This window comes from Haemaphysalis longicornis, unplaced genomic scaffold, assembly GCF_048455015.1.
Source record: "Haemaphysalis longicornis isolate Haplotype H1 unplaced genomic scaffold, Haemaphysalis longicornis Haplotype H1 scaffold_8, whole genome shotgun sequence".
NCBI classification, from domain to species: Eukaryota; Metazoa; Arthropoda; class Arachnida; order Ixodida; family Ixodidae; genus Haemaphysalis; species Haemaphysalis longicornis.
Window position 1 is genome coordinate 60,305,656 of NW_027526445.1, and position 72,089 is coordinate 60,377,744.

Genomic DNA, 72,089 nt, shown 5'->3' on the forward strand with positions numbered 1-72,089 from the left:
GAAGAAGGAACCACTCCCCTGAGCCGAACTCTGGCCCGTTCAGAAATCTGAATAGAAGTATTTCTTAGTCCTGCTCCTGCTTCTCCTCGTTTTCCTGCTCCTGCGACATCTCTGTCGCTGTTCTCGTCGGCTCCGTCCGCGACGGCAGATATGGAGAAGTGACATTTTGTAACACCGGATTTGAGCTTTATTTTGTAAAAAAAGTTTCCACTCATGTGCTACACCAATGCAGCTCAAGCAACCACCATTCATGCATCATGCATTAATTTAACCTTACCAAGAATATCTATTTGAAGTAATAGAAGGTGTGGTCGGCGCATTTCACTTCTCTCTGGTTTCACTATTTGTTGAACGACATGAGTGAATTATGTGACGTCGCATTGGTAATCGTTGTGGGTGCCGTTTACAGATTTGCTTTCCAAACACATTCACAGAGTGGATTGGCGCTAATTTTTTTACGTAAGCGCGACTTCGAGCATCTCAAAGAAAGTTCCATTTTGAACTCAAATAACTTGATTATGTCTCGTTAAACACCCATTTTTAGCCATTTAGTTAACAAAATGGCGGTTGATACTACTTTCACAGGCATTGGTAAACGACGAAAGTGAAATTGGCCATGGAAAGAGCATTTGAATCCTTTTTTGCATCGGTATTAGTTATAACATCGCTATTTATATTTCGTAGGTATTTCCCCGGTAGACGCATCAACATAGTGCCCTGGATTGCACACGCCGGAACATTGCATAAATATGAGAGAAAACTCAGGCGCTCGCAAATCGTGCGAACAAAACCGAAAGGGTTGTCAGGGAATCTTTTGGTGAAGTCGCAGTACGCTACAGAAAAAAGAGCATAATTGTAGGTTCGGGCAGCAGTCTTCTGTGTGTGCTTGCCGAGCAACCTCCTGCTGGTGAGTGGCTTTGGCGAATTTGCGGCCACGTTGGTCCTGCTCCGTGGCGTGTACGTTAGACGACTGCGTTGCGAGGAGCTCAGCTTGTAGAACGCGGTCCGGCGTTCCTCTTGCGCGGCGGAGGGGTAAACACAGCGGCCTAAATGTAACCAAGGGATATTTCCACAGCAGTGTGGCCCCTGGGAAATTGTCCAAGCTTCAGGCCTAGTGACACACACTGATCAAGCGCAGTGCGGGGTAGGGCTGGAAACCCTAATGAACACTTTTTTTTCTATACTGTCAATTTTGCGTTAAGTTCATAAGTGTTCCTTTCAGTATTTATACATCAATAATAATATATTATATCAATATCTTAAGGTGGAATTGCGAACCTCTCGTGAAACCACCAATTTGCGTATACTACCTCAACAGAGCCGCAACAACAACAAAAAAAAGTGGTATAACGGTAGGAGAGCGTCATTCCGCTATTTGAGAAAGTAATGCGGCGTACTTTTTAATGTAGAGAAGCCACCGACACGAGGATATGGGCAGGCGTAATGGACTTCCCACAAATTACGTGCAGTGAAGGCAGGGTGGGGTGCCATTAGGAGGGCAGAGCAGGCGAATTAATCAGTGGTCATTCGGTTTATGCAGTCGGAACGCCCCGTACTTCAGGAGTAGTGTATCAATGGGCAAGTAGGCGTGCGCATGCCTGACAGCTTTCCCTGAATAAGCGCAATGAAAATACAGTAGCGTTCTCGTTGGATGGCAGTTCAAGCTGATTCGTTCATTATCAATTTGTTCTTTTGCAAAATAATGCGGTTAACTTTCCGACTATGGGGCGCACTTCGGAACGCATGATTGACATTCCCCTTTTAAATGCGGTGGAAACACAGCGGGATACCAGTAGCAGGATAGTAGAGGCGGTGTCGTCCATTGCTCTTGATTATTTGCAAAAGGAGTACTTTTGCGTACTTTGACAGTAGTGTAGCAACCGGCATGACGTTGTGGCCATGGCCGATAAACGTTCCACGGTAAAGCTCAGTGGACAGAGCATGGGGTGGCGGCAGGTGGGCAGTGTAAGCACGATCATCAGCTTTTTTTCAGTGTCGTAAAAAAAAGAATTCGGCGTGTTTTGTGAACTGTGTAGCAATCGACATGAAGGTGTGGACACGAATATGAAACCTTCCACCATTCCCCCTGCCATTAGGAGAGCATTGTAGGAGGCTTAGTGTTAACATCACCAGGTTCTTTAAAAAATGGGATGTACTTTGTGAGTATCGTACCAACCAGCAGGAGATTATTGAGCGCATGATAGACGTACCGCTCTTAAGCACAATGAAACAGGGTGGGCTGCCAATTTGGAAGGCAGTGCAGGTGTTTTGCTATTATCACTTCGTTCTTTGCAGAAGGATTGTAGCGATTTTTGGGAGAAGTGCAGAAATTGACATGAAGCTCTGGCCATGCATGATAAACTTTCCTTTCCTTACCGAAGCGCAAGGTAAACGGTGAAATTACAATAGGACGTCACTGTAATAGAAAATAACTCTTATCATTATCTTCTTTGCAAAGGGAATGTGGTGTACTTTGAGAGTAGTGAACGAGCCTACATGACAGTGTGGGTATGCATGATAGACGTGCCCTGCTAAAGCGTAGTGGAAACAGGGTAGGGTACAGCCCGTTAGAAAGTTGGTACAGCCCGTTCGTCCGTTGCCATTATATTCTTCGCCAAAGAAAAAAGACGTGTTTTAGTATTGATGTAACAACCTTAATGATGGTGTAACTATGCACAATAAACATTGACTGGTAAAGCTGCGCAAAAACACGTTGACGTGCATTAGAAGGGCAGTGCAGTTGGTGCGGGCCTTACTATACGGACCTTTGCAAATAAAATTAGGCGTATTTTCGGTTTAATTCCCTTGCTGACATGTGGTATGCATGAGATATATTCCCCTTTGAAGCGAGGTGGAAAGAGCTTTGGGTGCCATCTGGACAGAAGGGCATTCGGAGGAGTACGTATGTTTCGCTTCTTTACAAAATAAATGTTAGTGTAGCAACCTACATGGCGGTGGGACATGCGTAAATTGCTGTCCTTTGTTTAGGCGCTGCGGAAACAGGGTGGCGGTGCCATTACGAGGACAAAAGTGTCGTTATGACATGTGTCTTTTCCGCCGCATAGCTACTTCACGGCAAGAATACGGTTTCCCGTCTATTGTTTCGTCAGCTAGCTCAAACACACGCACACATCGCCGTAAGCCGTTCGTGATGAGCAGGACAACCTATACACAAGTTTTGAACACAAGGCCCTGGAGCATGGATTGGAGGCCCTCTGAAAAAAAAAAAAACAATTTCGTACATGGTCGCAAAGCCTATTGCGTTTCCTTCGAGCCCTGTGATGTTTTTTCAAACGGTAGATACCAGTACATCCTAATATCATACCCGTTGCTGAAGGGCCGCTCAATATTGGCATCTCAGCACAACACTTATAAATGACGCCCATCTTCCCGTGAGGGAACACTGATGTGATGCGACGCATCAGGGGAGAGCGTTTGGACTGCCGCTGGTACTGCATTCCGTCAGTACACTCGCTGAAGGGACCGTCGCTTTTATCACGTCTTCATCAGAATACCTTACACGGAGGTATCGTCAAGCAAAGTCAAGTGCGAGAGCGACCGCTGTACTGATCCGGCGCCGTGCACTCCCCCGCCTATGTTCCCGCTTGTGAAAGGAGAGGAGCCGGGGGGGGGGGGGGGGGGATAGCGCGGCACCCAGAGCAGCGAAGCGCACACGCGCAGTGGTTGTTATGATAATGAGACGGAGTGAGAGTGCGCACACACGCGCGCACCCAGAGCAGCGAAGCGCACACGCGCAACTGCCCGAGTACACGTAGTAACATCCGGTGAACCACCAATTGAACGGAGTGGATACCAAGACAGGGTGTAGAACGAAATCACGAACAAATTACTCGATTGCAGGAGAGAATACTGAATCCAGGGCAGAGAATAGACTGGAACAGGGCAGTACGAGAGCGGTTAAAGGTCAATGTTACGGGCCTTCATCCTACAGTGCACCAGAGTAGGATTACGACAATGAATTAGTACTCCTAAATTTGAAGATGCTACGAAACAAAGGAAAAATTCTGGGGACTTAGGATTACAGAATATAAAGAAAAGAAACTTAGAAACATTACAAAAAATGTCTACAACAAAATTTATGGCTAAATATGATACTCTCGGTATATGTTATATTTATTGTATTAAATTTTCCTTTGGAACTTTCAATGTTTGCTATGACTAGTTCCACTCTTCCGAACATTTAGGTAACGTTGTTTTATTTGGATGGGTGTTCCTCAGTTTACAAATCTCTGTTTTCGGATTCAACCGCCCGTTGTCCATTCGTTGCAGCGAGGACCTGCGAAATTGCTGTGAGAAATACATCGCTTTATTGGGGAAAAGTGAAACGCATATGGACATGAACGGTTGTAAGTTCTTCAGAACCAAATACAGTGTATGAAAAGCGGCAATAACTGGGGTTTGTTTTTGCAGAAGCATTGCGTTCAGGCAAAATCTCTTGAATTTTATATGTTGAAGTTCATCCTTTTTATTGTTTTCAATATTCCGGGGAAATTTAACAACCAATCATCTTTTTAACGAAATGGGCTTCCACCTGCACCATAAGTATGTTTGCCGGTGATCTATCATACAAACCTATTTCGTTTTCCCATTGTTTAGCAATTTTCGCATTCGCAACAACATTCGTGACTCTCCCACCTTACAGAGCGTCCTTATCTCGTCCCTCTACAAACGCTGCAAGCTACTGTTCTGTGGAAAACGAAATACTATGACGCTAGCTTCATTGTGGTATCACAATGCTACTGCTGACAGACTGAAACGTATTAGAATATCTACACTGGATATTTCAAAATAAAAAAACTCTGTAGAAACATTTACAATATTAACGTAAGAATACGAGTAAAACAAAAGAACTTTCCTTTCCCAGCTTCTCTGAGTATTCGCCTATATTTGAACCACTTTCATTTGGTGGCAAATTTAAAAATAATCTGAGAGGCAACAACCAGCCAAATCATTCCTTAGATACAAAACAAGAGGGGTAGAGGACTTGCCACCAGTGTTTCGGTATGTATTGGCATTTCAAAGAATTCAAAAACGTTTCCTGAAATTTTTCTCATTTCTATGAGTATTGTAACATATCATGGCAAAGAGAGTAATAAATATTATTATTATAATAAATCGGGGAATAATAATTACATTGTAAACAAAACTCACCGCTGCGTTACTAGGCAGCATTAGGAAAATGTTTGCATAATTTCTAAATCTCCGAAATATAGCGCAAGTTACGAGTAGTCGACCGCTGCCGAATTCGCAGTATATTCAGGCCGAATTAGTTATACCAGCTTTCTCTCTTTATTATTAAAATTATACTTCTAACAATCCATGCGCTAGTACTAAATAAGGAGCCCATAATACGCATGACTAATATGCGGCACCGTTTTCGCGAGCGCAGCTTTTGAAGATATTTGTGAACGAATTATATGTTTAAACCGAGCGGTCGTACAACATTGAGGAAAACATTATGAATGCTTACCAAGAAGTACAAAAAGGCTCACGGCGATTTTTCTCATTGTTAACGGCAGAAAAACAGCACCTAGCGGACAAAAGAATATTTTCTTCAGCCAATATACCTCCGCTTTTATACATTCCAAAAATGCGTCGTGAGTGCATTTAAAGGTTTCGACGAATGTTGCAAACAGTGGGAAATGTCTGCTCACATAACTTCTTTGAAGTCATAATCCCTCATTTCAATAATGACAAATGTTTAAGTAAAAACAAAGGAAGGGTATTGTTTCCGCCAATTTTATAGACGTCAACACAAAAAGCCCCAATGCACAAACATTTTGGGCGTCAGTTTTAACCTTTCGGAATTTCAAAAACGGTGCGGAGATTCCACGCTCACAAAAAGAATAATAAAAAAATCTCGGGGCTTACAAAGTTTAGAATTTTAAACACGCTCACATCTCATAAAATATTAAAAAGATAAAGTACAGAGTACAAAATATGGCAAACGTTCGTAGACTCTTTAAAGTGCTACTATGAATTGTCGGTTTCCAGTCTAAAAAAAACGAAAAAAGTAGTTGAGGTACTAGAAGGGATAGTTATCGCTTTCATACCAAAAGATTCGATGTGGGCTTTATAAATGTTAAGGATTATGTCATCGTTGGTAGAAAAATTATGCATCCCCTTGTGTGACCACGCAATGGTTAAACGCGAAGGTTTCTCGTGACAGACACTTAAGGGGTGGTATTCTTTGGACGGATTCTTTAGCTTACTGCGCCACTAAAAGGGGCAATCGGAGTGACACCGGCTCCATAACACAAGAGACCCAGGTTCGATTGCGGCCACGCGAAGCTTTTTTTTCATCACTTCACCCACGATCATTCATCGTCATTGTCTGAGAAAGTTGGATTTTTGGCTGGGTGTGTTCGCGTTATAGACGCAATCAGTTAGAACACTAAATATTTGTTTAAAATAGGATTATTGCTTAATAACAATTGCCTTCCTAAAAAAACAGTCTCAATTGGTTTAATAAAATAGTCTGCATTCATTCACAGCGAGCGCGTGCACAGAAACGTTGCTGCTACATTTTACGCGAGATGGCCTCATTACCACAAACCACACTTCATGGTGTCCTCTTTACTCATTAATGTTTGGTTACAGTCACAGCAAGCACAGTACAGGACCATGCTTATTTCCGTGAGGTGTTGCAAATTACGAATTCCTGGAAACATACAAAAAATGCTTGTTCTCTTTTAACTACCCCATAACATATCACACACAACAAGTACATATTTTCGAATATAGACATAATATCACTGGTGCCTCTCAGCATTGGTTGTTGGGTAGTTGTGGCCATCGTCAGAATTACCGCTCATTAAAATATATACATATCTCGGTTGAAAATAGTTTAGTAGGCAATGACTGCTGTTATCATTCGGTAAAGCCGGCCGCAATGGTTTGTCGTATAATAGTCGTAATGAAGTTCAGCAGTCGTGTGCGGCCTACCGGATGTTGCCGTATGCACAAAAAACGTATCAGACAGATTACTGTACAGCAAATAATTAAAAGGTACCTGAAGTAAAGTGATTTGTGAAATAGCAATAAACCAATAATATATGCAGTAGTAACCACAGTGAAAAGCAGCAAAAAAAAGAGAAATCCCCCCAAAAAATGGCGGGTTGAAATGCACATTCAAATTAAAAATCTCGCCATCTTCTAACAGTACAGCCTGCATTTTTTTCATTGGGTTCTGAAGGGAAACAGGTTAGAGCACAGAGCGGTTGCGTGAACCACTGAGGGTCACTGATATAGGTTTTCGGAGAGTTGCAGAATTTTATCGTCTTCATTGGGCACGCACGAAACAATTCGGTGACGAGGCGTTTTAATGTTTTGTGCAATTATATTTGGTTTCGGTATTCTAAGACCTTCTGTAGTCTTCCCAAAATGTATTCCGCAAAAAAAAAAAAACACAACCAATCACTCCGAACAAATCGCTGATTAAAAGCTTTGTACACTGCACATTTTCGGTTTATGTATGAAATAAGTAAACTCGCATTGAGCGTTTAAAAAACCCAATTGTTTTTCACTGGCTAAATACGCTGATCACGGAAAGTTTCATGTGCACATTTGTGGTTTCACGGTTATTTCCCTCACAATGCATCCCGAGTTCAACAAATTGAGGTTCGTACTGTCGCGTCTCTCACGTCGCTTTATTCGCCGGTATTTGGAGACTGACAGAGGGGTTTCTTATAGAAGGCATTCATTTTGGGGTATGGCGCATCACATATTGGTGTCGGCCATTATTGCCCCAGCGGCGGCTTACCTTATAAGCAGCGGTGATTACCCTCCATAAAAGCCGATTTAAGTAGTGGCATCAATGAGCTTTAAACAAACTAATAATACAACATTTGGCCCGAAAAAGACCCGTCAATTTAAGAACAAATTGCCTTTAGGGATGGCAGTCAGTAATTAGTAGTCGAGGGTTGAGGGCAGGTCTGCTGACGCGGATGCTTATGCGCTGTTTTCCTATGTCGACCGCACGAAGTTTGGGAAAGTGGGTTCGCAGTCTCTTGGAATGCAATTTGGGCTTAAGAATGCATTTGGATGATGATGGTAAATGTTTCTGCGTGACTGCGCGCATTTATTAAACCAAATATTCCCAGCAACGCTTAAACAAAAATTTTTAACGGCGGTATTTGACGCTCGACCAACGTAGGTTTCGATTCCTGGTTGTAAGCCTGTCCAGCTCCACGCGCAAATATAGCTGGTATATTTCAACACTCACCATCATCATCACCAGCCTATCTACGCCCACTGCAGGGCAAGGGCCTCTATCATTATTCGCCAATTACCTCGGTCTTGTGCTAACTGTGGCAAATTTATCCTCGTAAACTTCTTGATCTCACATGCCCAACTAACTTTCTGCCGCCCCCTGCAACGCTTGCCGTCTCTAGGGATCCACTCTGTCACCCTTATTGACAAGCGGTTATCTTGCCTTCGCATTACACGCCCTGCCAAACGTCCATTTCTTCTTCTTAATTTCTACTAATATGTCTTTAACACCAGTTTGCTCCCTGACCCACTCCGCTCTCTTCTTGTCCCTTAACATTACACCTATTATTTTCCGCTCCATTGCCCGCTGAGTCGTTCTCAATTTAAGTTGAACCCTCTTAGTGAGCCTCCAAGTTTCTGCCCCTAGGTGAGTACTAGTAAGATGCAGCTGTCATGCACTTTCTTCTTCAGCGATAATGGTAGCCTGCTATTCATTATCTGAGAATGTCTGCCATATGCACCCCACCCCATTCTGATCCTTCTAATAATCTCTGCCTCATGGTTGGGATCTGGGATTCACAACTTGGCCTAAGTAGATATATTCGCTTACCACTTCCACTGCCTCGCTGCCTATCTCAAACCGCTGTGCTGTCACGAGGTTATTGATCATTACTTTAGTTTTCTGCATACTATTTATCAGGCCCACGGTTCTACTCTGTTAGCCCAGTGCGGAAACCATGCTTTGCAATTCGTCCCCCGAGTTACTTAGCAAGACAAAGGCATCATCAAATCTTAGGTTACTGAGGTATTCTCGATTAACCCTTACTCCCCCCTGTTCCCAATCCAACGTTCTGAATACTTCTTGTAAACTGCTGTGAATAACATTGGAGAGATTATGTCTCCTTGTCTGACGCCCTTCCTTATAGGTATTTTGCTGCTCTCCCTATGGAGGGGAATGGTAGCTGTAGACCCATTGCAGATGTCCTCTAGTATTCCTAATATAGCTCATCTACCCCCAGTTCCGTTATGACTGAATGACTCCTGGGGTTTCGACCGAGTCAAATGCTCTCTCATATTCTATGAAGGCTAGATATAGGGGTTCAGTATACTCAGCGCACTTCTCTATCACCTGATTGATCGTGTGAATATGGTCCATTGTTGAATAACCTTTACGGAACCCTGCTTGTTCTTTAGGTTGACTGAAATCTAAGGTTGCAGAAATTCGGTTAGCGATTACCTTGGTAAGTACCTTGTAGACGACTGACAGTCAGCTGATCGGCCTGTAATTTTTCAAGTGCTTCATGTCGCCTTTCTTTTAGATTAGGATGATGTTCTCGTTCTTCCAAGATTCCGGTACCATTTCGGTCATTAGGCATTGCGTATACAGGTTTGCCAGTTTTTCAAGTACAATTTCTCCGCCATCCTTTAAGAGGTCTGCTGTTATCTGATCCTCCCCAGGTGCTTTGCCCACTTTCATTTCTTTCAAAGCCTTCCTTACTTCTTCGGTCGTTACTGGTGGGATGTCTATCTCCTCTGAACTACGGTCTCGTTCGGCGTTATCCTGGAGGTCCCGGCTACTGTACAGATCCCTATAGAGCTCCTCGGCCACTGTAACTATTTTATCCCAATTTGTGATGACATTGCCTTGCTTATCCTGAAGTGCATAAATCTGATTTTTCCTCACGCCAAGACGTCAATTCACTGCTTTCAGGCTAGCTCCCTTCTTTACAGCGTATTCCATCCTCTCCATATACTTCCGTATGTCAGCTGTGTTACGCTTATTGATTAACTTCGAGAGCTCCGCTAGTTCTATTCTGTCAGCTGCAGTAGAGATTGTCAAGGTTTGCCGTTTCCTGATAAGATTTTTCGTCTCCTGTGAAAGTTTACCAGTATCCTGTCTAGCCATAGTGCCCCCGACGTCTACTGCACACTCCTTAATAATGCGTGTAAGGTTGTCACTGGCTTCCTGTGTCGTAAGCTCGGCTTCCTCGTTAAGAGCGGAATATCGGTTGTGCAGCGCGATCCTGAATTCTTCTACTTTAAGTATTAGTGCTAGCTCATTTATCGGCATCTTTCGTACTAGCTTGTTGAGGTCCCTCCTAAATTTAGTTTAATTCGAGATCTTACCATACGGTGGTCACTAGACCTTACCCTTCTGAACACTTCCACATCCTGCACTACGCCAGGGTTATCGCATAATATGAAGACTATTTCATTTTTGTGGTCCCCATTCGGGCGCCTCCAGGTCCACTTCCGACTCTCCCGTTTACAGAAGACGGTATTCATTACGCGTAGGTTATTCCGTTCTGCAAACTCAACTAGTAGGTCCAGACCATGACCATGACCCAGACCATGGTTCCCTACTGCCTTGTCCTCAGCCTGATTCTTGCCTACTTTAGCATTGAAGTCCCCCATAAATACGGTACAGTGTGTTTTTACTTTAGCCATTGCCGATTCCACATCTTCATAGAAGCTTTGCACTACTTGGTCGTCGTGGCTGGATGTGGGCGCGTAGCCCTGCACCACCTGGAGCTTCCATCTCTTATTTAGCCTAATTACAATACCTGCTGCCCTTTCGTTAATGCTCTAGTATTCTTCTATGTAGCCAGTTATGCATTAATTGACTAGAAATCCCACTCCCAGTCCTCTTCTGTCCTCTAGACCACGGTAACATAGGACGTGTCCCTTTTTCAGCACCGTAAAGGCTTCGCCTGCCCTCTTAACCTCGCTAAGCCCTACTACATCCCATATAATGCCCTCTAATTCCTCGGACAACACCTCGAGACTTGCTTCGCTAGATAAGGTTCCTGTGTTAAACGTTGCCAGGTTCAGATTCCATTGGCGGCCTGTCCGGATCCGGGGATTCTTAGCACCCTCTGCTGCGTCACAGGTCTGACCGCCGCCGTTGTCAGTTGCTTCGCAGCCGCTGGCGACTGAGGGTCGTGGGTTATTTGGTGTATTCATGGGAGGCTGTGGCCGTTACTACACCAGGGTGGCCAATCCTGCTCTGGTGAGGGAGTGCATTACCGGCAATGGTCGCCGGGGTCAGGCCGCACCCCAAGCTGCTTTGTGCAATTCCATCAATACGCGGATTTTTTTTCTTAATCCGGTTGGAATTGTCCGGCACCGGGATTCGAACCACGGTCCTTCTGCACGCGAGGCGGATGTAGTCCCTCTACGGCATCGATGCATCTACGCCATCGCTGCATCGCTGCATCGCTACGCCATTGCGGCATCGCTGCATCGTGCTGATTTAAACACTACGGGCGAGCAATTGTGATCGCAGAGCAGGTTGCCCTATGGCATGACCTTTACGACTGAGCTTGGTGGAAGACCACGGACTCCGTCACCGGCGACAGCAAAAAGCATCCCTATTTTGGAGCCAGACGTCTGCGCCTCGACAACAGACATCAGACGTGCAAACATGGGGGCTTGGGCGAAGTTCATCAGGAAGGGGACCCACGAAGCAATCTTGTTAACGGTGAAGTCGACCTTGCCTGTTGTAAGGGAGACTTTTCTGCGATTTCGTGCAAGTATAATTTTTCCAGATATTTTAATTCACGCATACACATCTACGCGAGAGAACTTCGGAAATGCAAAATTCCTTGTTATATTTCGGAATTCGCCTATAATTGAGATCTTCAGGTAGTTTACGAAATGTTGTAGCTGAAAGTTTGCGTAGATGGCCTTCAGCTGCTTTTGGTAGCTAACTTCGCAAACGAGCTTGTTTCACTGAGAGCAACTTTTAGAGGTAGGAGGCCGCTCCAGGGCCTTAAAAACATGTAGTTTAATCACGGCCGCATGTCTTCAGCAAACGTTTTTTGGCCGTTGCGTGTTTCTGCTTACGGCTTTTCTTTCTCAACGCACTTGGCACGGTTTCTTCTGTATTCATCCTACTTTGTATGCTTTGCATGCTATTTAAACACAATATTGTCATGGGTGGAGAAGAAGAGCCGAAATATATTATGGTGACGAACCTACAGGGTGAAAGCATTAAGCGTACTTTAATAAAGCGTGATTGTTGTTGCTGTTGCTCAGTAACAAAAATAGCCGGCGGTGTAAAATATATTTGAATCAAAATTCCTTTTGTGATCTGGTGGTACTTGCATTTGTGTCTCCCCTTCAAGCATAATGCTCTACCGAGTGTGAAGATTCGAGTATTTTTTAGTTTACTGCCGAGCATTGACGATGTGCAAGAGATTACAGTTCACTAGCAAAGAATTCCACCACAATAAAGCTAGATTGCCAGCCATAAAAAAACTGGTGTTGTAAATAAATTCTCCTCACAGTGGTCAGCATTTGTGTTTGGGGCTACCAATACTTCCTGCGATTCAATAATTCCAACGAATTATTGAAGGCTTCCGTAAAGGTAATGCCTTGCACAACAGGAATCAGCGTCGGTATATATTGTTGTGGTGGCGAGTATTATATACTGTTGCGTCCCAGTGCCGTGGCTCTTCTGTAAAGCCCTATATCCACGATGTGCACTAGAATTGAGCGTATACAGTAAGAGTTTAATGGAATATTTAATAGTTTGTGCCACTTCCTTCACCAAAACGCGAAAGGACATTATCTGTGGTTTGCTGTGATTTGCAGCTGCAGTAATCTTTCCCCGTAATGCACATACCGAAGAAGCACAAGCATGTACGGCTAAGCATGAGCTGTCCATCTCTTGCCGGGTAATTTCTGCTCGGCCGTTGCTCCATCAGAGTGTAAAGCCCGTACTCAAAAGTGGGCCTTGGCCATGTGCTGAAAGTTCCCTGGTTTAAGCTGAACAGCTGCTCACCTTTAAACAAAGCATCGCCAAGGGTCCTACAACCGCCCTTCGGCCGCCAGACTTTGCCGTCGTCTTGCCGTTCCTTTATTGGGCGGCGGCCGTTCAACCTTTAACAACCCACGGCCGTTCCACTTTTACAGACGACGGCTATTGATCCTTGCTTGGCGGCCAGCTGTTGACCCAGAGCCGCTAAGCCATGGTTGAACTTTAACCATGCAACATACTCGTCCGGCCGTTCCACTGCAGGAGGCATAATAATTGTGGTGCTGCAGCTTTCATGCAGGCCTGCAATGGGTGTAGTTGGGCTGTTTCTACAGGCAAGTGCTGAATTCATAACCTCGTAACAGCAATCATTCATGCTTTTAAGCAAACACGTAAATTTAGCAAATGACAAAGACTGTTGATCACCAAATGTGGTGCAGATTTATTTTCTCAATTGCTGCTCCTGCAGTGATGCTGCTTTCATTTGATGCAACCGCTACTGTTGTCATGGACAGAGGTCCAATGGAAACCATAGCTGCCACGCTCCGAAGCATCTGCAGCACAAAAAAAAGAAAAAATGACAAGTTACAGCATTGCACAGCTCCCACTGTAACCAAACTAAGAAAGGCAGTTCGAGGCACCTACAGATATTTACAGGGGTAATGTGCAATGTATCTTGCTTTTAAGGGACCCTACAACACTCTTGGAGCAGTGGAAGTAAACCTGCACGGCGTTTAGATGACACTGCCAGGAACACCTCAGCCAAATATAACACATGCACGTGAAGTGGTCGGCGCACAAATCACTGTGAAAGACGCGGAAAAACCAACCCAACTTTCTTAAATTTTGCTCATTATGCACCCCTGGCATGGCCTAAACAACGTCAATACGGCCATGCCTGTCCTATTTGCGGTCGCTGGTCAACTTCGCTGCTTATATCTTGTATTTCGTGTTCGTAGGCGCTGTGTACCAACCTCTTCTAAGAGTGAGCCTGTACGTAGAGTTTTGGGGGTTCTCTTATGTTTTGAGTGCGCAAGGAGTTTCAGTGACAGACTAAATATTCCCCGTTCAACGAGATCGCTCTACAACAACCATTCATTACTGTGAAAACGCCCTACGAGACTGAGCACGCGCTAGAGAGTAGGCAGCGATGCCTGCTTTTTTGTGGCAGCAGACGGGGAATAGACCCCTCCACGTTGCGGAGAAAAGAAAAAAAACTCTACGACCGGTGATATAGCGAAGGCCCCCGAGGAGAACCCCGTGAGCCGCACCCAACTCAAAGTGAGAGCGCACAACTTTCGCGCGTTCAGCCGAGGTGCTCCTAAACTACAAATTAGTTAACGAAAAAAAGTAGTTTCCAAAGAAACAGAACCCGAGAAAGCATTAGAAAAGGTTTTCAGTCAGAAATCAGATAAAAATGAAAATGGGAAAACGCTTTTATTGCAAAGCTCAGATTTCCAAACTATTCCCGTGTTTTCTTTTTTTCTCAAGGGACGTTTTATCTCCGAACAGTTCAGCAGTTGCATATTGTATTTTGCCGTGTTTAAAGTGGCCCAGCTATCGAAATCCCACGATAGTGCGGTGAAACTGCCCAGCCGACTGGTTTTTTTTTAAAATAGGCGCTTAGATTTACGCGAAGGCGACCTCTACAGTGAGGTTATGCGCCCAGGGGGACACAACACATAAATAGGAAATAATTATTGATTTTGTAGGCTAAATAACTAAAATTGACTTATTAACTTTTTAGTGGCTACAGTAACAAGACGTATTGGAACTTAGACGCAATCATGTTTATAGGCAGTTTCAATTGGCAGAATTGTGGTGCATGCGTAGTACGAGATATCAAACGGCGAAGTTTAATTGCCGTTCGCATGATTACGAATGCAAGGAAGTCTGCATTGCCGCAAACCTCTTCCCTTTTTTTACATATCTGCTGTGTGCGGTGTTTATTTCGACAAAGGGGTGGAGGTTCAGGAAAAAGTGATAACTGGAACCCATTCATTCTTGGCTGTCGGTATTGCAATCTGCAGTACTCAGAACCGCTATAGAAACACAGAACGAAAGGGAGGAGCTATGCGCCGGTCTGGACTTCTAGCATGAGTAATCATGCGAACGGTAATTAAACTTCGCCGTTTTGTATCTAGGACTACGGATACGCTAGAATTCTGCAATTGAAACTGCGTAGAAACACGATTGCGTATAACATCCCAATACAAACATGCCTGTTTACTGCAGCTACTAAAAAGATAATCAATCAATTTTAGTTAATTAAACCACCTACATCAATAATTACCTCCTAATTATGTGTCCCCCTAGGAGCATAACGTCACTGTAGAGGTGGTATTCGCGTAAATCTAAGCGCCTATTTAGGAAAAAATAGGTCCACATAATTTCGATCACCCTGTATAAACAGAGCTCCAGCGATAAAAACCTGCATACGGTACAAAACACCTCCATTCCTCACGACGCCATCCAGAGCACCAGCAATTATTTTAGACTTCCTAGCTCCCTCCGCTGCTCCTACCACCTGTCCATCAGCAACGCTAGACATATCGACCGTCGTCAGCACCAGTAAATTAAATTTAGCTTCCGCGAACCACACTGTGAGATTGAAGCAGAAGCGGGAAGCGTTTCTGCGCTGAACCTTAGTACCGCTAGAAAATGGCCAGCAAAAATGTACTTACCGAACTTTCTTTGTCCGGGCACTGGAAAACGCCGCCGTTCGTCGATCGTTTGCAGCAGCATTCCAAAGTCGCAAGCAGGACATCCACAAAGCGCGAACACATGACACAAAACAAGACTGAAAATGGGCCTTTCCAAATATACCACAAGCAAGCCAATATTTTGTCTTGACTATCCATTATCTTTATTTATCGTATTCGGTTAACATTTTTGTTTCCTCGTTCATTTGTCCATGAGTGCACAAGTATATACAGCACACTGTTCGGTGGCTGGGTGCGTGTTCACGCATGACCTTCGGAATTCCGGCGATTTGGCACGGGTGGTGCTAGACCTGCGACAGACGTCAGCCATTCACCTTTCGAAGAGCAGGAGCGTGCAGATTCATAAGCGGACCGGATAACGTACGTTTCCAAAACAACTTTTGAACAACGGCTGCCTACGAAACACGAGTACTCTAGAACTGGACAACATCCATTCGTCATGTGTCCCCCTCCAATCGGAAACAAAGCGGTCGCCTGGTGGCCGTGCACAAGCTGATTATCATTTGTAAACCCGCTTTCAAGCAACAAACGAGTACTCGGCGGCGGGAAACCTGCCGCCTCTCTTTTGATTGAACGTTGCTGGAGCAAGTGCCGTTCATCACCAGTGGTTGATCCGCCAGGTAACTTCTGAGTAACTTTCGCCAAGAAAAACCGTATTGACGGTTAACGAGCGAAAGCTGACCAACTTAAGAATATTGGCTGTCGAAAACGTGCGCAGAGGATGGAGGCCATATTCAAACCGTTTATCTTATGTCAACGCTGGCCAGTTTGTTGGCGATGTCCGAGCATTCCGGAGAACAGCCGTAGGTTGGCCGGTCAAGAATCGGACTTGCTGTGCTGCTTGGGTAGTGATAATGTTTCATATCTGTATGCACTAAGGATATCCTAACAGGCGTTATTGCTTAACCAGTTTATATTTTAATGAAACAAAAACATAGGGCTAAAGAGACGTGGATGAAGACAATTTAAGCAAGACACAGTCGCCAGTTTGCAACCGTTTGTTGAGAGAAAGCCATGTTCATTCGTAGACCACTTGCAAAAGAAAACACCACCAAGCAAGTGACAAAACCAAGGTATAGTCAACCAACACGAGTGACAGGGTGTGGCAATCACAGGTATGCACAGGTGCAACATTGCTGATAGCAGAACAACATAATTGGGCACGCCTGAAAGAAACAAACTGAAGTTCCCACGTGTATTCCAAGTGAAAAACGAACTGCAACAGGTAAACAACACTATGCAGATTACAAATTATGCGATTACACGCTGTCTTTAGTAAAATAGATTTTTTTGTTTCCTAATGCTTCGGTCGGCGCACGCACTATCACCGCTATAACCTGCTATTTTTAAACTCCGCCCCGATCATTTCCCTTTGCGTTTCCGTTTTTTGCTATCATTATAAAGGTCGTTTTTTTGCAGTAATGGCTTCCACCCGCAGCCCTTGCAGTGATCTACAAGGTGACCTCCCTGTTGTTGTGGACTTCCAGTCTTTGCTTTCTTGCACGTTCATTGCATCATGTTTGGCCAATATACACCATTTCGCACTTCAATGGGAAATTGTAAAGTGCAGCATTCACTGTAGCGCTTTGTGTTCTTCTGTCAGCATCTTTTTGTTGGCTTCTTAGCCAAAATGGTGCAAACCTTACCTCGCTTGCACGGCGCGAAAAACACACTGCCCGCATTGAACATGGCTGTTATGTTTTTGGCTTGGTGTGAAAGGCTGCAAAAGTAGCGTACTTTTATGGGCTTTTCCTTTCTATGTGCTCCTGCATTTTTTCCCGCCGTTTTACATTCTACAGGACACTTTCACAGACTCTTGTAGTAACTGAGGAAAGAAATCTAGCTGCATCCATTCAGGATAATCTAATTGCTGAACCTTGCAACCAGATTGTGCTGAAAGATTTTGTTAAAGCCGTAATAAGGTGCAGGAGAGATACGCGGGTTGGGTAGAGCAGTTGCGGGTTGTGATATTTACTAATGCCTAGGCCCACAAAGAACTGGCAGCGCCCAAGGCAGGTTACCGCCCAGATACGCAGTCACGGTCAATCGGTCTGATGTAGCAAAGCTAACGCGCCATAGTAGAAACCACTGATGATGATGGTCGCTGGTGGTAATAATGGTTATAGTGGCGATGAATGCAGTTAGTAAGACCACCACTGCATGGATTCCACAAACGCTCATAGCATGTTTTGATGAACGATGCATAAGAAGTGCAGCGATACACTAAAACCAATTTCAGGTATGTGCAGGATTAGGCGAGCTACGTTCGGGTACGAGATTTGACACTAAGCAGTTCTGTTGAGTCCGCGGACGTAGTCCAGGCATAGATTGCCCTCTGGTGGCCTTGCCTTGGTATGGCGCAGGAGTCGCAGGCGGCAATGGGCTCCACATGGGCTTCCCAGATGCTGTCAAAAGTGCCCAGATGCTACAGAGATATACCATAGAGCTTGCGTGCTCAGTCCGAGCCATCTAACCGGCCAAGCAACCGGGAAGGCGTGGCGTACAAGTGTTGGGTGGCTCCATTATGTAGGCCGCTTTGTCGTTGCTTGGAGAAAGACCTCGTGTGCGCCGACATGAAGTAGTCGTAACCTGGTTCGTTTAAGTTTGGAAGACTGATTTGCTAGCGAAAGTCGTTGTGACCTAATAAGTGTCTCATATTCTGACCTGTGATATAACAGGAATAACGCCGACGTGAACTTTGTTTTTCGCGGATGCGGCACTGCGTTTGTTGCTGTTGGCAAGCAAGAAGTTTACTTCGCGGAGCTTGCCAGGCCGTTAATGTCGTAAAAGAGGCTGTTCGATGCGAATTTACCAGTTTGACGCACCGTGCAGGATGTTTCTTTTCGCTCACATATTTCACTTCGAAGCGCAAGAGGAACTGCGTCATCTGCCGAAGGTGCAAGTAAATGTAGAGTTGTATGAGTAGTAGGACGAGTTGCGAATTTGAGTTTCGTACTTACTGAACCCGTCACAGCTACGTGCGTAGCAAGGTTTGGTGAGCCTACCATTGCTCGCTGAGGGTTTACCAGACCGCATGGTTCATAGCTTTCGGGCAAGTCACGCGGAGAGACAGTAGCTGTGTCCACAGTGTTTTGGCGGCTATGAACGTCGTGCCTGGAAGAGTACACCCTATTGCTTTGGCTTCAGCAAGACGGGAGACACAACTTCACAACGGCAGATGGTGGCTGCATTCCTTGGCGTCACATTCGTAAGCACAGCGGTAGAGTACCTCCTGTGTAGTCTGGCATTGAGTGCGCAGCGTTGCAGTGCACAGGTCGTGGGGTGGTGTTGCGACCGGGGTGGCAGTTTTGGTAGTTGGCGGGGACTTCAATTTATAAGGAAGTGAGGTCATCTCCTGGGTACTCCGTGGATTGTATATGCTTGCGCATGAAGCCGTAGTTGCGGGCGAGGCTGACCCTGGTCGGTAGGCGTCGGCAATGTAGCCCACAGCAAGGTCTTTCGGTGAAGATGCAGCTGCCCCACATGAGATAGAGGTCACGGTGTTGGCGTCGGGGGTAGAGGATGCTGCAGGGATGGGTGGCTCAGAGAGTACCGTGGGCGGGGGCGTAGCGTGCTCAAGCCGTGCGGTTAAATCTTGTGTTGCAGGCGGCAACGGGTCGACCACATAACCTTAGTGCGGTAGTACGGCAACGCGGAGGTCATCGTAAGAGGTTGCGCTGGTCAGTGCTATGTCCGTGACTCTGGTGTGCTCGATCGGGGGCGTTTCCGAGAGGGTAGAATGTTTTATCGGCTGTATTGTGGCGCCGTTGAGCCAGAAGAGGGGGTCACGGTGGCGAAGCCAGCATCGGGGTAGCTTGGCTGGAACTTTGCTATCGGTGGGCCTCATGTGACCTTGCCGGTTTGCTGCTGACCATGTAACAAGCCCGGAACATCCGGATCCCTACTTGCAGGAAGGATCCGTGAACTCTTTAGAGCGCATGCGCACTCTTAGGTTTATTTGTTCGAAGGCCCGACCATGAGTAGAAGCGGCAAAAGATGACCGCCCACCTGCGCAGCTGCGTTCGATCTTCTGATGTGGCACAGCTGACGCACCAGTTCAGGCACCACTGATGATGGCGGTGGCAGGCGCTCATGGTGATAATAGTGGCGGTAAATGGCAGATGTTGATTCTTTCACTACAAAGGCTAGTGGTAGCCATTCTCATCTTTATCACTTAAGGATGTCTGCTGTGATAGGGAAGAAGGTTTTTCTTCGCTATTGGGTGTCACAACGAGCAGGTGTGGGTATTTACGAAAGTAAATTTAAGAGCCACAGACCCAGTCGAAAATGTCAACAGGAATACGACAGAAACCCAACAAGAATTCCTGTCGTACGACACAATTTCTGTAGTTACGACAGAATTCCTGTCGTTACGACAAAGTTTTCTGTTGTTACGACACACATTTCTGTCGTAACGACAGAGTCAATCTTCTCAACGACAAACATTCCTGTAGTCCCAACAGAACTACCTGTCGTCATGACAGCCATCATGCTGTCGTGACATAGCCAGCTGTCGTGACGTCTGTCGTTACTACAAGACTACGACAAAAATGCTGTAGTAGCAAAGCTGGCTGTCGTGACGACAGAATCTTGTAGTAACTACAGAGGCATAAATGCTGTCGTGACGTCTGTAGTTGCAACAGGACCACGACAAAAATGGTGTAGTAGCAAAGCCGGCTGTCGTGCCGGCAGATTCTTGTCGTCACTACAGATGCGGCTGCCGTGGCAAAATATGTCGCGATACATGAATCTGTCTACACAACAGCCAACAGTCGAACAAGATAATTCTGTCGTGAGGACAGCTTTGCAACTGCAGTAGCAAAGCTGTTATGTGGTTATTTCTTGCGATGAAATAGAATATTTTTACCACTTTCCTGCTCACAGAATCAACGACGAAATGAAACTTCCAATTTTAAAACCGGGGACGTGGGAGCTGAATTGAGTTTACTATTTTGCTCGCTGTAACACGACGACTAACAAAATAAAACACACAATATCGCCCTAAACCCGACGCCGCAACTCACAGCCAATAAAAAAATAAAAAGGTGCGAGCGCCCAAGAAGTTTCTTTCCATAAAAACCAAATTGTACGTGAGAAAAAACGCTGAAACCAAACTCCACACCTACCCACATCGTGGCAGCAGGCGAACAGGTGAAGCACCAATGACAAAACTAAAAGAGAATCAATAAAGCAGCCACAATAAAGTCCTAACCACATGGCCGCGAAATCACGCGTCGCGCGATCGTCGGCGTCGTTCGGCGTCAACGCGCGGGCCCTCAGGAGAGGGCGAGCAACCGCATGAGACCGGCGAAGTCGCGCGCCAGTGGCTGCGTCAGCGGGCGTTGCTGGACGTTAATTGCCATCCTGTTGAAGTCGTTTATGAGCAGTTATTATCGATTATTGAACTGCAATTATCAAGACTTTAGCTTTAGCAAAAAAGAAAATCACTTGGCATATTTATTCATTGCTATATAAGTATGTTGGCAATGTATCTCGAGTCATCATGGTCAAATCTGAACAAAATAAGATAGGATGATAAACGAAGACGCACCTCGCAAAACTGCTTTAGTTGCTTCTTGATTTAACCTGCATGTTATGTACCTAATGAAGGTGCATGAATTCAAAGTGTAAGCAAAACAAATTTCAGCGCTGCCTTGGTACTGAGGTTACCGTCGAACGTCATTTGTAGGTTAAAAGGCAAGGTACTCTGGCACCCTGACTGTACCCTGTAAAAAAAAAAAAACTGATCAAACCCTCGCCGAAAAAAAAGGGCTTTTTGAGGATTCGAACCACGGACTTCAAAACGAAAGTCCGACACCCAACTCCTCGACCACACAAGGAAACAGGGAGGCATAGAGAATTCGGTGTACCAAACGAGGCTGCCCACAAATAGTGTCGGATGTGTTTTGTTTTGGTCGTGTTTGAGAGACTTGAGCAGTGGTAACGCTTGTTTCTTGCGCACCGATATTGGAGCCGAGGACGATAATGCTAGTGCTACGAGCGATGTAACCACAGGTCCCTCATTTGAGTCAAGAAAAGCTATCGCACATCCCCGGTCAGCGCAAGCCACGGGAGCTACGAATGGAAGGGAATGCGCCGCTAGTATTCTGGCGTTGATAACGCTTGCTCGTCACGCACCGATCTTGCAGACAAGCCACATTATGCTTATACTGGATGCGATGTAGCCAGAGCTCCCTTATTTAAATCGCAGATCCCCGATCTCCCCGTTGAAAGCCGAACAAGCCACAAATTTGTCTCAAGGCAACCGATTACCGCAAGTTAAAAATAAATCGATTGTTTTCTGCTGAAAGGAATGCCCCCAAACCACGCGAAGACGGACGCTGTCGCCCGCTTTCCGATGCTCTCTCGCGCTGCGTCGACGCCGATATCTGGCGAGCGTAGACATCGGCGTCGCTCGGGCGTCAGCTCGCGTAGCCGTGCATTTCTGGCGACGACGTCGACGCGAGAAAACGCCGAAAGTGCTCTGCATGTGGTTGGGCCTTAAAGCAGCCCCGACCACTGCAAAAAGAAAAGAGAATCAGCGCACATACTATGTAGCCGAGCACAGTGCAGAAACACGGTGCATGAAAGAACCGTGCTGAAGTTGGAAGCTGCTATCACTGGTTAATACAGTGCTAATTTTTATCAAGAGGTTTGTAACCCGCTAATAAATTATGTTCATTATTACAACCAAAATGATTGAGTTTTCATGTATCGCTTCATCGGCTTCATCTTCTGGCATCAACCAACGCCGCCTATATAGGCCGACTGAAGCCGTAGCCAGCCGTAGCCGCAGCCCTCACTGTTGCAACACACATGGCAACGCACATTACGCCGCGTTTCTTTTCTTGCGCTGGTCGATCGTTGTCGTATGCACGTAGTGTGACCGTGTAACAAAGCGTAACCGTGTAACGTTTTCGTTCAGTATGTTTTGGAAGGTAGAAGAGCAGTCGTTGGGCTTACGGACGAGCGTAGTTTTTTTGTGGTGGACGTCGACGACTACGAGCGTGGCGTGGGAAGTGTTTTGGCTCGGCGACAGCGAGACGCGGGAAGATTATTCGACGGCACCATCGTTCACATGACCGGTAAGTGTTCTTACCCTTAAATTGTGCATAACAGTGTCTGAGCGCTTTTTAGCAGTTTTACATCTGCCACTACCGCAGAAAGTAAGGAATGAATATCGGCATGCCGGCTGTGCCGTCGGAAGGCGCGGAGATCCGCTTCACAGTATATGGCGTCGACGCCGAAGAAAATGGCTCGTATTACCACCTTGCACATTTTCCACGTAACACGCTCTATTCAGGACTGTGCTGGCTACCAGTTAGTCGGGTTAGGAATTCATCTGCATTGTTCGTGTCGGCGTCGAGTAGTCGCCAAGCCACATTCTCACGTACAGTCGGCAAAAGGCTTTAACGCGCGAGCGGCGTGCTCCGGAGTGCGCGGGAGACACGTACTGATAACGCCTGGTTTAAGATAGGTAGAACGTGTGCATGCGAGGCCCGTATCAGCGCGATGGCTGTGTCCCTCCTCGCTGCACCCGTCGCCTTGGCTTCCACGCCTTCTTTTACCGTAATAAGCGCTGTGTGCCTGCGCTGCCGGGCCGGAAAACAAAACTGGAGATTACCCGCCTTAAAGCTCGTTGTGCGAGTTTTTCGTCTGCGTTAGCCTTGGCGCACAGCTGTTCATTGCGTTATCGTTTCGCCAATAGCTGCATGAGTCCCTTGAGCGCCACTGTCCGGTTTCAGGGCTCGGCTTTGCATGTCACTGCTGACGGGCTCACGCCACAATACTCAGTGCACTGTGCAAGCGATCACGGCCCGATATCTAGTTACTAGTTATCGTGTGTAGTAGGTGTTTTTTACTAAGTTGTATTGCGCATATTTGCATTCCTTCCCACCTGCAATGTTCCCATGTATGTGTCACTTCAAGTGACTTTTTTTGCACATTCTCTTCTTTTTCTCTTTATTTTTGCTCTTCCGTTCTTTCAAAGTTTGATGTTCCCTTACAGTTCTGTCGCGACACTCACCCTTTGTTACCCCCCTTACACAATGCCCTGCAACAAGGGCCTGTAATGTATTTTTAAATAATAATAATAATAATAATACTATAAAACACCGGCAGCGATGCGTTTTCTGCTATTGTCGTTCGTTGTCTCGCATACAGGAAAACACTCCTGTCTAAATTGTGTAGGGCGCCGCAAAAAAAGCGTTGCGCGTAGTTAAACGCAGCCAACGCTCTACTACCAATCGCTCATTTCCGCTATTGTTTCCCGGCCCGGCAGTGCAGGCAGCGCTTCTCACGACGAAAGAAGGTACGGAATTGAAGAAGGCGACGGGCACAGCCACAAGGGAAAGAACCGTCGCGCTGATGCGGGTCGCGCATGCTCGCATTCTACCGGTGTCAAACCAGGCGTTCTCACTAAGTGTCTCGCGCGCAGTCTAGAGCACGCCGCTCGCGCGTTATAGACAAGCCTTTTGCCGACTGTACGAGCTTCGAAATCGTGGTTTTTCTGTGAAGGCCGTCTTGCCAGCAGCCACTGCAGTAATGTTATTTGTAAATGCTCTTATCGAACATGACGCACATAAATGCCAAGGCGCTAGAATAGCCACCGCTTTCAGGTATGTTTATTAGGGGAAGTCAATATTTGCATGGAAGTTGACCTCATAACTATCATTAAACACGTGTAAAATGACACTGAAGTGTGCTTGTTGCTCTAAATAGGTGTCATTATGGTGGACGAGGCTCGGAACAAGTATGGCATGTTATCTCTTGACCTCTCATTGCAGGCAGACAAAAAAACTGCGAAGGCAGAGAAAAGATCAGCGAAGGTCGACATCATTCTTCGAGCTGCCGCAAGGGACCAAGACCCTGTAGCAGTTTTAAGGAAGAGGGTCGTGCAATTGGAGGCCGAGATGCGGGGGCTGCGATCACTCAACATGGAGTGGCCGGCAAGTTCTTTTCACCAGTGCGTAAACAATGCTCCATCTGTGTGCATGGCTTCTTATCACTATTATGAGCTAAGCAACGTACCAGATACTGCAGTTGCTATCATGCTTAGTTGGCTGTAATGTCAACTGTTGCAGGAAGGTTTCACTTCCTCAAACATGTGGCATTACCATCTAAGGAGCCTACAGCCTGATTGAACAGGTTCCTTTCTTTGGGTGGGTGAAAACAAAACTGCCCTGCAGCACGACCTTGTCACGTGGCTTCTATACGAAGATTTTGAGCTATTGGTTTATCTAGTTGCTAGCCATGGCCTTTTTGCAGGCACTGCATAAATTACTGCCCGTTGAAAGTGCTTTAATCGCTGTAAAGGATTTTGACAATAAGATTGTTTGGAAGAGAAGGCCTAGTAAAAAAAATTCATAAAACTGCAATTCCAGTGAAAGTGCAGGAACACGGCAATGCTGTTTTATGTTTTGTAGCAGACTTGCTAACAATGTGACTATGAGTGGGCAACACAACTTATTGCTCTATATTTTTCATACAGCCCCAACCCTAAAAGGGACGTGTTAGTCTCATAAAAGGACAATCTGCACCTATGTAGAATGACTTGTTTGCGATTTTGTGCGTGCTGAGAATGGTATTGACCAAACTTTAAATTCCTTTAAAAGCGGAGCAATTTATTAAAGGCTGTGGCTAGCGTTCCGTCCAGACGGAACAATATACAAGTGCTAAAGTTCCGTCGAGACGGAACGGGGCGCTGCGGGTTATGCTTCCGTCCAGACGGAATACGTCTGAGCGCTTAGCGTTCGCCGGCGTGAAATTTGTACAGTTCCGTCTAGGTGAAAGGAAAACCGGCTGATTAGACGACGTGCTCCGTCTTCAGATTTGGTGTAGGCGTTGTGCTTCAGATAATGGCAGCATTGTACCGGGTTCGATTCCCCCCGGACATGCTTTTTTTTTTCCTTTGCATGGTTGAGCCAGCGTTTTGCAACAGTTAACTTCTTGCCCACTTTGCAATTGACGCGGGAAGAGCAGTCGGTCTTGATTTCGCACTCAACCGGCTGCTCCGCTACCGCTCAATAGAGCCAAGGCCGACGCGTCCATCGCCAGAGTTCCGATCACCTCTAGTTCGTAATGGTGATTCGTAACGGTGACTCTAGCTAGTCAATGAGCAGAAGTGGTTTGACCGGTAGGGTAAAAATCTACAAAACTCAAGAAAGGCGATCGGACGGAGCATTTTCTGCCCGCGAAAATGCGCCACGCACGCCACAGGCGCGCTGACGCTGCAGCGGAACCACTGGTACGCTGCGACCGGCGCGGCCAGTGGCAGAAACATGGCGGCGTCTTTGGCCGCGAAGTGGTGTAGGGAAACTATGGTGTCGGGAGCACGAGCGACCGCTCAAAATGCCGCTCAAGACATGCACGAAGTTGCTTGAGCGGTAAAGGAGCTTATAATTTTGGGCGAGAACGGTACTACAAAACATCATCCGCACAGCTAGTGAAAGCGCCCATGCAGTATCTGCCGGGGTGGTGGCCTAAAATCTCTGGCGGTCTATGCTGGCGGAGCCAGCCGGCTGAGTCGAGCGCATCAAAACTGCTGCCATGAGGCGCATGCCTCCCCAATGGCGCAAGTCGCAGGCTCCTCCCACTGCCGCGCGCGACGCGCGTCATTTTCTGAGTGAGGCAGCTAGAAGACGCGGGCGTCAAAAAAAAAAAAAACCCCGCTTCACAACAAGCAGCGAGGGCAGTCGTTCTTGATATTTACCCAGCTGAATGAACCGCTTCCGCTCATTGACTAGCCAGAAGAACCGTTAATTAGTAATCACCATTACGAACTAGAGGCGATCGGAACTCTGGCGATGGACACGTCGGCCTTGGCTCTATTGAGCGGTAGCGGAGCAGCCGGTTGAGTGCGAAATCAAGACCGACTGCTCTCCCCGCGTCAATTGTAAAGTGGGCAAGAAGTTAGCTGTTGCATAACGCTGGCGCAACCACGCAAAAAAAAAAGAAAAACCAAGCATGTCCGGGGGGAATCGAACCCGGTACAATACTGCCATTATCCGAGGAGCAACCCCTACACCACATCTGAAGGTGGAGCAGGGCGTCTAATCAGCCGGTTTTGCTTTCGTCCGGACGGAACTGTACAAATTTCACGCCGGCTCCGTCGGGACGGAACGCTAAGCTCTCAGTTGTATTCCGTCTGGAGGGAAGGATAACCCGCAGCGCCCTGTTCCGTCTGGATGGAACTTTAGCGCTTGTATATCGTTCCGTCTGGACGGAACGCTAGCCACAGCCTTTATTAAAACTGATTGCCTGTACTGCGTATTGTTTTAAGAGTGCAACACTTTTTCATGTGACTCGGGCACCTCTCCAGGGAGTGAAAAGAGTGGACATGGCCTGCAGCTCCCTGCCAGCATGAGCCCTGCAGAACCACCAGCACCCGACACCAGCTGCGCCAGCACGAGCCTGGCGGCACTACCAGCACGAGCCCTCTATGGCGCTGGCTGTGAAGAAAGTAGGTGTTTAACGCTTTCTTTCTGTTAGTCCCAGAACTTGGCTTGTTTTTGCTACTGTAGAAAGTAATCGTTTTGTAAAACATGGGGTATGTTCGCCAAACAGGGTCACGTAAGACAACTCCAAAGCGGCGGACTGCTGTGCAGCTACAACAAGCATAGTGTGCCCAGTACCAACAGCAGTGCTCATCAAATTTCTATGATTATGTGTATTTTGTACTTTTATTGTTTCTCGCACCATTCGTACTGCTGTAAAATAAATATGCATTGCATTTATACGCAAATAGCTCATTTGGAAAGCTTGCAAGCCGTACCTAATTTGTGTTTGCTTTTGCCGGCCTCAGCCAATCGCACAGCTGGGCACATAGGATATCTAGGTTCTGTTGCGGGAAATGAGCTAGTGGGTTGCATGGCCATTCCCTTTTTCCTTACTTATATAGCTTATTTGGGGATGAAAGTGGTGCCACTATGATTTTAACGTGGCAATCTTTCGAATGAACCAAACTTGTGATGTGTCTGCATGGCCCCTTTAGCTGAAAGTTTTACAAGCTGGCATATACTTTTGGAGAGAAGTTTTATGAGTGTAATGTTATGCTCTGCAGTAATATAAATGAGAAAAGCACCACTTTTTTAGCACGGGGAGCATTCGTTTTACTGCAAAACAGTCTGTGTTTCAACCCCCCCCCCTTCGGGTTTTATTCCAGTGAAGCCATTTTCTGCTCTTGTCGTTTTTGCTAAGCACACACATATAAGCGGTTGCTGGTTTACGCGTGCACATGTGGGGACGAGAGGAAGGAGGGTAGGTCGTGCATGCAAAACTATAGGTTTCACACCCTCTTACATGTGGAGCCTTACACATGGATGTCGAACAGCCAAATGCGACCTGTCTGGTGTCTTCACTGGTCGAGCAAATTGGGTTGTGTGCTACGCACACAGTAAGGGAAACAGACAGCCCCATGTTTGTTTTCTAGAATAAAGCTCGAGTCTGTCCAAGTTTAATTCAGTAAAACGACTGGTAAGTATGCTGCCTTGCAAATTATGAACAAACGTGGTTTGTTTCGTGCACTTCGTCGACTGCGCCCGGCTTCGCAGCTCATCTATGTGGAGCCATTGTGTTTCGTTCTATGAAATGGCAGAGGTTAAAAACACAGTTTTGGCAGTCTAATTTGCAGTGTTTTTACGTTGTTTGCCATTGTCTTGCATTACATGTATTGTTTTGTTCTATTGATGCAGATCCCTTCTGGCACTACTTGCAGATGAAGGGCTGCGAACCAGGGGACATGAGCAAGTGACACATGCTGCTAGTGAGATATCTAGCACGAGGGTCCGTGGATCTGCACCAATAAGAAGGTACATGTTTACTAATTTGGTTGCTGGAAACCTAGGCCAGTGTCTCTACTGTTTTAAAGGGACCCTGCAGCACTTGCCATCGACTACTCGGAATGTAGTTTGGGGTAAAGTCTATTGTCCTAGAAATCGCCCTTCCAAGAATTATGAAAAGCCCTTTACTGTCACCGAAACTATGCACGATTAGAAATCGCGCATAGTTGTTCTCTCTCAACTCGACTGCGGACAACGCAACGAAAGCTGTGTGCTCTCTCCTGGAGAGGGGGGCGGCTTACAGCGTTCTCTTCGGCGTCCTTGGACATATCATAGACTGGGGAGTATTCTCTACAACGTGGGGGAGGGGGGAGTCAATTCTGGTTTGGTGCCACAAAAAAGCAGGCATGGCTGCCTGCTTGCAAGCGCGCGCTCAGGCTGGTAGAGCGTTTTTGAAGCAATAAGCAATTGTTGCCTAGTGGTCTCGTTGAAAGGAGAGTATTGAGTTTTTCACTCAAACTCCGTGCGCACTCAGCAAAAGAAATACCAAACTGCGCGTGCATGTTTAGGCATAGAAGAGATTGGTACACAGCGCCGATGACGGCGAATCCTCACAAGAAATGTGAGAAATGAGTCGCAAAGTTGACCAGCGACAGCCAATTGAACAGCCATGGCCGCAATGACGTCATTTAGGCCATGCCAAGAGCGAAGAGTGCGCGGTTGGTTTTTCCCCGTCTTTCGCGATTTGTGTGCTCACCGCTTCACATGGACTGGTAATATTTGGCTCAGGTATTCCTGGCAGTGTAATCTAAACATTGTGCAGGTTTACTGGCACTGTTTAAAGAGTGTTCCAGGGTCCTTTTAATCCAAAATGGTCAGTTACTGAAACAGAGGCATTTTTGATTGTCTGCATTGATAGTTTGTTTGTCTAAATTGACACGGCAACTACGCACCTCGACTGAGAAGACTGCAGTTCACGCTGCGCGCAAATTTTGCATTAGGGAGTATCGGCACTTTTTCTTTTTAATGTGTTTAATTTGCTGAACTTTTATCGTTGCTTAACTTTACTTAGAGATTTATGAGCTGGCTTATATATCACTCTTTGGGGAAAGTTTTATGAGTATGATGTCACACTGTAGTAATTTAACTCTCGTTAGCACTGGAAAATTGACCGATTTTTAGGGGTCCAAGAAAAAAAATTTTTGTGCAAAATCATTGGTAAGAACTAATTAAGATAAAAAAATTACCACGCGTGGTGCCCGTGCAATGCGGTGAAGTCCAACCTGCGTTTCAACATGGGCAATTTTGGGTGGTTCCCTGGAAGAAATCTGGCGATTTGACATTATCAGAGGCACCAATGTGTCCCCGTGTGACGTAAAAACATTTTGTCAGTGACTGACTGCATTTACAGCCAGCACAGTATTCGGGACAAGCACGCGATGCGGAAAAACATGCATGGAGTTGAAAACGTAACTCCGTGGTTGATGCTTGTTGACGTTCACTGTCAGTTATCGCTAAAAACAAACTTGTGGTTTATCATCACCTTCTGACTCGCTATTGTAGCCTTGCTTACAGAAATGCGGTGCAATGCGCTAAAATCGTGCCCCGCAAACTTTGCCCAAGTAGCTGTTGTGCGATAATAAAGATCAGCACTATGAGCCTCATGCATTGCAGCGCACCTAACATTTTTGAAATGAAACAGTACAAAAGGTATTGGAGACTCCATCCGAATAGACATTTCAATTAAGGAGCAGCACTAGACCTCTGGAGATACCCTTGTATGGAAGCGAAACTGGCAGGCGGACAGCTGGGGGTGTGTAAAGCCGGTTTGAAGTGCTCTTTTCGTCGGAACTGATATCTGGTGACTGGGCGTTATCTTTTGACTTGCATCGGAAGTTCGTATTGCAGAAAACGTTTTAGGGTGGGGGGGAAATCAGGAGTGGCGTGCTTTTTTTTTGTGAGGATGTTTAGCGGATGCTCAAGGCACCATGGCAGGTAGACTTGAAGTTGAGTAACTGCAGAGTAACACTAAATATGAATTTCGCGATGCAGAAACAAAACCGAAACTGTTGTTAACTGTTTGAATGGTCCTGTGGTAAGTAGAACTACAACACAACTAAGAACAATGTGCGCAAAGGCAATAAGACTGCCTAAAATCGTGAAGTAACTTTGCAAACGGGCACTGCTTGATATTTTCAGCCGATTTCAGTGGTTATTACTGTGTGACTGCAAACCTGACGTTTAAAAATTATCATCTGATTCACCCTTCATGCCCTGATAATAAAAAACCAAACGCTGATGCAGAGTACCTACGGTTGGCATGCATTGTTCTTTAGTAGCAGTGACGCGCAAAGACCACTCCCCTTTCTGCACCCATGTGATGCAAATGCATGTCAAAAATCACGTTTTTGTTGTAAAATGAAAACAAAACTGATTTTGGAAGGACATTTTCTGAGCTAAGTCCTAATGGCTTGACTTGTTCCAGAATTGCCAGGAACGCTGTGGAAAGGGGCTTGCAAGGTATCGTTTAAATTGAACGTTTTTGAATAGGCACAGTAATGTGAAAAGCACTTTATCAGCAATAGAGAGCACTTCTTATTGCTCAGCATGCAGAAGCGTGTTTAGCTTTTATAAAATGGCGCAGTTTAAGGACACAGTATTAGCAGTATGATTTTCAGTCTTTTTGTGCTGCCTGTCATTGTCTTGCATCAATGTTCGTTTTTATTTTTTTTTCTATCAATGCAGGTTCCTTCTGGCATTACCTCCAAGTGAAGGTCTGCGAGCAAGCTGAAATGCACAAGCGCCGCAAGCTTCTGGCTAGATATCTCGCGCAGAATTTCGCTGATCTGCGCCGATAGGAGGTACATGGGCTTGTTTGCCAATTTGGCTGGTGTGAACACCAGAGCCAGTGTCTCTACCGTTTTAATACTAAACAGTCATTGTGAGAAATGGCGGCATTTTTAGTGGTGGATGTAATTTGCAATGTCGTTTTTGTGCTTCATGAGGTGTGCATTGATAGTTTTTTTGTGGCTTTCTGCAGCTGTACAATTCATTAGTGGCAGCCTGTAGCTATTGGTGGCTTTTCCCTGGGAATGTAGTGTATTTACTATAAGGTTTTTGCAGCTTCAGACAACTTTGCAGCGTTAGAATTGCGCGGATCATCCATAATGTGTGTACTTAGGGACGGTGCACTTTCAGCCTTCGGCAAGCCAATTCTAATGGTACTTGTACTTGTTTTTTCGAGCCTGGAGCTGTGTGTGCATGAAGGAAACTAAAATAAAATTTTTGTATTCTCTTCAGTTTGCCTGTGCATGGGCTCGTGGCATATTTGGGCTGTCTTAACTGTTCACTTACAGTGGACAGCCCAAATACAGTGCTAGGCTGGATTCAAAAATACTGATATTTGCTGCAACAGAATTGTTATGAATGCATTGTGCTACAGGTCAGGACTGCAAGACGCCAGGAATACATAACACAGCATCAGGACTTCGACAAGACAGGCATGATTCTCGCAGTAGAGCATCAGAACTGTGACATACTACAGGATTATTACAGGACTACGACATACTACAAGATCACTACAGGATTACTACAGGGCTACGACATACTACAGGATCACTACAGGTTTACTAAAGGACTATGACATACTACAGGATCACTACAGGACTACAACACACGATAAAACAACAAAATTGCTACAGGAATACTACACACGACAAATGTCAGAATGACGACACAACACGACGACTGTACGACAAGACTACGACGGTACGACTGTACGACACGCAAAAATACGACAAACGACGTACTACATAAATTTTTCTGTTGTCATTTTCGACTGGGGATAGAGACCAGTTATCCAGATGAAACTCCCGGGTGACAGCTGGACCATCAGATTCATGCAAGGGTATGCTCAGCAAGATTTGCTGACTGGCTAGTTGGTCTGGTACTCAAAAGGCCATGAGGAATGAGGATTGCGATGAAAGACGTTACACATAGGGAAGACAAGAGGACGAGCTCGTCCTGTTGTCTTCCTTATGTGTGTCGCCTTTACGGTGCTCGACACGTTTTCCACATCTCCGTCATGGCTACTATCTGTTAAATTTAGAGCACTGGGTAGTCGTCCACCTATATCAAGAGCCTACCTTTGCTAACATGGGCGATTTTTGCTGTAAGCCACCCGTTAAAGAACTCAAGATATATGCCTCACAAACTTGGTGCTACGCATGATCCAGTGCAATTATCGCCTTTGAGGGTATAGAGAGAGAGAGAGAGAGAGAATAGTCTTTAATCATTCTGGTGAGGTTAGCCCCACCAGTCCCAGCCAGTCGTCACCATAAATACGCCAGTCCCAGTGCCTCATCCTTAACAAGCCTACACCAGTTGGTACGGCTGCATTTCTCCAAGCTTATCCTTTTGAACACTGAGTTTTGCACGGCAACTTGAAAGCCACGCCGTTTCGCGTAAGCGATTTCCTGGGCATCGTTGCGCATGTTGGCATGGTGTATGACTTTGGAGCGCTGGATTCGTACTAGGCCAATCAAGCCTCGTTTGCGAGGTTTAAAGGTTGTGAGTATACTAATAACCTTTCGAAGACTGAGCCGGAAGTAAATAGACGCTACCTCCTTGACGTGGACACTCAGGACCAGCAAATGAGGCCAATCCCGCACTAGCTGCTGCGCGGTGTAGACGATGAAGACATCCGGGCTGCCCTCCATCCACATGGAAAGCATGGGAAGTCAGCAGGCAATCTTGGCGCATCCAGAGTGGAAGAGGCAAGGACTTTACTCGCGGTGTCTTTACGGCGAAAGTTGAAAAGGCTCCTCATGTTGGGGTACGGGCAGTAGTTCAAGGCTCTTTGGGTGTCGATCCCTTCGATGATGATGATAGTTGGGTTTTATTGGCGCAAGGCCGACTATGGGCAAAGAGCGCCAAAGAAGAAGTTACTGAATTGTGATGAGACCGTACATACTACAACATGTGACTAAAAGTAAACGTGATGCAAAACAAAAGACAATGAAGATGGCTGGTGTATAGGGCCAGGATGATTACACGTGATATGACAAGAGCTGCAGAAAGTTCACCTCAGCTAAAAACTTAAAAACACGCTGACTAGAAAACATTGGTTCGACGGCTAAAAAATATGATGGGTGCAAAGGAATGTGTTGTCTGTATAATTCAGGGAAATGTTTGTGTCGTGTTGTGTCAAGTGCTCTGCATGTGATTAGTATGTGGGCTACGGATAGGCCCTTTCCACACCTGCTACACATGGGTCCCGAAGTTCTAGTGAGCTGGTGGGAGTGTGTCGCATGTGTGTGGCCTACCCGCAGCCTAGCCAGAGCAACTTCAGTGTATCTGTTGTGTGAGTCAGTTATGTAGCGTCTTAGTTGTGGTTTTATTAAGTGTAGTTTGTTGTCTGTTTGTTGACTCCAGTGTAGTTTCTATGTGTTACGAAGCTGTCGTCTGATGTGTGCCTTTAGGTCGGTGTAAGGTACTGTTGTAATGTCAACTGTAGTAATGAGAGCAGCATCACCAGCCATTTAGTCGGTGGCCTCATTGCCAGGGATAACACAATGCCCTGGTACCCAGCATATAGGTATTTCCACATTTCAGGCATATGCAGTCATTAGTACCTTAAAAATAGCATTGATAACATAGTTTTTAGATGACCTTCCTGATGACAATGCCTGCACAACGCTTAGAGAATCTGTGTACACGATGGAGTTTGGAATCTTATGTTCGAGGATGTGATTTCAAACGAGTAAAATGCCATACGCTTCAGCGGTGTATATAGTGCTGTGGAAATTCGTTGTTTTAATAACTCTAAAATTTGGTCCGTGCGCTGCACAAGAGACAGTAGAACCAGTTTTGGACGCGTCGCTATAGAATTCTGCGCACCTGTACTTGTCCTGCAGGAGCAGGAAGTGCTGCAGAATTGCATTCCTGGGTACCCTATTTTTTTCTACAAGAGTGAATGACAGGTCCCATGATACAGGACGAAGATGCCATGGTGCGATGAGATTATGAATGGGTGTCTTGTGCGTCTCTGAAAGGGGGACCATGAGTGCAGAAGCCTCCTCCCTAACTCTAAGAGAGAACGGTAAGGGAATAGATGGCCTGTTTAAAAAGTGTTGTAAATTTTATGTATCGTTCATGATGGGATTAAAAGGATGGTTGGTCAGAGACACGATCTTGGATGCATACAATAAGTCAACATACTCCCGCTGATGCCCTAGGCACCATTTGTCGGACTCGACATAAAGACTTTCAACAGGGCTAGTGCGGTATGCGCCACATGAGAGGCGAAGGCCAAGATGCAGCACGGGGTCAAGCATTTTGAGTGCTGTCTTTGTAGCCGACCCATACACGATACTGCCGTAGTCGAGCCGAGACCCCACCAACGCTGTGTACAGGCGCAGCAGGAGTTGTTTGTCGGCCCCATAAGACTGATGTGACAGGACCTTAAGAATATTCATTGTTTTTAGGCATTTGCATTTGAGCTGTCTGATATGTGGAATGAATGTAAGTTTTTCGTCAAATAAAATACCTAAAAACTTGTGCTCCTTGTTCACAGGAATTGGCACATTCGCAAGAGTGATGTCTGGGTCCGGGTGGACTCCACGCCTCCTGGAGAATAGAACACAAGAGCTCTTCGCGGGATTAAGATTGAAGCCATTCTTGTCAGGCCAGCCGGCAAGTTTCTTGACGCCGAGCTGGACTTGACGTTCGCAGATGGACAGGTTACACGATTTAAAGGATATCTGCACGTCATCTACAAACATAGAATAAGAGATTGTAGGTGGCAGTGCCTTTCGAAGAGAGTTGTTTTTTACTATGAAGAGAGTGCAGCTCAACACTCCACCTTGCGGCACACCATTTTCTTGCACGTGAACATTTGACAGTGCACGACCAACTCTGACGCGAAAGGTTCTCTCCGACATATAACTACAAAGGATGTTCAATATGTTGCCCGCAACACCGATTGACTTTAGGTCACTGAGGATACCGTACCGCCAAGCCGTGTCATATGCTTTCTCTATCTCGAAAAACACCGTCAGACAAAATTGTTTATGCACAAAGGCATCCTTTATATATGTTTCAAGAGCTACGAGTTGATCGTTCGTTGATCGCCCCGCCCTGAAGCCTGCCTGGCAGCTCTAGAGAAGACCGTTGTACTCAAGGAAATGCACGAGCCTGCGATTTATCATCTTCTCGAGAAGCTTGCACAGGCAGCTGGTCAGGGCAATGGGTCGATAGCTAGCAGGAGAGGAAGTGTCCATCCCTTGTTTCAAGAATGCTACAACTATGGCCTCCCTCCAAGACTTTGGAATGTGCCCCGAAAGAAATATCTTGTTATAAAGGTGAAGGAGTGTTACAAGAGTGTCTGCGTGTAAGTGCTGTATCATTGTATATGTAATGTTGTCTGGGCCTGTAGCTGAGGGTTTACACGTGCTTAAAGCAGCCCTCAGCTTATGTAGAAAAAACACAGGAAGTTGTAAGAAGTCTGTGATTTGTTGTTGTCGCGTATGGACTTCTTTTCACAAGAGGTTTTATGTTTCAGGAAAGTGTTTGTGTAGTGTGCAGAGCTTGACACGTGTTGAAAGTGTTGTGCTAGTGTGTTAGCCTGATCTTCTAGTGTGTCCCCAGTCGTGCTGACCAAGGGCAGGCTATGTGTATGTTGTCGTTTAAGTTTACGTATTCGTGTCCATACCTTGCGTGTGTCTGTGTATGAATTTACGGATGTTATGAAGGAGCGCCAACTATCCCGTTTTACCTCACGGCGCACGCGCTTTCTCAAGGCCTTTGCTCTTTTAAAGGAAATTAAGTTAGCCGACGTGGGGAACCTGCGTAGGACACCCCACGCTTTGGTCTGGGCCTCTCGCGCCCGCCTACAGTCCTCGTTCCACCAGGGCCTTCTTGGGTTGCGGGACGCACTGGAGGCCTGGGGAATAGACTTTTCGGTGGCGTCGAGTATGTGTGCCGTGACGAGTTGGGCTGCTTCCTCCACGTGTAGGTGTTTTATGGTTGTGTGGTGTAGTTTAGATGTTTCTGTGAATGTGCTCCAGTTTGCTTTTGATTCATTAAACCTGTTATGGGAAGATGGACTGCAGGGGCCTTTACCTATGTAGGTTAGGGAAGTGGGGAAATGGTCACTACCATATGGGTCTGTGCCCACACCCCACTGAAGACATGGAAAGAGAACTGCGGAACCAATCGCCAAGTCAAGATGCGAGTATGTATAGTGTCCTAAGTTATGGTGTGTAGGCTGTTTTTTTTTGTTGAAAAGGCATGCTCCGGAGGATGTAAGAAACTTCTCTTTAAGGCGAGCTCGGGCATCCGTTCTGGAGGAGCCCCAAAGAGAGTTGTGCGCATTAAGGTCGCCTGTTAGTATGTACGGTTCGGGCAGCTGGTCAACCAGTGCCTCGAAATCAGAGCTCAGAAGTGCAAAATCAGGAGGAATGTAAATGGAGCATATCGTAATCAACCTATTAAATATTATCGTACGGATTGCTACAGCCTCGAGGACAGTGTTCAGAGTGACAGGGTGGCAGGCTAAGGATTTCCGGGCAATTATGGCCACACCGCCAGAAGAGTGTGTGCAGCCATCCCTGTCCTTTCTGAAGACCACGTAACTGTTCAAGAAATTTGTGTGCTTCGAATTCTATCGTGTTTTCTGAACACACATTACACTTGGCTGATTAGCATGCAGTAGTTCCTATACATCGTCAAGATTTTTAAGAAGGCCTCTACAGTTCCATTGAATTATGTTTTCTCTTCCCATTATTTAGTGTGAGAGCTACTGGAGTGTGTGTTTGTTTATGTGTCGTCTTTCGGGGCTGTGACTCTCGCCTTTTTTGGCTTGTCGGGAGGCTTTCGCGTCGGGACGCGTTCCTTGCGCTGCGTTGCAGGCAGGAACGGGCCGACATCCATCTCGTCGTCGGATGTCCGAGGGGTGCCCAACGGACCGGGCCCCCCGGGCTTGCCCCCCCTCGGGAGCCCTTCGTTTGAGCCGCCACCGCCGAGGGCGTCCGGGGTGCCAGAGGTGGCACGGGCTCTGTGGTGGCGGTGGGAACCGGTGCGGTGCCCGTGGTGTCCATCACGTCGGTACCCTCCAACGCACTGGAGGATGGGGAGACAGAGGCGGGAGCGGCACCGGTCCCGACGGAAGAGGTTGCCACCACAACCGCTGCTGCCTCAGCAAGCGGCTTGAGGGCGGGTTGGGCTTCCAGAGGCAACCCAGGGGGGGGCGAAGGCGGGACCAGGTCAGACTCGCTGAACTAGGTCCCTGTGGACACCAGACGCCGCTCCGCCCCCCGGCGAGCCGCGTCGGCGTACCTCCCCAGGGGGAAAGAGGCGAACCTCTTTTGCGCCTCTGGGAAGGTAAGGTTCTCAGTGACTTTCACCTTGATGACCTCCTTCTCCTGTTTGAATTTCTCGCATGTTCTAGACTAGGGCCCGTGGGGTCCCTGGCAGTTAGCACACATGAGGGTTTGCGATGGGCAGTTGTCTGATGGATGATCGTGTTGTGCGCACTTGGCGCATGTTAGTCGACCACGGCAGGCGGTAGTGCCATGCCCAAACCGCTGGCATTTAAAACACAGGCGGGGGTTGGGGATGTATGGCCTGACGGGGCAATGAATAAAACCTGCATTTACTGATTCAGGAACTGTGGAATGGTCGAAAGTCAATATTACATGTTTTGTTGGGATTTCCATGTTATCTCGACGAATCATGATACGCCTCACTGCTGTCACACCTTGGTCTTTAAGGCCTTCCAACAGATCGGTGTCAGTTTCATTCATCAGATCTGACTCAGAGATCACACCCTGGGAGCTATTAAGGCTGCGGTGGGGTGTTACCCTGATGTGGAGATCTGCGATGCGAGTTTGAGTCAAGAGATTTGTAGCTTGTTGCTTGTTATTCACTTCTACAAGAACTTCTCCCGTTCTGAGTTTTTTGGCTTTGTGGGACTGACCAACAATGCCCTCAAGAACTTTGGAGATCAGGAAGACAGACTTTGTGGCAAGGGGGTTCGACGCATCAACAGATTCGATGACCAAAAACCTAGCATAATTGTCCGGCTTTGGGAAACTCGTCGTTGGCAACGGAGGAAAGGATACTTCGGTGCGGCCCCTTTTAGGGGGCCGATCTTTGGATTTGGAAAATTTGGAAACCATACGGCATAGTATAAAAGCAGGGAGACGGGGGTACTTTCTCCTCTGACCTTACCCTGGTAGTCAAAGAGGTCCCGGAGCTCCCTGCCTGGTAGACAGGCAGGGAGCCCATCGGCCGGAGCATGACCAAGGCTCCGACGGCCACCGTTCGTGGTTTCTAACCCTCCACCTATAAACACATCGCCACGGTTGGATCCAGCTTATGTTTGGGGGCTCGGGGTCCGCGGTATCGCCAGTACCGTCACCAAGATTGCTCAAGGTGCCCCGTGCGGGGCGATCCCTTCGAAGCTGCCACACTGACTCCAAGGAACAAAAACCGCACCCAGAAAAGAAACAACGCGTCCTGACCAGTAATGTCAGCACCACCGCAAGAAAACATGGGTAAATGAGTCGAGTGGTGCCCGGTGGCTAGGGCTGCGCAACGCCAAAGGAGCAAAAGGGAGCAACAGGTAATGGCGGTAGAGGGGTGACTCGGCTGGGCTCAACACCTTCATACCAACGCGGCGAATGTAATCGGTAACAGAGAGGACCGGAAAACTGGTATGTGCCACCAGTAATAACTTTGCAGACTCGTCGTTCATCGTTCAAACACCGTATCGCCCATTCCGCTTGACAAAATGGCTGTGGAAACCCCACACCAGGAGTGCGAAGCAGGAGACAATGTGGAAGGGGGCGGGAGTCCCTAACCTCGCCCGAGAAGCGAAGAGCCAGCGTCATGCTCTTCACTAAATGCAGCTTCACTTAACATCAGGAGTGACGTAGGCAAAACAAAAAAAAATCCAGAGGCACTGACTATATTTTAACAGAATGTTGATATGTTAGCATTTCAGACAATCAAACTTCAGTGGTGTGCCGAGAGAGAGAGAGAGAGAGAGAGAGAGAGAGAGAGCATGGATCTACATTTCTAATCAAGGTACAATGCGTGGGTTAGCCACGCCGACATTACTTCAGTGGATTGCTTGCTATTTTGCGAACGTTGCCGGGTTGAGTTGTTCAAAAGGTAAGAACGTGTTTCAAGGGAGGTTTGGTGGCAGCCACGTTCTCTTTTGTTACACAGGTATGGCAGACTTTGTGTGGTTCTGCACAGAATTCACTTTATGAGTGGGATTTCGTTTTTAGCAGTGTAAGGCAGCAGTTTACAAATTATAGACCGATATTATTATTACGAGATTAGGGTGCGTATTAGCCGATTATACAAGAGGAGTTACCTGCTGTTTGATGATGCGAGTACTTCATTGCTGTGTAAACAGATAGGCATTTCGGGCTTGAAGATGTGCCTTACATAATGCAGGGTGCATGAAACGTTTGATACACCAAATTTCAGGGTACACACCTTAACCCACGCCCGTATGTATAGGATATACATGTCGTTGCCACTGGTTCCTAATTTTCTCAACTGCATTGTCCGGCCGGTGTCGTTCTCTGATCGTTCACTTGTACCGTAAACATTTGGTGCAGAACCTACGTAGTATTTATGCATGAAAATTGGGAAAAATGAAAGCGAAGCTATAAAAAGAGGATTTCTGATACGTTTTGAGCGAACAATTAGGCAAAATAAAACCGGGCGGCCAAAAGTTTTCATCAGAAGGAAGGAAAGTGAGTGTACAATTAATAAATAAATTGGAGGGCCCAGCGGCATAAATTACAAGCACAACAGGAAAGAAAGATTCCTCCGAGGTTAACTAGAAACTATCACCGACAGGTAAATCAGGTTGTTGGCACGCACAAATACAACTTTAGAAAAATAAAAAAGCTAGAAATAATTGTCCAACGTATAGCTATCATAAAGCTCTTGTATGGGCCAAGGTGATCAAGACCTGACTTTGTGAAAAGATTTCGAATAGGTACTTTACAGATCGAGACAAGGAGCGCACGTAGGAATCACAGGCAAGAAAAACTGGAACAGTGTCTTTTTAGCAGAAAACGTGCAGTCTCAGGGCGCCTTCGTTGGCCGTTATGAGTCCGTTGTTGTGATACAGAAAGCTCCAAAATAGAATTTCTTGGCCATATCCCGAGACCTCCCCATGGCAAGAACGAGCTGTCACAACAGCCCCTAACTCCAGAAGAAGTTTACGAAACAAGTGGTAATTTAAACTCGAGCAATCCGCCATGCCCGGAGGGTTGATGTACGGCTTTGTATAACTAATATAAAGGTGAAAGAGTCCCGTTATTAGAGGCCTTTCTCACTGAAGCTTTTGATCTGAAATTTCTGGCACAATATTGCGTATCGTCTCACACGGAAGAATTGCGCGATACCTAATATTCAGAAAAACAAAAAAAAAAATACATCTATGCCGCTTTAACTTGCCAATGTCGACTAAAGTGCCAACAAAATTATAGCAAGAAAGCTAGAGGATGTAGTAAAAGGCGCACTTACGGCTTGACAAAAACTTCCCCTTGTAACCCTACTACAAATGCCAAAAATACATTCGCACTTCAAAATTGTGGCTTAATATCTCTTTTTTGCCTAGTAAAAATGCCTAAAGAACTGTAATTATCAGATTACAGGAGCTTCTTGCGTTAACTGATCTATTTCTCCCTCAGACATTTGTGGGCCCTCTAAGAAGTTCTTACTCTTAGTAAATAATTTTTGCCCATGTACATTTCCGAAATTCAATCTATACTTGCCTTCCATCTGCATGCATTTTTTGATGACCGTGCGTGCCAGCATCTCTTAAATTTTCTTGGCTTTACAGACTGTTGACCAAAGATTAACTGCTACAACCCTGTTTGTTCGCAAACACAAAAAGTTATTTGTTCGAGACCCAGTCACGACTCTTTTTCCGCTCAAACGTGGTGATTCAGGAACGGTTATTACCTTACCCATCATTCTCACCAGAAGAATATTTCCCCAATCTTGCATTCTCGCATCGATGTTGCATCCAATATCACACTTGCATATTATTCATGTATTTCTTTATTTAGACCAAATATATGTTTCGTTTGCTCATCAACTATTAATAAAGGACTGTTTTCACTACTACAGGCGCTTCTTGAGTGTACAGGTCTATTTTCCACAAAAAAAATGTACTAAAAAAAGTGGGCATTCTCATCTCCACTTAATCGAAGTAAATGATTTCGACCATCTTGGTCTCCCCAAATATAATCAATAGCTGTATTTCTGCATAAACCGTTTGATAATCGCGCCCACCGGCCTCTTATAGATTGTCTTGTGTTCAAAGACTGCGGACCAAAAATGAGCAGCTAAAACACTGCATTTCTTTGGGACCGCAATACCATGTTTAGAATTCGAGACACGATCACCGATAATTTATCGCTGAATCGGGGTAACCCACAGGGGCCATTTTCTCAACCGCAATTCTTCACGGCTGAATACCTTCACGGCTGAATTTTGGCATCGATTTTAAACATCAAACATGCATTTTACTCAGAAGACCTTACTCTTTTGTGTACCAGTGGGTCTGTTGGATCAGTGTAGGACACTCTGCAGGAAGTTACCGATGCAATCACTAGCTGTATTCACCCTGTAGGGATATCTTGCGCGCACAAAAATTCCGAATTGCTCGTCTTTGCTGAAACTTACCAGTAACGCCAGCACCAAAGCGGCATCAGTCTTACAATGGCGAACGATCCCATTTTTGCTTATTATCCTCCCAAACTCTTGGCCATCACATTTTTGAGTCATGCAGTCTTACCAATGTTACCACAACCGTGATTGTTTACAATCAGTTCCCCGATCTAGTTCGCCTAATTGTCAATAAGAACCCTAAACTACCCGATGGCCAATTGATGCAGCAAGCAGACGCTTTAGCTCTCAGCAAGTTATTTTACGCCAGTCCGTAGCTTGGTATTATTTGACGATTATGAAATGAAATTGAGGTTTTGCTTCATGCGTTTAGATGATCAACTCTACTAATAATACATCTGCTGAACGCCCGTACTGCAAGGGAATGTTCTTGCCCCCTGGCGCGTGTTTCTAGCACAGACAGTGTCAAAGAGGCCGCCTTCGCGTTGACCAAAACATTTGCCCCACGGTTGTTACCCCTACTTCAGAGGCACCAGATAACCTTACAATTGTGTCCACCCTCACAAAAACCTTCCACCCAATAGAAACCCAAGGTATTCGTTCTGCTCGCTTTTCAAGTCATTACCATATATCTGATTGCATTATGTTCCGAAGGGGCACATCACGTTGGAGCATCTTAAATAATTGCAACTGGCCACCATATACATACACACACCCTTTGTCCATTGACTAATTCTCCTCCCGCAGTTACTCTAGCGACGCTCCAAATAACACTAGTATTCAGGACTTATCCCTATACCTCATATCCCTTTTGGGTATAGTATATGCACTTGACAAGTCGGTAAACCACCTACGTTTACGGTTTGTACCAGATGACAAACTTGAAGTACTGCGTGGAGAAGAGCCTTTTTGCTAGTGTGGTTCCATTGGAAAGGGCGATGACATCCTGTTCGTCTTCACACTCAGACCCGTTGCGTGCTATTTACAGCTGTTCTGCAAAGCATCCCGGCTTCAAAGGCGGCGTCTTGGCGCGATCACTCGGACAAAGGACTTTTGTAGCACTGTAATCTGGTAAGAAGGAATATATTCCAATTCCAATTTTCCGAGGCCGACTGAAGGCGCAGGATATCAAGGGTGAGAATCGTCACTATATGAAACTCTGATAACGGCCAGTGTAGCAATACACGAGCTTAGACGAGAGGCCCACGTGAGGCTAGGGCGAACATAAGAGAGCGAGAGCACCTGGGGTACTGATCCGACAGGTAATGATGATCGTAACGGCTTTTATTCTGGATATCAGAGGCAGCAAAGCGCAGTGAAGCCGTCTTCGGTCGTAATAAGTTTGCACAAGAGCATCACACGAGTATAATGTACCGGGTGCAGCTGAAGGAAGCAATACCGCGTACAAGGGTGTGGTTCGTGCCCTTCGAATAAACAGCTAAAAGAGCAAGACAGAGTTAGTGCGCATCCAGCGAGGCCTCTTGCATTAGAACCTTGTAAAGAGTGAAACTGCATCCGTCGCATCTTCCGCGGTCCACGCCCTTATGTTCTGCTGCCCCGTCCAGCACGCCCTAAATACAACCTCTTCGCGATATAAACATGGGTAGCACTTAGGAATTATCTAGGACAGTTCTGCCATGCAACACCGTTTCACTAACAGGTAAGGTTACCAGTGGGCATAAAAATGTAGGACAAGAAAACACGCGCTCTTGTTAAGACGCATACACGTTACGTGGGCGTCGCCACCAGTGTGTTACAAAGCACAATAGCAGGCAAACAGAAATCATTGTTGCAGCGATGGCGACGACAGGAAAATTTTAAGCTGATTTCGAGGTACTCTGTCCTTGTTTGGCGAAGCGCTGTAATTTGCCAAAAAAAAAACATCTACCAAAAAAATGGCCTGATATTTTGAATTATGTTGTTTACGTTTCTGACATGGGTTGCTAAAATTTTACTGGCAAATTGTCCCCATATGTGCCTACTTTGATAAAATATTCTCAGAAGCCACCAGTATTTTTCAGGCCCTCCAGTATCGCCCCATTTTCTCTTCTCTGCCCACTTCCAAATCTCTTCTCCTATATCGAGCTTCCCACGTTAAACACCGCAGAGGTTTGTTGAAGTGACTTCTATTTGGCGCATTTCATACCTTGCGCTCCATACAGGGTGTCCCAGCTATCGAGCGCCAAGATTGTAAACAGGATCAAAAGCGTTACTCGCAGGATACCATCTGCCTAATGTTTCCACTGCAGTAGAGTATCGGCAAATTTTTTTTCGTAATGATATTGAGCTAATGCATTAGAATTAATTATTTATCTATCTCAAGGCGTAATGTCGCAATCACTAAAGTTTCAATGAGGCACTTGTAGGTACCTACGAGGGGCATTTAACTATGGTATTTTCAGCGACGAACTTATTGCGCACTCATTTATTCTGGCTGATAAAGATACCCCGCGAAATATGAGAAATGCCATGTGACGGCACAGCCGCCCGCATCATAAAGCAGTTACTTCGAAAAGGCTGCCTCTGGGTTAGCCAGAACGAAATAAGGAAAAGAAAGAAAGAAGAACTTGCGAACGACTTTGAGCCTTATCTGCCTCACCCTCCCCGCAAAACTTGCTGTTGCTGCTCGTTCATGAACGCCTTTATCAAGAGGATGCGCTGTCTCATAGGGCGATTACAGGCAAAGGAGTTGCTTCCCATCACCTCGTTTGAGGGCGCTAGTTTATTAAGCGTGCATGAGCAGGGTCACGAAGTAGTTTCATATAATAGGCGGTTTCTTTATCACTCAGGATAAATGAGTACTCAATTAGCTTGACGCTGAAAATGGCGCAGTTAGATCCCCTCGGGGGTACCTACAAGCTCCTCATTGACACTGTAGCGATTGGGATAGTGCCAGTCGAGTTATTAATTATTGTATTTATTTGTTTGAAAGTAATCAACGAAACATTTACTCGCTCCTACTCCATTGCACTGGAAACATTTTGCGCAAGGTTTTCTTTGAGTAAAGTCATTGCTCTTTTTTTTAATCTTATTGCATGATGGCTCGAACACCTACTACAGTGGTACATTTGAGTTCTGGTGCACTTAAACACCGGCTTCACGTAAAAGGCTGGGAGGGAGGCTTTCGTGTACTTTTGCCTCAACACATGCGTTTTAACACATCATTCTTTTGCTGTTGCATGAATCAATCACACAGCTATTTTCGCTTGAATGAACACTGCTAATAAACTCAAATATTGATACAATGTATCTCACTTTTTTTCTGGCGGAGGTGTTATTTGAAATAAATGTTGAAGAAAACATGGAACCTGAATGGAACCCAGAAACTCCGAACCGACCACTCAACCAAAAACCACATCAAGAATATTGGTCTTATGCTATAGAAACTATGATGACCTGTGATCTTTGCTCCCGTAATCGTTCTTCGGTAGATATGTTACGGTAACTGTTCTCTTGGTTTGGTTGTGGTAACCAAGGCCCCTCCAACAGCTAGGGTTAAAGGACCTTTTATTCAACCACAGCGCGTGTCTCGAGCGTCAACGACGATTCGCGAGCGGACAAGAAGGGTTGAATCCTCTTAAGCTACCTAACACGTGAAGACCGAGAGAAACTAAGCCCTTGTTACTTTGGTATCAAATCAGAATTGGAAATCAGGAGATCTCCTAGCAAACACAGAAATTAAGGCCAGCATTCCACAGCGCGAACGCATGCAAAAGGAAAGGAATTTATGTTTTGTGTGAAGGATGTTTCTTTTTTCAATAAGACAAAGAGAGAAAAACTTGTTAACGGGGTGAAAGTCGAAGACACAACTGTAGCGGTATCGCGAATTTCGATATCGGGAATGTCTTCAACATCCGACTACCCTTCAACGTACAAACCACAAACCCAAATTACCATATTAAACACAACTGTCTCTGACAATCGTAGCCATCATTTCTCAGCTTTCTAAATAAACATTGCTCGCTTATATTCCCTGCATACCAAAGATTGAATATTCCTGTTAGCACTAGCATTCTAAATATCAATTATCACCAAACTTACTAATTTACGTTTCATGGATAATAACAAACCCAATTTGCTTTGGACTCTTGAAATGCTTGAACAATTGACATAGAACTGTGGAAACCTGTTGGTTTGTTATTGTTCACCCGCAAAAAGATAACGGAGTCATACATAGTCTGAGTCGTACATTTCTACATGATTGACCTTTAACTCTATGCGAACAAGGTCCACTGCAAGAAATCTCGGGTGGTGAAAGCGCGTCACACATTGTGCGAAAAGCGGAACGCAGTACCTTTCTGTCGACCACTGGTATAGTACCACAATAAATATATCATCAAAGACTATTGGGTCTTTAGAGAGTCCATAGGACTGCATCTGAACTGGTATTTTACGAAGCCAACTTCCTTACCGTTACAACTCTAGTGAAATATATATACGCTTTGGGCGTCTTCGTTCCTACAAAATCTAGGGGCATTTCACATTATTTAGCCAACAAGCAACACATATCTTCAATGTGTGGGTCCGGCCTTTTAGCCCATAAGTTCAATGTTCCAACAAAATGTGGAATACAGGCTACTGCTCAAAACGAAATTGTCCCAGGGGGCCCTTGTATTCAAGGTATTTGTCGTAGTGCTTCACAGGCACTTTTGTAGGAGGGACGCTTACAATAAGCCAATATGGTATTTTGCATTGCGGGGTAAACCTAAGAAAAGAAGGCTTCTATGCACCGGGCTAGTGCAATTTATTTTGCTCCGGCCACGGAACCGGTTCTTCAACTACGTTGTTAAGCGGTCTCTAATCAATTTGTTACTGACCGTATTTAGAACGGGAAAAACATTTACTATAACGGGGGGTTCCTATGAAAGCACGCCATAGAAGTAAAAACTGCACTTAATCCAGATGAACATAACAGTGAATGTTCTTGAACAGCGTGTTCGTAGCTTTCAACTACCTCACGTGTGGCGGTGCCCGTTGCGTTTGTGATTGTACTTTTGTAAATATTCCTCGCGCACTGAAGTCGCTGGGATGTTTTGGAGTCACACCCCTAGCTATAATCACTTTATTTATACTACGTCGTTTATGTCGCTCTTTCGCCCTTATCCTTTGCGTTAAAGCAGCTTGCTTTAACATGCAGATAGTCAGCATTTCCAAGCTCCAGGTTTCTATATTAGAGAGTTTTACTCCCCGTGCACTCTTTCTGAGCACATTATATCATGTGAACCTTTCACAGGGCATGCACGGGACACATTTTCTGGTACCGTGCCAGTGTGCCTTTATACATTTGCGGTTTGAACACTTGTCTTTGCTTCTGGCCTGTCCTGTGGAGATTAGGCACAAACCTAAAGTAGTTTTTATTTATTTATTTCTGTTTCGCTAGCGTTCGTGTAGACATCTACGAGAACATAGAAGACCAAGAATACGACTGCGGTCACTTTTCCAATTTGCTGGGTCGTTAAGCACGTTACCCTTATAAAAAAAACTTGTTACTTAACGTGTTCCCCAAGTATTGCACATTTGCAGTATCCAGAAATCCATTTTTACTAAATTTAATGTTTTTGTATGCTGTGAGATGCAGTCGTTCCTCAATTTAGTAGGTACACTACCTAACCTTTTAGTTTGTGAACTGCAATTTTTATTTAGTTCTTACAATATATATCACCTCCAGCATGTCGTAAACCATGTCGTAACCTTTTTTTAAATGCCCTAAATTATCGTTCTTTGTTATGAGCCAAGCGCCTTCATTTCAATGATTTGCGAAATTCAATCTTTAACAAATAATCCCCCGCAACCTTTACCACATACAAGTAAACCACCAGTTTCTCCAAGAAACAATGCGCTTCATTCTGGTGGTTCGTGGTGGTTGTATCCCCCCGTTGCTGATGATATTTAAGGAAATAGGATGTATCATCTTGTTATATTATTCATCTACCCTTCAATTTCACGCTAGTGAAATTTTGTGATATGTATGCTTCATCTTTAGTAATTGTTTGTTTTATTGTACTGTCCTACAGATTTGTACCTTTTCAAGACTACGTGTTGCTTTCATGCAGTGTTCGCCGCGCCTTGTAATGGTTCCCTGGCCTATGTCAAGCTGCCGCCGTAGCTTTTATCTGTTGGACCGTACAGTGTTTCTGGAAATAATTTAAATTGAATTGGAGGGAATTGTTAGAGGCAAACATTTGGTAAACCTTTAAATTACGGTTGGCCCACGTATCTAAGACGCCAAATAAATATTTCGCATACCAGAAACCTCAGCAATAACAGCGATACTATATGGCTGGAATGAAACAATTTCAGGTAATGAGCTCATTTCATGCCGGCGTTATGAGTCTGGTTTCTGGGGAATATATCCGAAAATATCAATCGTTTGAAGCAAATAGTAAAATTATTTTGGAGGTATCTGTCTCGGCGTGATTAGTGTTTGTACCCTAGTGGACCCTTTTGTTCTACAAAATATTAGTTCATCCTTTCAGTTCCCAAAGCCCCCATGGTGAGGGAATATATGCGTCTTCCTTTACAATAGAAACCTCAAAGTTGCTTTGAAGCATGTCGTATGAGATGATATTAGGAATAGCAGCCGTGCATCAAGGCTTTCCTGTTTAAATATTATTGAAATGGTGAATCGTTCACGTACAGAATGCCACAGATAGCAAAATATGCTTGAAACGATACCCCGGTGCCATGAGGCCGACATAGCAAGGTGATATGGGTTCTCCGAATATTACAAACAAATGGACATCGCAGATGAGGTTTCAATCATGCGTAATCATATTCACGCTTGGTTTGTGCTATATGCACAGTTCAAAGAAAACAATTTGCGCATCGTGCTTAGAAACTTCTAAAGGCTCGACGGTTGCACTTTATAGGCACTATGTCGAATAGAAATAGGGCGTCTCAATAAAAATTTTCTCCGAAAATGTATATATCACAGCTTCATTTTCTTTTACATTTACAAAATAAAATGCATACACTAGATTGAAGCGACACAATTGGAGTTACAGGTGCTTTTTATAAGGATGTGAATATTTTGTTTGGTATGACCTAATAACGAATACTTAAAGGAATAGTTACCGTTGATAATAACTGAAATATAGAAGAAAACACAAAGGAAGCATGAACAAGCATACTGGTGGTTACAGAGATTTTCGAGTATTTTTTGGTATACAATTTTTAGGCTACTGACGACGCCTTCCGGTTAGTGGGTAAGACTAACATTTATGTGCAAAGTGCAAGATGCGGCTGACCTAATAACTATCAAGCGAAATCGGGTGGCTGAGGCCCCTGTCAGGCAAAGTCCGCCTTTAGTATCAGCCTCCCCCTGGTTTTCCCTAGAAATAAAAATCAAGTACCGAAATACTCAAGTAATGTATAAACACCCCCACCCATAATTTTCTTCACACTACAGATTACCAGAGCGTAGTGAAACCTTAAATACCCCTTTCGGATAATGTTTACCTATGTTTTGAGCTTGCTTGAGAAGCAACGCATATTGATAAAGAAGCCAATATTGACAATTGATAAAGAAGCCAAACCAAACCACCATCTTTTTTAGATTTCAAAGATATCATAGGAAACAGAAAAGGGGCGCAACAGATAATATTGTTGGCTAGAAAAAAAATAACTAGCGGAAATAGGAGTTGTAGGCGACAACAACATTTATTTCTTAAGATGTATGACGCTCTAAGGTACCCCTGCTTCGAGGTTGGGATTAGGAACGGAGTTGATGCATTTTTCGTTTATGCTTTGCAGGTCCTGATACCCAGGCTCGAGACATAGGCATGCCGCATAGGTTTTAAACCACCCGGCGCAAAAACTCAGAGGACCTATGCGCTCTCGCGCAAAAGAAATGGGTTTGAAAAGTATCGGGTGCGTGTTGTTGGTCAGTTCGAGAAGGACTTTTTATAAGAAAGAGAGAGGTGGTTGGGGCGAGAACACTCTTTGTTGATTGAAAATTTGGAAAAAGGGGAATTCCAGGTCCCCATAATCAGCCAACGCTGACATTGAAGTCACTTGCTGGTCGGGGCGGCCTATCATCTGTCGGTATAAGTTCCATACGTAATGTTTTTGTTCTTCACCCCGAGAATATTTTATGATAATAAATGTTTTCGCAGAATAAAGCAGACGTTTACCCGTATTTACCACAGTTTTAAATTAACTTCGGATATTTTCTACAAAACGTCCTCGACCATACAGATTTGTGGATAAATATATTTTGGTTGTTATCCTTGACACAGTTTGTGCTTCGTAAGCGATGAGATTCCCGAGTGGCCGAGGGAAAATGTCCCTAAACGTAGGATGAGGAGACGTTTTCCATATTTTTTCACAAAAAGTAGTGTGTCAGTCACGGTCAGCAGGCAGCACTGTGTGCGAATTCGAGTGGATCTAGGTGGAATGCCTTACCTCCAGTGCCTCCTGTCCTTATCATAATGTTGTGTGAACTTTTACCATTGTGTATTGGAGAATCTTTCTCAGGCGTTTAGGTACTCTACCTGTAGCCAAGAAAATATTGGCCAGCTGAGGCTGTGTAATAACATTTAAACACGTATTTGATAGTTCCACCAAGGGGACCAGAAACACGATTCAGTTCTCACGTTCAAGAGGCTAATACAATTACAATGTCGCCACAGTACGGCCGTACGATAATTGTGTCCTCGTACTTAAGAACGTCCTGGCGTTGGCGTATACTCTTGATTTCGTTGCTCTGGAACATTCTTGCAAGGAATTTTGTCCTTGCTTGTCTCTTCTCCTCCGTAGGTTTCAGTATATGTTTTTGAGTGTGGTTACGGCTGTTACGGAAAGAATCCGGAGAGTTGACATACACGTCATAGCGTCCTACCTTTCTTTTCTCGAGGTGTGCCATTATATCATATTACCGCTGCCTGCTTTGGTATTCCAAGACAGGCAGGTTGCCCCAGAAGAGTGGCCTCTCTGATTTCTTAAAAAGCATTATCCGTCACAGTTTGAAGAAACGTTTCAGAAGGTATAAAAATGGGAAGGTTCAGGATTGCCCTAAAATGTTGCCCTGATGATGGTGTTTATTAGGGCTTCTTCAGTGCGTGCCATTGTTTTCTGGTACTACAGGCTGTATGATAGCCGGCTCATGATCAGCGACGGCACAATGTCATTTTTCGGTCATTCCTGCACTTCCACTGCACAGGCATTTTACAATGTTGGCTATAGGATAAAGGGTTTCCTGTATTTTGGTCCCTTGTTCTCAGGACCGCGCCGACGCCTGTTACGTGATTTTTCAGGAATGAAGTAAACACAAATTTTTAGGTTTTTTTTTAATTTTCACCGTGGTGCTATCCATCATTTTCCGTGCAGAGCTTGGTGCGTGTACCGAACCATGATACTTTTTATGTTATTGTAAAATTCTTTTAGATAAACACCATATATTCGGCTTTGTTTCTTATTGGGGGACGTTTTATTTGTATCTGGTTATGCTGTATGCTTTCGTTGGTTTTTGAGACCCTGGCGTTATTCTGTTGCCCCTTCTTTAGGCTTAAAGACACAGCGCTTGCGCTGGTGTTGCTTTAGGTCGTAAGAGAGGTACTTTAGTGGTTTCAAACGTTGCGAGCACGGCTCATCAGTTCGTGTGCTCAGCGTGCGAACACAAACCACGCGTAAAACCAACTTGAGTGCACAGGCGCGGTGCCTGCTTAAATCTCCAAACTTTTCTCATGCCTCATCCGCAGTATCATTGTGCTCCTCTACACACTCTGGTTGCCGTTGCTCGGGATTTCTGATTGCGGTGAGAACTCATATCTGGCTGCCTCAGTTGTAGCTTCTTGTTAGCCCGGAATATGTACCTTCCCGGGAGCTTGATAATCACTGCTCGGAGCATACGGTTAGCAGCCAAGGCAAAATTGAACAATCAGACTAATAACGCTACCGCGGTAATATCACACAACCCATGCGATTGTGCTGTTTAGGCTGACGGCAGGTTTAAAAAATAACCGGACTTTCATTTTGCTTTAAACCTAAAGTTGTGTCAGATTCCTCCTCTGCATAACTTTTTTAAAGCGGTGCCATAATAGTTTGTGTTATTAAATTTGTATTTCGTTTAAATTGAGATTCATAAAAAATCGGGCTCTTGCTAAATTTCTTTACCAAGGCACCAAAAATACACTGCAGTTTACCGTACCTTAAAGAAATAAGCTATATTTTTGCAATCGCGTGCACTCTACAGACTTGAACAAGAGTGCTATTATAAAGAGAGGTCTTAACATAATGGTGTTTACAGTAAAAAAAGTCACGAAAAAGACTTTTTAAAATTTATGTGCCCAAAACCTAGTTGAAAATTATGGTCAACAGCATGTACCATATGCAGCAATACAGCGTTTTTGCTGAGGAAAAAATACACAGCCACGATAACGAAACACAAGGGCATTAGGAAGCACACTTCTGTTCAATGCGTCGGTAAAAGACATCTAATCAAAACAGGTAGAGCATAGAATTTAGGCATACAGATAAATGGTCAATACCTGAACTACTAGAGTTTTGCAGATAACGTCCTCAAGGCCTCAACAGAACACTCGGAAAACAGTGAGCAAATAGATAAAGCCAGGAAACCCTGCCGTAAGATAAAATATCTCGAGAAGGCCAAATTATTTATACAGAGTAATGAAGAAGTTTTCGTTTTTTAATTACGAGCAAGGAGTGGAACACAGATCACAACTGTGAGAAGCTTGTTATTAAGTTTTACTGTGAGGTAGCGCGTTTCAAGATAACATAAAATTTTACAAAACTCCACCCCACCACCGGGAAAAGGTATAGGCCGGACTGATTCTTCAAAAATGCATATCGTGCAATAGTTTAAGAAAACTGTCAACGAGTGAAAGAAATCTTTCTTGTTGGCATAGGGTTCCTGAAAAAATAACCACATTCAATTATAATTTACAAAGCACAATCCCTAAACAAGGAACGAGATCCAATGAAGAATACCCACGCGCAAATGAATAAGAATAAAGATAAATAGAACATGGAATGCTGAAAACTCCCAATCATGCGACAAACATCACAGGCACCTCCATCAGGTGTCACCTTCTGTGTTTAAGGCGACGGTGAGCAGCTGTACCGCGCACCGAGATCTGCCACAATCCCAGTGCGACCAACCATGGGTATGAATAATAAGGAGAAGGGTAGAAGACTCCAACAACCGCGGTCCGGCCCCTGTTGCAATCAAGCGAATGACCGCTTTGTGTGTTAGGTAAGGAACTCCGAGACCATACTCACCGTAAGAATAGGGTGTGTGAACAAAGTACTTCTGTTCCCAGGTTTTCTCTACACCAATACATTTCTCTGAATTTTCTATGCCCAAGATCTGTTCCAAAAAGTAACCTTTCCTTTATCGCCATCCCTATTGCCAAATAACCCACGGCCCTCAGTCTCCAATGGCTGCGAAGCAACTAACCACGGTGGCGGTCACATGTGTGAGCCTGCAGAGGGTGCTAAGAATACCTAGATCCGGACAGGCTGCCATTGGAATCTGAACCTGGCAACGTTTAACACGATAACCTTATCTAGCAAAGCGAGTCTAGAAGTGTTGTTTGAGGATTTAAATGGCATCAACTGGGATGTCATAGGGCTTAGTGGTGTTAGGAGACAAGGTGAAAGCTTTGCGTTGCTGGGAAATGGACATGTCCGGTGTTACCATGGTCTATAGGGCAGAAGAGAACTGGAAGTGGGATTTGAAGTCAATAAAAGCATAGCTGGAACTCAGAATACTATAGCATTAACGAAAGGGCAGCAGGTCTTGTAATAAGGCTGAATAAAAGGTACAAGCTCAAGGTGGTAAAAAGCTCTGCTCCTACATCCAGCAGTGAAGATCAGGTAGTGAAACGCTTCTATGATGTGGCATCGGCAATGGCTAAAGTAAAAACACAGTATACCGGAGTTATGGGGGACTTCAGTGCTAAAGAAGGCAAGAATCAGGCTGGAGGCAAGGCAGTTGTGAACTATCGTGTGGGCTGTAGAAACAGCAGACAGGGACCTACTAGTTCAGTTTGAAGAACGGAGTGACCTACGAATAATGAATACCTTCTTTTGTAAACGGGAGAGCCGGAAGTGGACGTGGACGAGCCCCAATGGGGACCATAAAAATGAAATACACTTGATATTATGCGATAACCCTGGCGTCGTGAAGGATGTGGAAGTGCTCGGAAGGTTCAGCTGTAGTGACCATTGTACGGCAAGATCTCGAATTAAGCTTGATTGGAGGAGGGACCGTAACAAGCTAGTACGAAAGAAGCCGAATAATGAGCTAACACTAAGGCTTAAACTAGATGAATTGAGGATCCCGCTGCAGAACGGATATTCAGCTCTGACCGAGGAAGCCAAGCTTACGACACAGGAAGCCAGCGACAAACCTACAAGCATTATCACGGAATCAGCAGTACAATTCGGGGACCCGATTGCTAGACAAAATACTGGTGAACTTTCCCAGCAGACGAAAGATCGAAATAGGAAACGCCAAACCATGACAATCTCCTCCCAAGCTGACAGAATAGAAATGGCGGAGCTTGCGAAGTTAATCAATAAGTGTAAGACAGCTGACAAATAGAGTATAATATGGAGAGGATCGACTACGCTGTAAAGAACGGAAGTACCCTTCAAGCAGTGAAGCGGCGTCTTGGCGTCGCGAAAAAATCAGATGTATGCACCTAAAGATAACCAAGGCAGTGTCATCACAAATAAGGATAAAATAGTCACAGTGGCCGAGGAGTTCTATAGGGATCTGTACAGTAGCCGAAACATCACGGATAATGCCGAACGAAAAAGTAGTTAGGAGGAGATAGACATCCAACCAGTGACAACACACGATGTAAGGAAGGCATTGAAAGAAATGAGAAGGGCAAAGCACCTGGGGAGGATCAGAAAACAGCAGACCTCTTGAAAGATTGCGAAGAAATTGTGCTTAAAAAATGGCAAACCTGTACACGCAATGCCTAATTACCGCAAGTGTACCGGAATCTTGCAAGAATGCGAACATCCTCCTAATCCATAGGAAAGGAGACATTAGGGACTTGAAAAATTATAGGCTGATCAGCTTACTGTTATTCGTCTACAAGGTACGTACTAAGGTAATCGCTAACCGAATTGCTGCAACCTTAGATTTCACTCAACCTAAAGAACAAGCAGGGTTCCGTAAAGGTTATTCAAAAATGGAACCTATTGACAACATCAATGAGGTGATAGAGAAGTGCGCTGAGTATACTGAACCTCTTTATATAGCCTTCATAGATTATGAGAAAGCATTTGACTCGGTCGAAACCCCAGCAGTCATTCAGGCATTACGGAACCACGGGGTAGATGAGCATTATGTGAAAATTCTAGAGAATATCTACAATGGGTCCACAGCTACCATAATTCTCCATAAGGAGAGCAGTAAAATACTTTTCAGGAATGGCGTCAGACAAGGAGACACAATCTCTCCAATCTTCTTCACAGTATGTTTACAAGAAGTATTCAGAACATTGGATGTGGAACAGGTGGGAGTAAGAGTTAATGGAGAATACTTCAGTAACCTCAGATTTGCTGATGACGTTGCCGTGCTAAGTAACTCGGGGGACAAATTGCAAAGCATGCTTTCCGTATTAGACAAACAGAGTAGAACCGTGGGTAATGAATGAGCTAAAGTAATGATCAATAACCTCGGGACAGCACAGCAGTTTAGGATAGGGGGTGAGGTAGTGGAAGTGGTAAAAGAGTATATCTACTTTGGCCAAGTTATGACACTGCATCCCACCCATGAGGCAGAGCTAATTAGAAGAATCAGAATGGGGTGGAGTGCATACGGCAGACATTGTCAGATAATGAATAGCAGCCTACCATTGTCCCTGAAGAAGAAAGTTTCCGACAGATCCATCTTAAAGGTGCTCACCTACGGTGCAGAAACTTGGAGGCTCACTAAGAGGGTTCAGTTTAAATTGAGAACGACTAAGAGGGCAAAGGGGCGGGAAATATTAGATGTAACATTAAGGGACAAGAAGAGAGCGGAGTGGGTAAATGAACAAATGCGTGTTAAGACATACCAGTAGAAATTAAGATGAAATGGACTGGGCAGAGCATGTACTGCGAAGGCAAGATAACCGTTGGTCATTAAGGGTTACAGAGTGGATCACTAGATAATAGCAGGGTGTGGCACGAAGTTAGATCTGCAGATGAGATCAAGAAGTTTGCAGTGATAAATTTGTCACAGTTGGCGCAGGACCGGGGTACTTGGAGAATAATGGGAGAGGCCATTGCCCTGCAGTGGGCGTAGATAGGCTGGTGATGATGATGATGATTGTTCCGAAAACGAGATAACTTTTCCAGATGTCTATATATCATTAGCTATAAATACCATTATATCCAACTAAAAGATAAGATAGTTACAATTAAATGCATTTTTATAGCTAAGATGTTTGAAAACTACAGGGAAAAACTTAAATAAAAAAACTTACTTATAGAGCAATTCTTTTTCGTGAAATGTCCAGGCACAATATAAAATGTTCAGCCCCCAAACCGAAATTGGTGTCCAGCAATTGAAAGTAACGGCCTTTCCAAGAGTAATTGCATCACAGGGTTATATATTTAGTGTAACCGAAATGGAAATGTCTCGGACACCAATAAATGTAATGCCACCAAAATGTGTAAGGGACACTAACCTTGAAAGCCTGGGTGACCAGGCTTTCAAGGTCTTGAAAGCACGGGTGACTAGGATGTAATTCCGTTAAGACTCCTACCAAAACAAAATTTCGAAGTCAGAACCAAACGGATAGGACTAATTTTCGGCGGAGCACCCTACCCGAGAAATTTTCAATGCAGGCATCCTACGATGGCCTCTTTGCAATAAGGTTGTAATCAACCTGTCTGCTTCTGGGTGCTAGTGGTTTGGGCGTGGCCATAACAACTGCCTTGAGCAACGAAGAACCGAAAAATGCAGCATGGCCTCTCTCCCGAAAATGAAATATTCAAGGAATAAATCGTAAAAACTTCGTTGGCCCCCACCCATTATTCTAAAGGACGTTTCATAAATTTCAAATTCAAAACAAAATTGCTAGTTTTCAATAAAACAAAACAATTTCCTACCCAGTAGGGCAAAAACCGGGTCGGCGCTTTAGCTCTGCACAGTGTTAGAAGCAGCTCGCCGAGGGGTAGGGTGGTGGTTTATTTGAGGGGGAATCAGTGTCGATGGTCCTACTTTTTCTAGCAGTCACATCTCTGCCCCCAGAGTCTTCAAACGACAGCTTACCCCGTCACTGAAACTCTTTACAAACCTTCAAAGGTGCGGTGGCCACCAACGTCGTCGTGAGCCGTCTTACAGCTACAGTGTGAATACCCTGTCACATAGTCCACCTGAAGGACCTTAAGAAATGAGCAAGAAAGTATAGGCGGCGGCTCCCACTCTCTCCCTACATCCTGTTTCTCCTGTGGCGCTCATGAAGCTATCGGTGGCGGTTCCTGAGACGATTAGATCCCGCAGACGTTGCTAATTTTATGAATCTTGATCTCACGGCACCGCGAACGACGTCCGACGACAGCATGGACGTCACTAAGTTCCAGTTTGCATCGCAGTGCTGGGAACGAGGTACCTTCATGTCTACAGAGAAATCAAAAAATAACAAGCAGTGCAGCCACCAAACACGCCACATGAATCATAATAACAAGTGATCTTGAGTATACGTGATGTAAATACACGATACAACAGACGGGAACTGCACGGGCTTTCACAATACTCTTCAGAATAAACAGACGTTACTGCATACCAACCAAACTAACGTCATGCGCTTATAGAAAGCGCGTTTAAACAACACACACAGAAAATTCCTGGACAGTTGCTTTGTTTTCAGAAAGGTCAGTGACGGGTGCACAATGTTATCTTTTGGTGTGGCCAAGATTGACCAAAAAGAACGTAAGCTTGTCATGCAAATAATTTGAACTGTACACTTCAACCTGTCACAATAAATATCAATATTTTTCATAAATAATCTGCAATTTGGTCGTATACACCCCTCGTGATTTTCGTGCATCTTGGTCTGATTTTGGGAAGGCGATATGTCCGTTGCCTGAATTGTACGCAATTGTAGGCGATCTCAATGCTCACAATTCACTCAGGCGCTCTTTACACATCAATATTACAAAGGTCTCCTCATTAAAACTTTTTAACATCATCAGGAACATGTATTTTAGCTAAAGACTATAGATACCGTAACATTGCACACGCATAACTTAGCATTTTTTTCTGCAGTTCTTTCTATTTCAAGGACGGGAGGTAGGCACAAACAATGAGGTTACGTGCACACTAGCAGTGCCCTGCCGGGCCGCGCGCCGTTTGCAGATGTCCACATTCGCTGAAGACCTGTTTTTGTGTGGGACAGCTCGTTTTCTTTGCCGCTGAGTAAATGGCGCCGAACCACATTTCTCTCATACCACGGAGTGCAAAGGCCATGTGGGAGATGGAATGGTCTCATGACGCGCCTGTTAGGTCCCCGCCGAACTGTTTTGGAGTCCCCACCACCGTCTCAACGAGTGCACGTCGTCTCGCCAAGAATGCATTTCGTCTGAGGGCTTATCACTAAAGCGGGGGGGGGGGAAAGGGATTTCGCTTTGACCATCGTGACGGAGACTGTTGCACTCGTAATTACTCATTTCAAGTTGACATTGATGATAAAAAACTTTCCAAAATGTTCATTGCGACTTTAATGAATTTACCGAGCAAACGTGCCTTGCTATATATTTTGAAAAAAAAATGTACTGGTCACTACAGATGATTTTGAGCCCTACCTTACGTATTACGAGATTAGCTACGTCTGGGTTCCTCCGTAGCAACACTCTTGCCTAACGTCAGGCGTAAGCCACACAAGTGGCGTGTCAAATGTGTTCAAAAGGTTGGCTTCTGTGTGTGTTTCACCAGTCAAACCTTCTTGTTAAATGGTAGTCGTAACATACGCGTCCCACATTTGCGCAGTTTGCAAGGCTCTAACGGCAATGAACAAGGTTACGGTGCATGAGGTAATCTCTTCTGACCCCGCTAGCGCCCCGGGGTTTAACACAGAAGGCCAGAATGACCATCAGATCAAGTGGACGCCCCTCTTCCTATGTTTTTCAGCTCTCGCAAGCTGGCTATGGGTGTGTTTTGTAAGGATTTGCTGAGTCCCACAATGATAAACGTTAAGGTCCTATTTTGCACCTCTAACCCTCTCGCTACCAGTTTTCCTCCATACGTAGAATGGCTACTTGGCTGCATCGCCTGAATTCGCAATTGAGGCTTCCTTTCGCCCTGCAAAAACTGCCTGCCGTTCTCACTTTAGAAAACTACAGGTGAAACCAGCAGCATGAAGTTCTAGCGATTGGTCTGGGGCATCTTCGAAACATCCAATGGATGGTCCGCAGCCCGTTTCAGAGCAACTTTTGTGCTCCGTATAGGGCAAAAACATTGAAATGGCAGATCGGCAAGAACCGAATACCGTTCAAAACGCAGATAAAGAGCGCCGCCCGAGACATGGTCACTCCGTGGACCTAGAAACCTTGTTCTCCCGAAATCGTCGGCGTCGGTAAGAATACGCGGGATTTCTCCCATTTTATTGCGAGGTCGCCTCCATCTGCTTCCGCTGTATTCATATTTCCAAACCGCCTTGACGCCCACACCGGCAAAATTGCGCTACTGCCTCCGACACAAGTGGAAAATATTGCTGAGTGGACTAACACAAGTAAAATTCGGAACAAGTGAACAGGGGCCTAGCTAGCTAAGCACTGGATGTAAATGGCTTATAAATGCGCCTACAGTGTTTAGATTTTTTCCTGGCCTGCGAAATGAGCGACGATGTTTTTGTAGCGGGCGGGGTTAGCCTTGGTCGAGACTATGGTCCCTTCATGGCGTTTTTGGTTATGAAGGAACTGGCTGAGACATGGAAAGCTGACAGCGCTTGCAGGAAAGCAGAGGATTTTGGAAGGGTCGGATAGTAAGGATGCGGGAAATTCATGCCCCCATCGTGCTCTACCATTTGCTGCGTTCTAAAGGCAGTGTTAAAGTGCAACCATTCTAACTTCTCTGCAGTATATACCCAAAGCCCTACCGTGGAATGCTGACTAGACACACACAAGGAGCCCTGCAGAAGGACATACTGAACTCGATATAAGTTTCACAGGCTCTGACCTTACCGAAAAAAATCTCAAAGTGCACCGAACAAATTGAAGTGCGCTGTTTTGCAGCTAGCTGTGGCAATATGCTGCCACTGCTAAACCGCAGCAATAGACCATATTCGCGACGTGATTCAACAGACGGGCACGGGCAGCAGTTAAGAAGAGAGCACTACTTGGCGTCCGAAAAGGCCCTTGGGGTTGGCGCACGCTATTTCAGTGAGACGTCTGGTGACATCAACACTGCCTTCTTTGAATTCTACCCAGTTGAGCAGGTGTTTGGGGTCTACCTGTTCGGGGCTCTCATTGAAAACCTTCAACACCACTGCCTGGTGTTTGGACACTGCATTGTAATTGTATGTGCTGGGAGAGCACAAGAGTGTGTGTTTTAGAGTGAAAAAGCTCACCGAAGAGTATCCTAACAAGCTTAAGTGCCACTGTTTGACCCTCTTTGTTCAGATAGCGTTTTTACTTTTTTCAAAAAAGTTGGGCTACTTGCTGTCGAAATTCCAGGCTCGTTTTCGCAGAGCAGGCTGCGTCGTAAGAGCTACATAAAGTTTTTGAAGCTACTCTAGACACGGAAAGTGAGAATCGAAAAAGGGAGACTCACTTGCCTTTCATAAAGGCGTACACCACGCGGTGGTAACTTCGGGAACATGCTATTTAAGAGGCTCATGGAGAACTGTGAAGAACTGAAGGCCTACTGAAAGTGTGCCATGAACCAAGGTACACAAGGGGTAAGGCACAGAGCTCGTACACTTCACGACGTGGCGCACGACAAAGTGAACTATTTTGTTTTTTTTTTGTCCTATGTTGTTTCTAAATTTGGAAAATCCAGCACATACTTTCAATCTCGCAATGCTGACCCAGAGGAAATGCAGAAGGGACTCCACAAGCACCACAAACCCGAAAAATTGAGAGTAGAGGATGTTATTGGCCAAAGCGTTCTGTCAGCATGAAGGGCTTTGGTACGGGTTTTTCTAGTGAGCTTTATTGCTGCGGTATTAGTGACGAATCGAACATAAATGAAACGTCGGCACAAATTATGAAGCAGTGCTCCCAGGATTTTTTTAAATGCCTTGCGACGAGACGTTGATATCTGCGTGTCTACCTATCAACCAACAGCCTCTTGAAGACATCAATGCTCTCCACCCATCAAAAGCGTTGCCACAAACAGCATCCTTGCTGTTTGATAAGCTTACATTCCAACAGCTTATGGAGGAAGATGAAGACATATTTGAAAAAAGGAAAATGAATGTAATGGTGCACCACATCTGGGCTGAAATATCAGTATTTCATGGCAATGTTTCCTATGTTCAAGTATGAAAACCGGTGTGGAGACAGACCATACAAAGAGTGAGCCTTCTATGCGGTGTCTTGCCTTTTCTTCCCAGTTTCGAACGCGGTAGTTGAATGTGCCGTCAGCCAGGGGACCTGGATCAACACAAACTACCAAAATAAGTTTACTTTTGTCGCTGTACACTACCATCTCGCTTGAATGAAATCAAGGACAGATTGCGGCGGGATAAGTTAATCTTCCATTGTGTTGCTGATTCTAAAGAAAGTTGGGAGCAACTGAAATAAAACTACTTACAGAACTCACGCAAATTATTGATTAATTCCCTATAGGTTCTTTAGAACGCTCTCACCGTCTAGGGGCATAGTCATCAGGAAAATACAGTCCAAAAATAGCGCATTTTAGGGAAAAAACGTGTCTTTTCGTACCCAGATAAAAATTAACAACAGTACTGTGAGCGAAGAGTTTTCTCTCACTAACCGTAATTCCCGCAAAGCGCTTCCAAACTTCCGTAATAGCTTGCCCAGAAAACACTAATTTTAACTACTTTACAACCAACTCTTTGCCAACAAAAAATGTTTGATACACGACGCAACTACCGATTGCGTACAACAAATTGAACAGCTCGATGGACCCGTAAGACTGAGCATAGAGCATCCGCAGCCCATCCTTAGGTAGGAAAGCGCGAACAGAACTAGCAACAAGTCGCAATCAACTTCTTCACCCCGAGTATCTGTTTCTCTTTGCCAACGTACAAACCGTGCACAACAAACATCAACAGTTATCATCTCCCGTCCACTCGTGATCAGCTGATATCGTGGCATCAAGTGAAACAAGGCATCAAGAGCATGTCCTCCGCAACCACAAAACTTTTGAATCCTAGTCTCAGTTTAACAGATACCGTTTCGACAGGATTCCGCGTCACGGCACCGGAGTCCTGCTAAAAATTTAAAAAAATCTCTTCATCACCCATACACATTCGCAGTGACATTCAAATCATCTTGGTTTTACTAATTATTGTTCATAATACAATAATTCATGGCGTGTGCTACCGGCCTCCATCTTCCTCGCATGGTTTCGTTAATAAATTGCATGACGCACTTATTTTGGTTTACACTCGCTTTACGACCTTCAAGGTAATCCTAATGGTGATTTCAATTTTCTAGTATCATGTTGAACACCAAGCTACCATCCTTCTCTCCATTCTCAACGCCAGAAAATCACTTCATTGACCTAGACTCTGTTTTTACTATCCCATTTAGTAGCACATTCTACCAGACGCACATTTAACGCAGCGAATATTCTAGACCTAGTTTTAACAAGCAGACCGAAGTTTATTTTCTCAATTTGACATCTACCTGGTGTAAGTGATCATTCCTTGCTCACGTTTTTCCTAAAGCGAGCATAACCAGGAAAACAATACCCTACTACAGCAAAGCCAACTTTGCTGCCTTCAATAACGAACTATCGATATTCATTGAAACATTTTTCAACACTTTAATAACAGATCAGTGGAAACTTACAGGAATATTTTTGCGGCTAAAATTGACTAGCTACTTGACAGGTTCATTCCAAGCCGCACCATCACCTGCAAAATATACGCGCCATGGTATAACGCTACCATTTAACGCTTAGTTAATAAAAAAACGTATGTATCTTCGTGCGAAACTTTCCCAATTTGAAGCACGCTGGACAGGCTTCACATTGGCCTCAGATACCTACGTATCGGAACTCAAGGATCCAAAAAAAATAAATTCTTTACTGGCGTTCTACCTTCCAGGCTGACAATAAATACACAAAATTTTTGGATCGGTAGTAACCCCCTAGCAACAATTCCACAAGGCTTTTTTATTCATTTAAGAACCGTATTCCTGCCACCGTTTGTGCCTCTATCCCTAATGACACCTGCATTAACCATTTTTCTGGAACTTCTGGCCTTTCTCCCTTTCACGCAATATTATGGTTACGTAAAATGCCTCGCGTTTTATTTGAAGTACCTGGCATCACTAAATTTATATAAAATCTGCCAAATCACTACTCACCTCTTCTTAATGGTATGAATGGAAAATTCTTAAAATATATCAATGCGTGAAGTTATATATTATTGACAAGAATTTCTCAACAATCTATAGACTCGTGTTCACAACCGTCAGTCTGGAATATTGCTAAGATAGTCCAACTCTATATACTCCATGAATAACAAAACTATTTTCCTTACAAGTGTGTACTGTAAATTACAAGAACACACTATTTTTCCAACCTAGCATATTTTCTTGATACTAACTGTTTCGTCAAACCAGCGCAACATGGTTTTTGAAAATGATTATCCTGCGAGACCTAGCTCGGATGTCTCATCACATCATGCATGCCTTCATCTATTTCCTGTAGTGTTAACAGTAAGCTCCCTCGACGCATCTAAAATATGGTGAATGGTGCGAAGTACAGTAATCCCCTGTTATAACGAAATCGCTTTACTCGAAATATCGCTTTATTCGATATTTATTCGGGTCCCAACCAACACGCATGCATTTTAGTAAGGATTACTCGAACTACACGAAGAGCTTGACCCGCTTCGAGCGATGTGGCGAGCGGAGGTATGGCCGAGCAGCGGAGACCCAGCGGGGAGTCATGCTTCCAACATGGCGGGTCAACGCAAGCTGGTATTTCTCCGGCGATTTTCTCGAGCCGGTCATGCTCAATTCGCGCCATCCCAATTCACACAAACGGAACAAGAACAATTTTGTTCCTAGACATTGGTCAATGACGTCGACGCGACGCTGCGCAAACACCCACACTCGTACCGTAGAATTGGCACTGTTGCGGACAACGGGGCGCCCAAAACCTCTTGTTTTGCAAACTTCCCTTTTGCACACCTCGGAAAAAACTTATCATAGATCATGCAAAGCTACTAGTGGAAAACCGGTCAGTTTTCATAATTGTTCCGGGCACTCATAATAAGCAGTTCATCGTTTTCTGAGCGCAACAAACGGCACCTCAGGCTCGAGTGACGGCATTTGCACCGCTTTCCATGCGAAACTCACTTGGTGTTCCGTGACGTCCTCACGTTCCCTGTAAGTTGGCCACATCTACTGCCACTTTTATGGTCGCGACCACAGCCTCATGCAATAATTGGTCAAATTGGAGCAGGAGATGCTCGCGGCCTGCAAGAACTTGAAATAGCCAAAGCTAGCTAGCTGCCTTTTTTGCCCCTGAATAAAGTTTTGCTTCACTGAATACATTGTGTTTTTGATTCCTTGCAGTTGCGCAATTTTTTTCGAGTGGTCGCCTATATCTAAATACCACTTATAACGAAACTTTTCGCCGTCCCGCTGACTTCGTTATAACGAGGGATTACTGTTTATACAGTAATCCCTCGTTAAAACGACATTCCTTTACTCGAAGTATCGCTTTATACGAAATTTCTTCTGGTGCCAACCCAAACGCATGCATTTTAGGCCGCATTACTCGAAGCACATGAAGAGCTTGACCCGATTAGAGCGAAGTGGTGAGCGGAGATGTCGCCAAGCCGCGGCGACCCAGCGGCGAGTCAGGCTGCCGAAATGGCGCATCAACGCAAGCTGGTCTTTCCGCGGCGATTTTGTCGAGCCAGTCATGCTCGATTCGCGCCATCTGACTGCAGATAAACGGTGCGAATTCGTGGTAGGGTCATTGAATTTTGTTCCCAGACATTGGGCAATGCCGTGGACGCGATGGGGAGTGAACACTAACACTCGAACTAAAAAAATTGCATTTTCGACGACAACGCAGCGCCGAAAAACCCTTGTTTTGCAACCTTTCCTTAGGCTCACCTAGGAAAACACTTCCCAAAGATCATGCGATGTTCCTGGTGGAAAACTGTACAGTTGTCATGATTGCGCTGCGCGCCCAAAATGACCGAATAATCGTCTTTTTAGCGCAACAAAAACAACCTCAGGCTCGAGAATTTACGGTATTTACGGCGCTTTCTAGTGCGGAACTCGCGTAACGTTCCGTGCCGCTGGCACGCCCACCTGTATGTTGGCTAGAGCCACTGCCACGTTTGTCAGCGGAGACCACAGTGCTTCGTCAAATTGGAACAGGGGTTGCTCACGCCGTTCAAGAACTTCAAACACCCAAAGCTCACTGCATGCCTTTTGTGCACCTCAATAAAGCTTTGTTTCCGGAATACATCGCGTTTTTATTACTTGCAGTTGTGGTGCAATTAAAACTCAACTGCTTTAGCTTGTTTTGAGTGGTCGCCTATATCAAATACTGCTCATAGCGAAATTTTTAACCGTCTCTGATGACTTCCTTATAACAAGAAATTACTATATCTGCATGCTCTACTCCTCACTCTGGTCCATCCACTCCTGATCCTCTGCAGGAGACCGAAAATGTTTTCTTGAGTGTAAGTACCTTACCCTAGAACAAGGGTAAGATAATAACTACCGCGCACGGCTAGCATGTGCTGATGCTAACCACTAGAATGAAATTTTGCGCGGAATGGGAATGGGCTGCGGTACACTCGCCACACTCCCAAGCAATAAATGGTAGCTACCTTTGTGACTGGAAAAAAATATTATACAACGAATGCGTCCTGCCGGTTATGACGTATACAGCGGACACCTTGTGCCATATCTATATAACTTAATGGCATGCGTGGGTCTACCCAGTGGGATACGGGGAGAAGAATAATAGCAGTAATGCTAACACACAGCAAACTCGGTTCCCGGAGGAGGAAAAAATTGGAGTAAAAAATATAGTTACCAGGCAGATGCGAATTATGACAGTCATTGTACATTTCTGTCAGGTTCGTGGACAACAATACTTAGTAAAATAAGAAACTGAGTGAATGATACTGAGCTTACATAACCCAAAACCGAATTCCGTGAGCTACTGATGAGTTGATATACACTTCCTTTCATCGTACCATACCTATTTTCTGTCTGGATTTAGAACTTGGGCTCTCTCTCCGCCTACAGCAGCGCCTCTTAGACTACAATGACGGTGCTTTATTCTCAACGCTACTTCGTCTTTTTGGGCTCAAATATTCAGCTGTGAGAACTTCTCGTCTCTGAGTTGTCTCTTTTTGCCACAGAGCGCCGCTACAGAGCCAGTTTGTCTTCCAAGCCCGCTTTGACAACATCCTCAACCTTGAGCTAAGCAGACGCGCAAACACGTAAATTTGACTTGGCGGCCTGTTCTTTTCCTGAGGTTTTGGTGTCTCTGTTAGCATGGGTCACCATCTGACCTTTTGTAGTTGCGTCAGGATCACATGCCTGGCTGGCTTCTCGTGCCTCTTCAAAAGGCATCAGAAACTTGTCTGCACTAGTGTTTGATGCTGAGAATGATTGGGTTTGAATATTGTCTTCTCGAATAGCTTGTAATTTAGGTGTCACCTTTTAGGCCAATTCAATTTACCCGAGCCGAAGGCGCAGCTGCAAAGTTTCGTTTTTCAATTCTTTCTTGCGCTCGCACATGCTCATCATGATCCGTCTGGTTTACGGCAATCTCCTTTCTTACCTCGGCTAGCTCATCGGCCACCCCGAGATCAAGAGCTGTCGTCTTGCACCCGAACAATTCTTCGTCGCGCAGCCACAGTTCCAGCGCCTGACGGCTTAAGCCTAACCGCTTCCCTACTTCAGGTAACTCTGCTGTGTCCATTACGAGTTTCTTTTGGAGTATTTCAAGTGATTTAGCCTCGTCCTCGAAAATATTATTTAGTAAAGGAAGAAAGTCCGAGCGAGATTAGGTTTTTATAAAGCAAAACCCAAATCCAAATCACACGACACACACTAATTAGGCAACACTGGGGAGCTCCGACAATGCGGTACATAAAACGGTAAATATTTGAAACGGGTAGAATAAGTCACAGTCCGGGAATGAAGGGATAGTACGCAGTACGTGGTGGCTACCGGTACAGGTTGAAGTAGCCTTGAAATGCCCCAGTAGCGTGTCCTGGCCGCGGTAGTACAGCGCGCTCCGAGCTCCTGCCGCCGTCGTGTGGAACGCAGCTCTCTGGAAGTGACGCTGTCTCCTCAATGCACGGCGAGACGACTTCCTCCTTGCGGATGAAATGTCCTGGAGGTTGCGCCTGTGAAGGATCTCTTGGGGCACAGCACGGATCTGGTCGCCCTACCACTGGGAATGTCAGTCTCACTTCATTCTCCGTCTATCACTGTTCTTAACTGGATCGCTTCTCTGCAGCCGGCCGCTCTCGCTGGCCGCTTCCAATTGGCCTGCGGCCGGTGCAAGCTCTTGGTCTGTCTCGAACGTTCGCCTCCGCAACCGGGGCACTGACTTTGACGCGGGTGCCTTGCGTCTACTTTGTCTTGTTGTTTAAACCACGATTCATTTTTATCGTTGCGATTTCTTCGCACGAGAATTACACAATGCAGGTAGTCTGAAGCCAACGAATCCCATTTGGCCAGTGACAGTCAGCCGCTGAGCGACCTCTATTCTTGTCACTTCGGCTACAGCTGTGAAACCAAATCATCAGTCTCGTACCCATCGAGGACGCGTACGAACACGAGGTGACTTTATCCTTTGCCATGGCAAATGCTCCAAGTTTTCCGTCAGCCCCCGCCCCCCCCCCCAGGCGAGGTAAGCGCCGCCCCGGTGCACATTTAAAATGACCCTCAGAAAAAGGGGGGGGGAGACCAGGTATTTGAGTATTCCGTCTGGAGGTGGCGCACGTGGACGAGCATAGCGGTTCTGTCATGTGGCGGTGAGGAGGGAGTGACTGCAACTATTTACTACGTCATAGATAGAACCATACGGTTGATGTGACAGGGGCCATTGCAGCGAGGCAGCCGTTCCTCCGAGAGCAAAATGCGTTTGCAATAAATACTGACAACGACCAAGGAGCCAAGCATAAAGTGGGGGTGTGTTGTTGCTAGCAACAGCGCTGCTTCCGAGAAGACTGTGAAGACCAGAGCTTTGCATAAACAACCTGGCGTGAATATCAACGTGGGCGAAGGCATATTCTTTAGCATATTCTGTAGCGTATTCTGTAGCAACTAGTAGCTGCAGGATATTCCGTATTAACAAGGGTATACTGTATTCTGTAGCAATGAGCATATTCTTTAGCAACACTTAGTGCATTCGAAAGGAGGATATCTAATGGCAGAGTGGTTTCTCCGGCCATAGAGGAGAAGGACTGGAGATTAGTCGGCACTGCCATGGCGCAAAGAATTAAGGGCGAACGTAACACAGTGCAAAGTGACGTCCCAATCCAGGTCTCCGCTAAAACGCGGGTATTCCAGTGGTGGTCTTGTTGAGTCGATCAGTCAAACCAAAAGTCCTGCGATTGCAGCCGGGGTATAGCTTGTGCTCTGTGTGACAAGAGGAAACAAGGTCTTCGACAAGTGGGTGAGGAGCTGACGGGGATAACCATGTTGTAGGATTACACTATGGAGAAGAAAGTCAGCAACGGCCCCAGCAAAACTGGTGAGGATAGCACACACAATTAATTGGTCGCGTAATCGGTCGCAACGGCGATGCCTCAATTTCCTGAAACGGGAAGAAAAAAAGAGTCAACGTTGCGGTACCTGATCGGTAGAATCCAAGCCAACAAAAACGACTTCGTATACGGTCGTAACGTAGAGCCACGCTAAGGTGGCCAGTTTACGGCTATTTCTGCAACTGGCGGAGCATGTCAGGCCAGCGATTCTCGGTAGCCACGAGAATCTTCTCACGGCCGTCGGTGCTCAAATTCCGGTGGAACAGCATGTCGCTTCAGAGCAAACTAGCCTTCAGTTCAGAGTGTGATGGCATGATGGTGAGGCGGTCAGGTATGTTACACCGTGATTGGCCGCGGTGCTGGTGGTCCCCGATGTTCAGAAAGTGAACCATTGTAATGACAGAAGAATCGATGTGGTAGTCAGCTATATGAGATTGGGGGCTGGTTGACGCGACAAACAGTTGGCGTCGCTATAGAGCCTCTCACGCTGGTAGCCTGCCAAGTCAGATAGTGCAAGAATGCAACAATCGTTGTCATGGTAACCTGTATGAAGTTGATTAAGTGATTGATGCGACAAGCAGTCGTGGTCGCTGTGGAGCCTGACACACTTATAGGCCATGAAGTAGTCACACTCGTGAAGGCAAAAGGCCTAGCAAACAAGACTACCGGTAGGAATTTTTTCAAGAAGCAAGACTGCACAGGGTAGGGGGGTCAGTAACCGTACAAATATCGGCAGATAGAGCAAGGTATACGCGCTCGTTGATAGAACTCTTATGCAGACAGGCGACCGAAGTCTACTGGCATACGCTGTCAGTCTCTCGAAGATAGCGGACTTCTGAACCAGCACAGCCGCTAAGCCGTGGGCTGCCGCGTCTGCGTAGACTTGTTCCGTGCCGAATCATCGCAGGGCGCCACAACACGTGGAATCTGCAAGCTTGCTCAGGGTCCCAGGAAAATGGGGTATTGTGTTTAAGCATATCCGTTTCGTGACTGGCAATTTAAGCGAAGCGTTTAAGCAAAGCTACCTCATAAAATTCCAAGATCACTTTCGTCGTCGCCTGCAGTTTGGCCTCCATGGGACCGCAGCCGTGCCAGACGCTCTTGCTGTGCAATACGTCACTCGCTGGGCAACCTTCAGCGCTGTGCACAAGGACCCATTTTCACCAGGTTCTCCTCACCTGAGCGACGCCGGCTGCGGCAGACCGGCCAATCAGGTGCTAGATAGCCGACCAGCCCCGCAGCCTCGCTGCCCTCCAGCTGATGGCAGACTGGGTCGGCCGCCCGCTGGTGGCGCTCGCCGTTCTCATTTTGTCGTTCGTGTGCCTGCGCTGCGAATTCGTGTCGGTGACGGGAAGATGGCCGTGGCGGCTTCTTTTCTGATGGAGGCCATGAGCCCAAGCGGCAGTATTTTTTAGAATTCGGCGTACAGTAAAGATGCCTATGTAGACAAAATTTATCGTGACTCCCAGACTACAGCGCTCCTCATAGCCTGTGTAGCGCATTAAACCTAATAATCCATCAATCAAGATTGAGGAAGAGCGAGCCGTTATGGTCGAGCAACTGCCGAAGCACGAACAAAACAGTAGGCAAACGCATGATTTGAACGAATACTATTACCAATACAGCTAATGGAATTGTTTGTAGTTTGAAGTTTATTTTTTTTTTTAATGGTGCACATGGTGCCAAGGCCAAAGGCGACGTACATGTCACCTAACTTGACCTCTGGCTCCCGGTAACAGTGGCTGTACAGGCACCATTTCACCACATAAAACCAAGACTCAGCAAGACGAAGTCTAGCTATTGCTTTGGATATCCAGGATGAGCTGAGCTAAGCCACCGCCGCTTCTTTAATGAACAGGGAAAGTAAGAGCAGAGAGCAACGACGCTGCAAGCGTTGTTAACAGATCGGGGAGCCAGAAAATCTTTCACGACGCGTAAATGTTCTGGATCAGGCTGGACTCCAGTAGCGTCGCCAAGGTGCCTAAGTATTTTTATTTGGCGGCTACCGTAGTGCCACATTGACGAATTCAGTTGAAGTCCAGCTCTGCAAAAAACTGCCAGGGCGTCGGAGAGGCAATGTGATGATGGTTTTTTTTGTTTAATGGCGCAAGGCCGACGAGGGCAAAGAGCGCCAGAGAAGTTATTTAATGAAAAGAAGTGATTACCACAAAAGGTAGGTATAAAACGTGTAAACTGGACATAGTAAGATCAATAAAGATGATGGTGATGGCTGGTGTATAGGGCCAGATTTCATGATGCGTGATAGGAAATGAGGTTTAAAAACTTGACGTCCGACAAATATTTAAAAACGCGTTTCACAGAAACCATGGCATCGTCACCTAGAAACAGGGATGGGTGTAGGGGAATATGTTGTCTGTACAGTTGTCTGAAGTATTTGTGTCGTGTTGTGTCAAGTGCCTTGCATTGTATGAGTATGTGGACTACGGATAGGCCCTCCCCACACCTGCTACACAGGGGTCTAGGAGATCCCGTGAGCAGGTGCGAGTGCGTCACATGTGTATGGCCTATCCGTAATCTAGCTAAGGTGACTTCAATGTGCCTGTTGTGTGAGTCAGTTGTGTATTGTGCCAAGTGTGGTTTTATTACGTGTAGTTTGTTGTCTGTCTGTTCGCTCCAGACTGCTTGCCAAGTTTTACGGAGTTGTTGTCTAATGTGTGGCTTGAGGTCTGTGAACGGTAGTGTTGCCATGTCTACTGTGTTTCGGAGTGCAGCATTGGCGGCCATTTCATCCGCCAATTCATTACCGCCAATGCCAGAATGGCCTGGCACCCAACACACAGTCACCCCAAGGTTTGAGGAATAAGCTACCATAATTGTTTTGAAGACAAGATTAATGACATGGTTTTTTGATGACTTTCCGGATGATAATGCACGGACGACGCTCAACGAATCTGTATAAATGACGGATGTAGGAATACGATGTTCAACTATGTGACTTACAACCAGAAATATGCCATATCCTTCTGCCGTAAAAATACTTGTATTAACATTCATTGTTCTACATGCTTCAAAATTGGGCCCATGCGCAGCACAAGACACCGCAGTGGAC

The 72,089-nt window shown here is 45.5% G+C and overlaps 1 protein-coding gene across 3 annotated transcripts; it reads left to right on the forward strand.

The window, feature by feature from the left end:
- Positions 1-22,307: 22,307 nt before the first annotated feature.
- LOC144148972 (uncharacterized) lies at positions 22,308-31,792 on the forward strand. 3 transcript variants are annotated; one of them, XM_077680493.1, is made up of 5 exons: positions 22,308-22,799; positions 24,501-24,666; positions 27,039-27,175; positions 28,430-28,523; positions 31,239-31,792. In XM_077680493.1, the coding sequence occupies exons 1-5, from the start codon at positions 22,793-22,795 to the stop codon at positions 31,282-31,284; spliced, it is 450 nt and encodes a 149-aa protein (XP_077536619.1). In that variant the 5' UTR covers positions 22,308-22,792; the 3' UTR covers positions 31,285-31,792. The 3 variants fall into 3 exon arrangements, 2 of the variants coding, with proteins under 2 accessions (XP_077536619.1, XP_077536618.1); XR_013318130.1 differs by lacking the exon at positions 22,308-22,799 and adding an exon at positions 23,431-23,626 and having other exon boundaries at positions 28,407-28,523; XM_077680492.1 differs by lacking the exon at positions 22,308-22,799 and adding an exon at positions 23,431-23,626.
- The last annotated feature ends 40,297 nt before the right edge of the window (positions 31,793-72,089 follow it).

Coding starts and splice junctions, on each gene's coding strand:
- LOC144148972 (XM_077680492.1), top strand. Junction 24,667..27,038: donor CAACATGGAGTGGCCGGCAA/GTTCTTTTCACC, acceptor CTCTCCAGGGAG/TGAAAAGAGTGGACATGGCC. Junction 28,524..31,238: donor GGATCTGCACCAATAAGAAG/GTACATGTTTAC, acceptor CTATCAATGCAG/GTTCCTTCTGGCATTACCTC.